Source organism: Alosa alosa, chromosome 12, assembly GCF_017589495.1.
Source record: "Alosa alosa isolate M-15738 ecotype Scorff River chromosome 12, AALO_Geno_1.1, whole genome shotgun sequence".
Taxonomy (NCBI): Eukaryota; Metazoa; Chordata; class Actinopteri; order Clupeiformes; family Clupeidae; genus Alosa; species Alosa alosa.
Genome location: NC_063200.1, coordinates 9,080,638 through 9,152,726, shown reverse-complemented (window position 1 = coordinate 9,152,726; position 72,089 = coordinate 9,080,638). Strand labels below are relative to the sequence as shown.

Genomic DNA, 72,089 nt, shown 5'->3' with positions numbered 1-72,089 from the left:
GTATTGTAAGCAGACAGTAACATTATAACAAGCCCGCTGTTGCTCCTGTCAGATGAACATGATGAATGACATCTGGAAACAGTGTCTCGTACTCCACAGCTGATATGACCTCATATACTGTAGTGTTGGCAAGTTTTGAACAGGCAGGAGAGCACTGCTGTTCATCAGAATCTATTGTGTGTGTGTGTGTGTGTGTGTGTGTGTGTGTGTGTGTGTGTGTGTGTGTATGAGAGAGAGAGAGAGAGAGAGAGAGAGAGAAAGAAGGGATCTGGGAACTGGGAACCAGTCCTCTAAGCAGTTACTCCTAGAGGAATTATTCTGTATCAGGAGCATTTCAGCAGTGCATCTAATGTTTATATGAGACTTTGGCTTTGGTCAAGGGCCATCGGCTACCTCTGTAGCTCATATCTGTGTTTGTGTGTCGTGGGAGGGAAGTTGCTAGGCCTTCTGTGTAGTCTCTTTTCTTTGTTGTCTACTATCTGTATGATTCTGATAGCTGTTCTAACAGGAAGCTGTGCTTGTCATCCAGGGTGTGTTGGAGAGTTTCGTTGGCACGGCGTTGTCGGGTGCCGTCTTCTGCCTGCTGGCTGGCCAGCCTCTCACCATCCTGAGCAGCACGGGGCCCGTGCTCGTCTTCGAGCGCCTGCTCTTCAACTTCAGCAAGTAGGTGCCAACACATCGACACCAGTGCAACTCTCATATCTCCTTACTGTATACTGTCTCCCAGTACCAATTTTCATCAATGACCCCTTGGTGACAAAAACTTATAGTTTATCATCAGTCATAGCTTGCTACTAATGTGAATAAAATAGGAAACAACACAAAGGTAGTGTCATTCAGAAGGACCCCAATTAAACTGACACAAACTACGACCAAAACATTACAATTCACCACAACTCATCTATATTGCATGAAGGCAAATTACCCTCTACGACCTTTCAGAGGGTTTGAGTTACATGAAGGGAAAACGAGAGTCTCCCTTGGCATGGTCTCTACAAACAAGACTGTAGCAGAGGATTTGAAAACCAAGCAAAGAATTTTCTGTTTTTGTTAACAGATCATAACACAAGCAACCTTTCCCAAAATGTCATTGTATCGCTGAGATGTTCTCAAGCACAAGTTGTTCTGGGCACGATTGACTGAAGTCACCGGGCCAGGGCTGATTGTTTGTTCATTTCCACTTGCTCTCATTGTTTGCTTCCTGCTCTGAGGCCCTCCAGTCTTTCGCTGCATTTCAGAGGTAGCTTGGCTCCGCCCGCCAGGCTATTGCTCCCAGCTCAGTTTCCCAGCTACCATAGATTATTTATTGATTACCGTGATCAGAAAACAAGTAAGAATATATTATGATGTAGACCTGGTACTGTTTTAAAGTACAGGGGAGGCTCATGTTAATTCATAGGTCAGGTCCATGTCAATTTATGACTCTTCTTACCTTTTAGTTACATTTCATAAACAACTTCTGTTCCTTTTTACATATTTGTCCTTTTCTACTCTCCCTCTCCTCTCTGTCCTTTTGCCTCTTGTCTTTCTCTCTCTCTTTCCTCGAGTAAGGTCAGACTCCTCTAAAGTTACTGCATGTCTGTTATGTTCCATTATGAATAATTTAATCTGATTTCATTTCGATGTCTGGATGAGGCAGAGCCAGTGCCCCCCTTCCTATCTGGTTTCCATTATGTCCTCTAAGCCAATGGACAGATGCCTGTAACTAATCTCACAGGCTTACATCTATACAGATCATTCACTAATGTTTAATCAATCATTTTCACGCTTACATTCTTGAACTGTATTTTTTTAAAATGTGCTATATTCTTCTATTATAAGACACTGCCATAGTCCAAATATTTTTTTCCTTAATGGTGGAATTAGTAAACTTGGTTTAGTTCACTTTTAGAATACAGTATCTGGCAATTTCTCCTCGTGAGGCAGTTATGCAAATGCATTAACTGATGATTGTGTGTACATACCTAGATAGATAGATAGATAGATAGATAGATAGATAGATAGATAGATTTAGCTGTATTGATCCCCAAGGGGAAATTCAAGGTCCCATGCAGTAGCTTATGACACCAAACACAACAACATAAACAGGATGATAAAAAACAAATCCACATGACTAAAATGAACAGTAAAAGACACTAAAGATACTAAAACAAGGATCCACATGAATGTACTGTACTGTATAAGCATGAATGATCCACATGAATGTAATGTAATGTATAAGCATCAGGCACTTGCAGTGACAGGGTAGGGACTGACCCTGTGATTCAATATGTCATTGTAAGGTGCTCAGTAAGGTGTGTGTCATTTTGATAGTGCAAATAAGTCCAACAGTGCAACAGTGCAGGGATAAAGTCTAGTGACCAGTATTAAATATGGACAATATAATAGAAAAATGTAAGCATAGTGATATAACAGTTATAGTATAATTACATGGACAAAATGGAGAAAAAATTAAACATAGTAATATAAGAATTATAGCAGCAGTGCAAAGATAGCTTTGCAGTAATAGGGTATCAGCCATTGGTCAAGTATGATGTGATGTTAGACCACAGTCCAGACTGGGAGATGGAGGGAGGGGTTGTACATACAGTATGGGCTAATATAGTCAGTAAACAGTGTAGACAGTGTAAGCAGTAACACAGTGGGCTAGTGGACTGCCAGTACAGTCAGAGGTCATGGAAGTGTAAGTGTAGAGAGAGGTGTGGCAGCAGATAGACTATCTCTCCTTTTCCTTTAAGTGAAGCATTGAAGAGTTGTATGGCCCTGGGGGACAAATGACTTCTTCAGTCTGTCTACCTGTATTGGGAACACCAAAGGAAGGAGGCACAGAGGTTGAACCGTCAACCTTGACAATATGATCGTCTTTGTATGAATGTTGCTGTGAAGAGCGATGTTAATTATTTGGGACACGAGAAGAACTGGTTTCTGCTCACCCTGTTCTCCAGAGACCACGGCTTCGACTACCTGGAATTCCGCCTGTGGATTGGCCTGTGGTCCGCCTTCCTGACCCTTGTCCTCGTCGCCACGGATGCCAGCTTCCTGGTCCAGTACTTCACCCGTTTCACGGAGGAAGGCTTCTCGGCGCTCATCAGCTTCATCTTCATCTACGACGCCTTCAAGAAGATGCTGAAGCTCGCCCACCACCACCCCATCGACTCGGACTTCGACGTGGACCGGGTCACTCAGTACTACTGCCACTGTGCCCCCCCTGACGGTAAGCAAGGCTGATGAACGTGGATGTGTCACTGGAGCATGATGTGCTTCATGCTGCTCAGCTGGTTCAGCAAGGTGCCACAAACACACGAACGCGGATGATGGGAAAATGTGATTAATTGAATCTGACACTGCATATTTAGATTCAGTTACAATGAAATAGGCTGTGATAGTCTGTGACTTTGTGATGGATTCCTGGCAATGGTTCCATTTCAACACCCTTGTAATCAGAGGGTGAGTTGTGAGTTATCAAGTTGGCAGCGGCTCTGTGACCACAGGCCTTCCCGCAAAAAGAGGGCAGACTTGTCCCGGTCCAGCCAATATTCCACCTGTAATACTGTGTTGTGTACTCAGAGATAGTGATGTTGACACACAATGTGATGGTATCTTTATTTTGTGTGTTGCATGTCAAACCCATAGCAACAGATAAGCAATCAGCTTGCACAGCACCGGGGCGCTTGGTTTCCGTCTACACTATCAATAGGCCGTGATAGATCAGATTTTGCAACACAAAACCGACTATTCTGTTATGAAACATCTGGACTGTTTGGCCTACTGTGTTTTCACATCCTTGACATCAAACAAACCAATGGCATGACAGTGAAATATTTGCACTGATATGATTACTGCTCAATTTCCCTTATCTTTTGAATCTTTGCATGTAAGAATTGGTCAGAAAAAGTGTTTTTAATCTTCACAGGGAACAGTACAGGATTACAGAATGAAGTCCTGGATCCATGGGTGGTGAACAGCACTGATCAGGTGTGTGTGTGTGTGTGTGTGTGTGTGTGTGTGTGTGTGTGTGTGTGTGTGTGTGTGTGTGTGTGTGTGCATGTGTGTGTGTGCGCGTGTTTGTGGGTGTGTGTATGGGTATGTGTTTTTATGTTTGTCCGTCAGTGTGTATTTGATTTAAAGTGAGGGGGGTAATGTTCTCTTGTCTTAGAACATTACCAGTGGCATTCTATGGCTGCGTTCAACCTCCCTGGGGAGGTCACAGCACAGTGCTTTCATATATATCCCACCCTGCAAATGGGAGGCAGCGAATCGCAGAGGCCACTGAAATGTGATGCTACCAACAGAGACCATGACACAGCGTCCATTAGGGGGAAATGTGACAGTTGTTTCCTTCTCTACTCCGTAGTGCTTGATTTGCTCTCAAAAACAAACTTATGTTTATTATAGTGTATTAATCAGTTATTAATCCGTCACCTTTTGGTCATTAGTCAGTAAATCCTTTAATAACTCGGATTGAAAAACTCACACCCGCAGCCTCACCAGCTTTCCCCTGTAATCACCATCTGTTTACTGGGAGAGACATACTGTACGCTATCATGTGTCTCTTAGAATCTATCTATTATATTCAAGGTGTGAAACACAATATTAAAATTGTGTTTTAATATATACATGCCACACATCATGACTATATATCGGCTTTTACAGTATTTGCATTACATATAATATATTTATTATCACAGAGAAGCAGCAACTCTGTTGTCGTTGTTTGTGTGTAATCTTGTGTTTGCTGACATTGTTCTGTCTGTCCGTGTGTCTGGCAGCAACATCTGAATACCACGTGGGCGTCCCTGACCAAGACCGAGTGCGCGCACTATGGAGGTCAGCTGGTAGGGCAGGCCTGTGGGTTTGTCCCTGACATCACCCTCATGTCTTTTATCTTGTTCCTGGGCACCTACGCTTGCTCCATGGGCCTGAAGAAGTTCAAGACCAGCAGGTTCTTCCCCACTATGGTAAGAGATTGTCTAAGTAGAACATGGTCATGAAGTATGTTTTTTACTAGCAGGTCTTCTCTCTCTCTCCTCTGTCTCTGTCTCTCTATCTTTCTCTCCGTCTCTCTCTATCTCTCTCTCTGTCTCTCTTCTCTCTATATGCCTGCACCCATGCCCACACACACGCACAAACACACACACACTCAGTAGAACACTCTATAAATATCAGAGTTCTCTCCAGGGAACAGGTCACTTTACTTACCAGCTTCGACTGCCAAGAGCGCATCATGCATCTCATATAAACTACAACTCCACACACACACACACACACACACACACACGCTTCAGTTTCACCCATTCACTGAATCATGGGTGGCCTAACCTGTTGAGTTTCTCCTGAAGGTCATGCTACTGCAACTTCACCTGCTGAGTTTGCATCTGTTCTGCTGCAGGTCTGTGTATAGACAGATCTATAGACCCTCTCAAGAGAGTTCCATTATCAGCATCATAGTTGGCCCCACAAGACTTCCATTTTAACATTCCATATGTTATCTTAATGCAGAGGAAGTAGATTGGGACCCAAATAGAACGTTCAAGCATTGTTTTTGTTTTTATTGTTGAAATGGTCTATACACATACCCATACTGAGAGAATGCCTTATCATTTGCTATAGCACAACAGCTTCACCTAGCCAGGACTGCAGAGGTGGAGACAGGTGGCCACCTTTTAGCATGGGCCATTTTTTTATAGCCAAGGAAATTGGTCAAGCATAATCGATCTGCATAATCGTTTTGGTTATGTCAACACAGCACTGTTATATCATTATTAAAATGTGTGCGCTGTCTTTGTTGTGCAGGTGCGTAAGCTTATTAGTGATTTTGCCATCATTCTGGCCATTCTCATCTTCTGTGGAGTCGATGCCCTGGTCGGAGTGGACACACCCAAACTCCTCGTGCCAAGCGAATTTAAGGTGAGGGCTTGTGTTTGAGTCTACCTTTTTATCTGGGCCTGAACTGAGTGTACTGTAGTCAGATGGACCAACATGCTGTTTGGTGTTTCATCTCTATTTAATAAACATTTTCTGACATTTTGAGATCTCTCAGAAAGTCCTTTGGGGAAGACGTCTGCTTTTCTCATCAGGGTCTAAATAGGCGTCTGGGTCTGACTGGTGTAATAATTAATCCCTGCTATTTGAGTACGGCATCACACTTCAGCTGAACCCATAACACCCAGCCAACTCAGATCCTGTTCTCAATTTCTGTTTTAATATCAATCTGTTAGTCTCATATGAATTTGCATAAACTAATCACAACATTTGGGGGTTAAGAAAACAATGGGGAACTTCACACAAGCATTGTGTTCTCTTGTCCTAGCCAACGAGCTCTGCTCGGGGCTGGTTCGTGCCCCCCTTCGGAAAGAACCCCTGGTGGGTGTACCTGGCTGCCAGCCTCCCTGCACTGCTGGTCACCATCCTGGTGTTCATGGACCAGCAGATCACAGCGGTCATCGTCAACAGAAAGGAACACAAACTTAAGGTCAGCATAAAATACAGCTGTTTAGCTGATAATGACAGTGCAGGGTATTGCATTTTCCCACCAAATGATTAACAATAAGTGTGTGTGTGTGTGTGTTCCTCCATCCTCTGTCTACAGAAAGGTGCAGGGTATCACTTGGACTTGTTCTTGGTGGCTATTCTCATGATAATTTGCTCCTTCATGGGGCTACCGTGGTATGTGGCAGCCACGGTCATCTCCATCGCCCATATCGACTCACTGAAGATGGAGACGGAGACCTCTGCCCCTGGAGAGGCTCCCAAATTCCTGGGTGTCAGGTTAGTTGGGGTTGGAGGAGCTGGGAGACTCAGAGAGGTTGAGACAGTAGCTGTTTACTAGAAATTGGAGAGCACCTCATAGTACAGTTATGAAAAGTTCTATTATAGATTTTTATGGTAGTAAATGTTGATGTGAAATTCTACTGTGATGTCCAAAAACTATTTCAAACATATCAGGTGTAATGGGCTTCTTTGCTTCTTTAAACAGGGAACAGCGAGTGACTGGCATCATTGTCTTCATTCTGACTGGGCTCTCTGTGTTCATGGCCCCAATCCTAAAGGTACTCACTCCAGAACAGAATGTGTGACTAGTCCTCTTCAGAGAGAGGAAGACACCTATTAATGCTTCATGTCAATAATTCCACAGAAGTGTGGTAATCCCGCTGTCATCTGGGCACTCAAAATGTATTTCAAAATTAATTTCACAGTATTTAACAAAGCCATTATTCCTATTTGGTAATTTGTGAAATGTTCTAGTAGGGATACAGTATGTCTACCACCTAGGGTTAGTGTTAGGGTTAGGGTTACGGTTGATGTCATATTTACACATGATGTATGTGGCATAGGCAGTCAGGTCATTTTAGTTGCTGAAGAACCTATTGGCAGACGAACAGGGATAAACACCACTTATAATCCACCGTTTATACGTGATGGGTCTGTCCTTCTAATGGGCAGTTTTAGAACTACATGTAGGATCTATGTGGTGTACGTACTGTAGCTCTTTACTTCTGAACGATTAAAGACCTACTAAGGCTTACCAGTGCAGTCATGACGACACACAACTATACAGCTCACAAGACAAAAGTATAAAATAGATATATAGTTCATGACATTAGGTTTAAGATGTTTGAGTGTGATGTGAGGTTGAAGAGTGTGGAGTGATTTGTAATGTTTTAGTGTCATTTGTGGAAAGAGGTTGTGTGTGTGTGTGTGTGTGGAGGATCTTGAACCTTGACCTACTCAAACAGACTCTTGGCAGGTTGGCCCCACACATTCTAGCAAATTCTAGAGAAATGTAAAGCCGTGCTGTTATATACTTAAATGAATGTGTCCAATTTGTCATAAATTACAGTATGAGCAACTTTGTACTTGACCAAGTTCCATTTATGAAAAGGTTGGACAATTGTTTCATTGTGTAACAATTTTAAAGTCTTAACATATCCATATTAGTTTTCAAAGTCCAACAATATGATTACTGCATTTCCTACCTTTTTGGTTCAACTTCATCATTTCACCTGCTTCATTTTGTATTTTCTGATCAGTTTATCCCGATGCCTGTGCTCTATGGAGTTTTCCTCTATATGGGAGTTGCATCACTGAATGGTGTTCAGGTAAGAACCAAAACTAGATTTTAAATACACACACACACACACACACACACACACACACACACACACACACACACACACACACACAGCTCTTATCTTAATGTACTGTATGTCTTAGCTACTTGCCTCGTCTTCTGTGTCTAGTTTATGGACCGTCTGCAGCTGCTTTTAATGCCAGCGAAGCATCAGCCTGATCTGATCTACCTGCGCCATGTTCCCCTGAGACGCATCCACCTGTTCACCTTCATTCAAGTGCTCTGCCTGGCCCTGCTGTGGGTGCTCAAGTCCACCGTGGCGGCTATTATATTCCCGGTCATGGTAAGAGTAAGGAGTGCAGCATGGCGCCCCAACTGATCCTGACACAGTTGGATGCCGTCAGCTCTCACAGTCTCTTTGTTTCCTCCCACCTCTAGATCTTGGCACTGGTGGCAGTGAGGAAGGCCATGGACTGGCTCTTCTCCCAGCATGACCTCAGCTACCTAGACGACGTCATGCCTGAAAAAGACAAGAAGAAGAAGGAGGATGAGAAGAAAAAGAAGAAAAAGAAGGGAAGCATCGACAGCATGATGAACGATGTAAGTTTGAGTTTTGCTGATTCATCAAATACCTTTAAGATTATTTTCATGTAATGATTGTTAGTTGTGGTCAGTCAGCCACACAGTGCATTTAGAGTTTTTGCATTGTAGTTGTAACTCTGTAACAGCCTAGCAGAGTTGACCTTAGGCATAGTTTGAGGGAGGTCAAAGGTTACGACTTAGTTGACACTGCAGACCAGGTCATCACAGAGAACATTTCCCACATCCACAGTCTGACTGCCATCTCCATGACAACATACCAAGTATTAAAATCTCCATGGATATGATGGAGCAGGAGGCCATGTTGGGCGACGAGGCCTCAGACAGTGAGTAACGGCTCTCAAGGGTCACCGTTCCCACTGACCCCACTCTCCGAACTTGCTCCTCTGAGCAATCTCTTCCTTCCATGTTTTATATTTATCTGAACTATAGGCCCTTTCAACAATAAAAACAAAAACAATGCTTGAACGTTCTATTTGGTTCCCAATCTACTTCCTCTGCATTAACATAACATATGGAATGTTAAAACGGAAGCCTTGTGTGGCCAACTATGATGCTGATAATAGAACTCTCTTGAAAGGGTCCATAGGCCCTTTCAACAATAAAAACAAAAACAATGCTTGAACGTTCTATTTGGTTCCCAATCTACTTCCTCTGCATTAAGATAACATATGGAATGTTAAAAAGGAAGCCTTGTGGGGCCAACTATGATGCTGATAATAGAACTCTCTTGAAAGGGTCTATATCATCTGCTTTTCTCCAATGCTCTTGCTGCCTCTGCCTCTGCCTCTGCTCAGGCCTGCCGCCCACAGAGATAGGCTGCCTTTCCCCCTCTCCTGTCCAATTTCACTAACACTCTGTGTCTTTTGATTAATCTTTTAGGCCTCTGCTGTGAAGCATGGTCTTTTAACCGATATTAACCTCTTAAACCTTTCTTCTTTCTTAATTTAATAATGCCCTCCAGCCATTGACATGCTATCTGTTTGTTCCACAGGAAATAAATCCTCCTCTCTCCTCTCTCCCTATTGATGGGATGCACTTTTTCCAACCCAAGTCCAAGTTCAGGTAAGGGTTTCTCACGAGAACAATGAAAGAGTCAAACGTGTGCGTGGGATCACAATGTTTTTGATACAGAAAATGAAGTCACAGTGCATTGATCAGATAATGAAGATGTGTAATTGGCAGTGCATGGTTGCCAAGAGTATTGTGTGTGAAAGACTGAGGAGGGGAGGCTGAGGGAGTAAACATACAAGTTGGGTTGTGACATTTGTTGTCTGTCTGCTGCAGTAAGCTTGGAAACCCCTTCAAGAACTCTGTGCCTCAGATTAGGATAGACCTGGAGCCAGAAGAGGAGCGCTATTTCTGGAAAGCTCCATCCTCGGAAACGTCTCTCTGAAGCCACATGCTGTCCTGCCAGACTTATCTCACACAACTCTACTGAAGGACTCTTTAAAAGCAATGCTCTTACCTAGTCGTTAGTCGTTTAGTCATATTGAATGAGTTAGTGGAATGCTGTATGGCAGTGGTGAGAGAATGAAGATGTAATCATTTTGAAGCTTAAAATCTGAAAGCCGTACCTCTCCTTGACACTATGCAGAACAAATGGGAAGGTATCGGGGTGTGTAGCTCTTGAAAATCACTGTAGCGAAGGTATTTGTGACATTGCAAATGCTTACATGTGCACATACTGTAGTACTGTATGACTTTTAGGATTTATTTTATTTTATTTGATTAATTTTTGATTGCTTTACAAAACCAACTTATCCAAGGAGTTCAAATCTCTTCTAAGGTCAGTATTGGTCACAAAGAACACCATGATGTGTATGTAAGGTTAATTCAGCTCACTGTAAAATGTCTTCATTTTTCCTTTTCTCTTATTTATTTAATTCTTTTACTATGCAAACTATTCCTTTTGTGGAGCCAAAGTGGTTTGTGAGAAACAGGTCTACTGTTTGTATGTATACATTTTATTGGAACTTTTCCTGTGTTTGAAGACACAGTCCTGGTGTTTCCTGTAGTGGGGAAGTGTACACATTTTTTTTGTAGCTCTACCTCTTGTAATCTTGACTTTTAGGTGCCAGCCATTCAAAGTCTGAGGACAAACATTTATTTATGCAACCATGTATGCATTTTAAATTCATATGATCTGGGTTTTTCTTGATTTTTTTAATCATTGGCTCAGTACTGGATATTTCTTTTTTAAGATTCTCTCTAAGATTTCAAGCATGTAATAAACTAAGAGATTATTTGTATAAAACAACACTATGTGACCCTGGCGTATCATATGTTGTTGAAACATCAACACCTGATTTGTTTTTGTCTACGTACTTTGGAGTTGTTAATTACTTTCAATTTATTATTGTCTGTGGGGATTTTTAATGTATTATTTTTTAAGAAGTGATTTAGATACAGTATTGTCTTTTTTACTTGCATAACTAATTGATTATTGACTGTGAGGTTGTAAAGCACAGAGGAGGTTGTTGGTATGTTATTTGCTGCAAGTACAAATGTGGTGTAGGTAAAAGAAATGTAATCCTCAGCAAAGGGTGACAATCACTGATCAGCATACATTACCTGCCATGTAGCACTTCAGTCCAGCTGATTCAGTAACATTGGGCAAGTCTCTACAATCTTAACCTTGTGTAAATCACAGGGTATATTATGTCAACCATAGATTTAAATTAGGCATGTCATACAAATGTGACTAGATTTGTTTAAGGTCTTGTGAGCAATATTCACAAGATTAGGATTGATTTGAAGGATCATGTTCCAGAGCTCTGTTCAATATTATTCTACAATATTCAGCACAGTAATCCTTACATAGGTCATCTGTCAGCAGCTGTATATGTGTGTATTTTCTCTGCCTACTGTATTATACCATATCACCACTTTGTGACAATGAAGGTATTGTAATTAAAATTAATTAATCAAAACACCCATTGCTGGTTTAAAGAATCAAGTGCAGTAATCTATAACGTGATGCATTGTGCACAGGAAGTAATCAAACCAGATGAATACAATAATCAAGATGTGACAGTTTTGTAGCATCTTTGAAGGACTACACACCTCTGATCAAATGTTTTTTATTGACATTCATATATTAACTTGAGATGTATGTCATAAATAAAATGACTGATAAAATGAAAGATTGGGTTCATGTTTTTTGCATGTTCTGAATGATCAGATTCTCTAAATACCAAAACTGCATTTGTTTTCTGTTTATGTTTGAGAAAACTATCAGACAACTGAACAATACTAATGACACACACACACACACATAAGTCTACACAAAACATAGAAGTCACAAACAAACACTAGTTTATAATGTTTATAATTATAGTGTTTATAGTTATTTATAAGTGTATACTAACCTCAGGCCCGTCACTAGAAGGCAAGCAAACCAAGCAATTGCTTGGGGCCCCGAGCTGGCCAGGGGCCCCAAGACAACGACAAACTGTGAGCGCCCCTTTGATAGTCAATGCAGTAAAGTGCAACGACACTGTTACCGGTAATACCGGGATCCCACTCAAGGGGGCCCCTCTCCGTAGTCGCTGACAGCAGCCAGCCAGCCAGGTTCGTGATCTCTGCTGCCGCGAAAATATAAAACCTCGGCAGTCATAATGAAGCGGAGTTATGCGTCCGGAAGCCAGAAAAGAAAGAAGAGAAAGGAAGAGGATGACAAGAAAAAACAAGATAGTGGTAAGTGATAAATTACACTGGATAAAATAGCTCTACTTGTCTTGTACAAATGGTGTAATGTCGCAGCAGGAAGGCTAGTCTAGCAAAAAATGTTTATGTTAACTACCTGCCTGACGGCCCATGCTGCTTGTAACAAACTAGAACAGTTAGCGCAACTTTTTTTTTCCGAACGGACGGAATATGGTTACATATTGTAATATGTGTATTAACGGGATAAGGAAGACGCAGATCTGTTCCAGAATCACCGGTTCCGCTCTCCTGGTTTGATTGAATCCTACCTCACAGGACGCTCGTTTAACGTATCATGGCTTGGTCAGCTATCTGCACCTCACCATCTCACCACAGGGGTCCCTCAGGGCTCAGTGCTAGGCCCCCTTCTCTTTGCTATCTACACCAGCGGTCCCCAACCACCGGGCCAGACATTCCTAACCGGCTGTTGCCTACGACATGAGTTTAAAAAAAAAAAAGCATGCAAACTAAACTCAATTTAATTCCCAATAATGTCACGTTTTTACATGACATAGGCCTATATGCAGTTGTTTGATTGCACGCCTGTTTGCATTTTGCAAGGTCTATTTTTTAACGTCTGTCTGTCCCGCCTTCAACACTTTACATATTGCCTTTAGCGCTGCGCAGCCTCAGGTGAGCTCACTTCACTTGATCAGTTCTTGGCGAACGGTAGTGTCACACGAAGTTAGCTAAACTGCTAGAATGAGTAGGGGCACAGCTACCCATTTTTTGAGGGTATGCAACAACAAATTGGCGCAAATAAAAGTGCAGTATGAGCATGGTAGCCACCTAGCTATCTGAATGGAATATAGGCTGTTTCAATCAGCATATGCTTAGCAAACGCTAGTTAGTCTGGTAACATGAATAACATCAGTGGCGCAAAAAGTGGGTATGCGCTATATGCGGCGCATAGGGGCGCAGAACCATGGGGGTGCCAAAGCGATGGTAAAAATAATAATATATTTGGTGTATTCTATATGTAGCTACTGTTGTACGTTTCTAAATCATTTCTGCATTTCCTCAACGTTAAATAAAATTTTAGAGGACTAGAGTAGACGCCCTATCTCATAAGATTCTATCATAGAATTTTGACATAGAAGAGGGAATTGGGGCGCTGTGAGCGCTGAGTGAGCAGGTAGGAGTAGTGAGTTTTCGTCTATGGAAAAAGATGGATAAAGCAAAAAAGCTGTCGGGGGCTAAAATAGAAAAAGAAAGGGAAAATGAGGTGGCATATCAAAGGATGCGACAGTAGTTAAATAAGTGGATGGTGAAAGCAACAGGTAGGATTTAAAGTGTGACGTCTGTGCCTGGAAGCACACGTTTCATGTTATTATTATTTTTTTTGCCATTATTATAACATGAACATGAAACGTGTGCTTCCAGGCACAAGATATACTACCCAACTTCTGGTTCAGGTAATAGTCATCTAACGACTTGACTACTGCAACGCCCTCCTGACAGGTCTCCCAGTCTGCGCAGTGAAACCCCTTCAGATGATCCAGAACGCGGCGGCGCGCCTGGTCTACAACCAACCCAAAAGGACGAGGCTGAAGTTTGCACCACTTTCAGATCGCGGGGGAGTTAATTTTCCATTCCACCTTAAATATTGCAATTTTATACCACAAGGGGCCAGTGTTGACCGCAAATCCGCGATAACAAAGGCATGTGCCTGTTGCAGATGAACAGGCATTGTTCACAGACGTTCAAAAGCCTGTATCTTTTTTCTGTTGACTCCATTGCCGAATGTTTTGATAAATGCTGCCTTTTGTGTTCTATTAAATAATTTGGTAATTTAGAAGGGGTGTAGAGGGTGGCAGATTATGTAGTTTTTTCTTTATTTTCTGTGCTGGATCTTTTGATACATGTTGTGTTATGTTTTCTATTAAATCATTTTGTACATATTGCAGTGGGGTAGTTGGTAGCAGATTTTGATGTTTTTCTACAGTAAATGTATACCCGGTATACCAAGTAAATGTATAATTGCAGAATTTCAGCACTAAAACAGCCACAATCATCTCAAGAAGGATTTTGCAAGGGATCTTTCACCACATTCTGAAACTACACTCTCTCCTCTTTCCAATGACACCCCACTTGTGAAATTCTATGGTGGAAAATGGCCTTTTTTCCCTTTGAAAATATAGTATGTATTTGTGAAATTGCAGAATTTCAGTACTTGAACAGCGACAGATATCCCATGAAGGATTTTGCAAGGGATATTTCACCACATTCTGAAACTTCACTCTCTCCTCTTTCCAATGACACCCCACTTGTGAAATTTTATGGTGGAAAATGGCATATTTAGCCCCTTTGAATATATAGTATATATTTGTGAAATTGAAAAATTTCAGCACTTGAACAGCGACAGACATCCCATAATGACACCTCACTTTCATGACATTCTTTCTTTCTATGGAAAAATGAACTTTTTGCTCTTAGAACATATAATATGTATTTGTGAAATTGCAGAATTTCAGCACTTGAACAGCTACACACATTCCAATGACAACCCCCATGTGAAACCCCCATCGCATAAAATGGCTTTTTTTTTCGATTAGAACTCCCATGGCCTATTTCTCTCATTTTTAGTGTATAAAAAACATTTTTGCAGTTTTTATACACTAAAATTGGTCCCTATTGGTCAAGACTGATTTGTTGCAAACAATTCCACCCTATATGAATAGTTGAGTGTGTCCTCTTCCAATGACATCCCCCATGAGCAATTCCATCCAAGAAAATAAATTTAATTTCAAAATCCACAAGCTATTATTCTGATGGGGGGCCAAGCAGTGAAGCTGCGAAGCATCATTACTGTTTCTACCTTTTCTTATTTGGGCCAGTAGCAAAGCCCAATTGTATATTTACGCTTTCCTATTATTCGGAACCATGCAATGTAGGCACCCATTGTGTTTGTACATTTTCCTATTATTGGGGGCCAAGCATCGAAGCTGCAAGGCACCCACTGTGTTTATATGTTTTCCCATCCTAAGAACACACAATAAATGTGGAGTCTTTTTACCACTGTGGGGGCGCTATAATCACAGGATGTAGGCTCATATATCAGCAATGCTTTTGCGTACCAAAACCAAACTTGGTACATGGACTTAGGACCCCATCCCAAGGACACACAATATATTTGGTGACCTTGGACCACTAGGAGGTACTAAAGTTACAGGAAATGAGCTCATATCTTGGCAATGCTTTCTCGTACCGAAACCAGACTTGGTTCATGGACACACAATAATGTTGGTGATGTTTGGCCACTAATGATTTAGACTCAATTTATTGTCATTGTGCAGAGTACAAAGAACTAAATTCAGACACTTCTTGCTTGCTTGCCTGCCGGTTAACACCTCACCCCTCACTCTCAGTGCAACGTGCACCTCCACCATCAAAGGCTGATGCACCCCTCCCCACAATGTGATCATGAACAATGCGACTACACTAACGCTGTTCACCAGCCACCAGTCTACAGCCACCAAATACCCCTCATCCCCCCTCCTATGGACAAGGGGAAGAGTGCTGTGAGTATCAAGTTCCTTGACTTCTCCAGTGCACCATCCAACCCCTCAGACTGGGTGAAAAACTCCTGCAGATGATTGTGGATGCTCAACTGGTATCCTGGATTGCAGAGAGCGGCCACAATTCGTCAGACTGAAGAACTGCCTCTCCGACACCATGATCAACAGCACTGGAGCTCCACAGTGAGCAGTGAGACACATGGCAAACAAACAAAGGAGCACATGGCACAAGACACAGGAAGTAAACAAAGCAAACAGGAAGACACAAGAGGAGCAGACATAACTGGAAAACAAGACAAGACAGGATCCTAACAACAAGAGCCTCCCCCCTCTTGCCTGCAGCAAATAGGTAAGGGATGTGGCCCTGTTTCTAGAATTCTGGTGAAACCCTTGCTGGGATGACACAAACATGTGTCTCTCCTTTGATGTTCTTGTGCATCATTGAAAGAATAAAATCTGAAATGTTTCCTGACATCATACTCCAAATATCATATTATTATTATATTGCTTTCTTATGTAGAGTATTAACGGAATATATTATAAGAACATTTCAATAAATATGGAAAGTCAGTATGAACCATATAGACATATTGTGACAGCCTTGCCTGGCTCCTCCTCTTGTCTGTGTTGCGTCTCTCTCTCCTACAGGTGAGCTGGGTGCAGGTGTTTGGAGGCACGCTAATTATTTCCTAGTCTGGGCTTTTAAAAGCGCTTCAATGGAGACCGGGTTGTCAACCACTTCCGCTCCGTCTCTACAGCACCATGTTGGATTTTGTTTTAGCTTATTGTGTCACCTAGACCTATATCTAATCTCCCTTTCATGTCAAAAATACTTTTTAAAAAAGAGTCCAAACAAATCTGTGCCTTCTTACAAATGAACAAAATCCAGGAACTATACCAGTCTGGCTTTCGAGCTCACCATAGTACTGAATCAGCCTTAGTTAAAGTTTTTAATGACCTCCTCATTGCTGCTGATAATGGATATGTATCAATACTGATCCTCCTGGACCTCACCTGCTGCCTTAGACCATGACATACCATAGACCCATGACATAAAGACTCAGCACTTGCTTGGTATACCATACCTTTTTAACCGAACATTTGTACAGGTCCATAATGAACATCAAATGGTGAAATATTGACTCAAGGCTCTTGCTTGGTTTTTTCCCATACCTTTTTCTCCTAGGTTCTAATTTGTACAGGTCCATAATGCATATGAACCATATACCTTTCCAGACTATGGTGAAATATTGATGTGCCTAAAGGCTTCCTATATATTTTTCCTGCTTTTGAACTCAGATGGTTTTAGGTCCTAAAAGATGAGACATATCCTATCCTCATCACAGGCTACAGTACATATAGTGATCTTCCACTGACCTTATCCACAAGTGCTAAAAATCTATCAGTTATAATTGACCAGGACCTATCAATAAATAATCACCAAAATGTCATTTTACCACTTAAGGAACATTTCAAAGATAAGGAAGTCCTTCAAGGATAGACTATTGCAATGCTCTATACACTGGCTGCAATAATATCGGTCTAAGGAACTTACAGCTTATACAAAATGCAGCTGCTCGCACACTCACTAGGACCAAAAAATATAAACACATTTCCCCCATCCTAGCATCTTTACACTGGCTACCTGTTAAAAGCCTCATTGACTTAAAAATATTACTTATAGCCATAAATAGCCATAAATAAAGCCATAAATGGCTGGGCACCTATATTAAAGATCTTTTAGTACCACATTACCCACCTAGACTGCTACGATCACAGAATACTGGACTTCTTGTAATCCCAACAGTAGAGGCAGAGCTTTCTGCTACAGCGCACCCCTCCTCTGGAATTAACTCTCTCCATCAATTTGATTAGCAGACACCCTCCCTATTTTCAAGTCTAGACTTAACACATACATCTTTAGTGCCTCCCATAGTTAGGTATGGTGTAGTGTGGAACTTCACCCACCTCAGGGTTTTTATTGGAATGGACCACCTCTGCTGTGTCCTCATGTGACTGGCGCCCTAGTCATGCGTGTCATGGTGGCAACTAACCATACCTGCGCTGGTGCTGACTACCCTTCACCGTGCCTTAGGTATGCTGCCATAGCATAGCGCTGTCATGGACTTTTCATGTGTCATGCCGTACAACTCTGCTTCTTTCTCTCTCTCAACTCCCCCTCTTACCTCTTGTCTTTGTCTTGCCATTCAACTCCCTCTTCTCTCCTTCTCTCTCTCTCTCAACTCTCCCTCTCTTGCCTTTTGTCTCTATAGTATAACACTATATAATACCACTGATATACTTATTAATACTAACCATCATGACTTATAGTAATACCTACTATTTATCTCTCTTTCTTCCCTCTTACCTCACTTGTGAGATAAACTATTCCTTGTGTTTGGCCCTCATCGCACCTGAAGTCCCATCCCTATGACTGCCCTATGTGATGACCCTGTGCCCCTTCAGGCCTTCTCCTGTCAGTGCATGGGAAGGGCCTGGTTGGGCTAATACCCTCATTGATTACACCTATGGTTAGGGTTGGGCTATATAAGGGGTTCCCTATCTTTCTGATTAGGCATTTTTCTTACTTCTTGCAGGCACTCACTTTGATTCTCTCACACTTGCACTTTGCTCTCTCCCCTCATTTCTACTGTAACTCTACCTCTTTCTTTGTCTTTAGGCCCACTTCACTAGCTTCTTTGCATCCATACATCCCTACACTCATACACGCACGCCACCACTCCCATTCATTTCCCCCCAGACATTTTGCTATTGGTAATCTTGTGCTTTACTTTAATAAATTAATATATTTGGTTTGAACCTTGTTGTCCGTGTCCCTCTTTATGTTTCGGGTCTGGGAACGAAGCTGGTCCCCCTCTTTATGTAACACCTACCACTTGCCTATTGCAGTCCCCTTGTCTGGATTCCTGGCCCGTGCAACCTAGCTACCCAGTACTTGACATATGACAATTCCTAATCCCTATGGACAATACATGCCCTACATTGGACTATTTGAATTTTCTGACACTAAATAGGATTCATGCATACATCATACTGGTTATGTAACCATCTTACCTCTTTGTAACATACCTCAGGTTGTTGTGTTCTATTCTGTACACCTAACTAACCTATTCATTTATTATGTATACAGTACAGACCTTACTGCCCTGTAACTGACCCTAGGCAGATGGGTCAGGCCCTTGAGTCTTGTATCCACTCGAGGTTTCTTCCTATATGGATCTCCAATTCTAGGGAGTTTTTCCTCGTCCCTGTTACTCATAGGCACTCTCTGAATGTTTAACACTCTGTTAAGTGCCATAAAACATGAGTAATGTTTTGGCGCTCTATAAGTGACATTAAATATAAGTTGAAATTGAAATTGAAATTATTCACTGCACCACATTATACTGATTGCTTACACTTTTATTTTCCAAATCCAACTCCACTCCATTTTGTTAAGTTCTATTCATTTATTAAAAATCTAATATATGTATTGCTACTCCATGTGTGGTCTTTCCGCTATAAACCAGCTCTGTTACTTTGCTGAAAAATGCTGTTAGTAAAATATAAACCAAAGCATGATGAATCATAAGGTGATTTTACAGCTGATTTTCATACAGTTTCAGGAATCATCCAGGGACCAAATCCTGAGGATGTACATACAATATTATATATCAACACTGGACTTGTTACCACTATGGGGAACAGCTAGATGTTATACAGGGTCGAGAAAATCATACTCGAAGCTCATATCTCAGTCCCAAATCTTTAATGGTATCAAAACATACAATAAACTAGGGAAATGAGCTCATATCTCAGCAAATGAGAGGTTAAACTGTGGAGAGGTTATGTGGGTAGGGGAGGGTTTATCAGTGTGAGTGTGTGTGTGTGTGTGTGTGTGGGGGGGTTGGGATAAGTGTGATGAGAGGGGTAGCAGGTAATAGGGTGTGTGCAAGTGCAAATGCCAAAAAGGAAGGAAGAGTATGACAGTTCACTGTCCTGATGGTGGAAAGATGTGTATGCATCTAATGTAACAAAACTGAGTTGCCATGACAGCTCCTGCTCAACTGCTTGGCCCCCAAATATAGCTGCAGAGCTGCAAATTTAGAGAGAAATGGACAAAATTCAAGAGCTGTGAAGCTTTCGGAAAGTTTTTACCTTGGTCTGTTGGTGGCGCTACAGTGCACATGATAAAGTCTTGTAAATTGATGGGTGGGGCCTTACCTTTTGCCTTAATCCACTGATCAAGTTTGAGCTTCATAGATCAAAGCATTGCAGAGCTATTTGCATTAATGCTGTTAAAAGATTGATGGATTTTGACTAGTTGGTGGTCCTAGATATTTGAGGTTTTGGGGGCAGTAACTTGGTGAAATTGGTCAGTGGCCTGAGTAGAATAAGTGTGCAAAGTTTGAGCATTTTACTATGTACATTTGTATGTGCTGCCATGGACTCCCATGGCACTAGAAAGAAGCATAATAACAAATCCTACTAGCCCTATAGGGTCCCTACGCAGCTTCAATGCTTGGCCCCCAATAAGACAAGGTAGAAACACATTAATGGCCCCAAAAATGACAGAAATGTGGCAAATGACTTTTAAGTGATAGGGACCAAATGTAGTGCTGAAAATGTATAATCAGAAAAATAGGCCAAAATAAATTTCCCATGACAAATGCATTATGGGAAGTCTAGACCAAATCTAGTGCTGAAAATCTTAAATTTCCCAAACACATTTTATTTTCAAGGGCTATTTGTGTAGTTTCAGAATGTGGTGAAAGATCCCTTGCAAAATTCTTTCTGAGATGAGTGTGGCCAGGGTCGGACTGGGAACAAAATTCGGCCCTGGCAATTTTCTCCTGGACCGGCCCACTACTGGACCGACGACCCCCCCCACACACACACACACACACACACACAAGCCCACCCGATGCCAAAATCCCCCTGATTCCCCCCCATAAATAACAAACACACAGTATCATGCTGTAGCAACACTTCATAAACTGAACCCAAACATTTAGATTTTGACCTATAGGTTATTATATAATCAGTATCGTAATTTCTGTCAACTATGATGATCTCCATGTATGTTATGCAGTAGCCTATATTTTTCATTTAGTCAAGCAGTGACATGTGGTTTAATCAGTGTTGGGCAAGTTACTTAAAAATCGTAATATATTATGTATTACTTATTACTGTAATTTCAAAGTAATTCATTACATTATAATATTACTGTCTCTGAATTGTAAGGCCTTACACTACTATTGTATTACTTTTAAGTTACTTTTACCAAAATATCTGGAAATATGCCAGATTGGCAAAGATTGGCATGGAGACAATGGGACATGGTTGCCTTTGTCAGTGTCCTTATGTGAACTTGCACAGGTCAACTTGCTCATCTTTACTTCCGTACCACTTCACACCAGTGCTTCAGACCAGAGCTGATGCTTCAGCAATAGCTGTCACTGAAAAGCTGTAAGTGTTGTTGAACACAGCTGTTCTCACATTAGCTGATTGCGATAAACATAAACCATTGTTGCCTAATTACCAATTATTCATTACACCTGTCTGTAGTATCTACTTTTTTTTGTGTTTTTCACATATAGTATTTTGCAGTATTTTTTAAAATTACAAAATTACTATTTTGCATTTGAAACACATATTACATGTTTCAGAAATACTACCCATCCCTGGAACAGGCAGATTACATCTTTATAGTTGGCCATATGATGACATACTTAGGTTAATACTGTATTTCACCAGTTAGGGCACCAAAATGGCCAGTAGCTGCATTTTGTAGCCTATCTTGACATGTCTTTAAGTTTTGGGTTACAATATACAGGTAGTGGGCTCTCTGTTGATTTTTAATGAGTAAGCCTAAGCCTAAAGTTACAGCATTTCTATTACAATTGACCAGACTTTGACTTTTTGTCTTCTTTAAACAAAATTCTGGCTATGATTGTTCCTTGTATTGCATCATGAGCCATCACTACACCTATTTTGGTAAAAGTAACTTAAAAGTAATACAATAGTAGTGTAATGCCTTACTATTCAGAGACAGTAATATTATAATGTAATGAATTACTTTGAAATTACAGTAATAAGTAATACATAATATATTACGATTTTTAAGTAACTTGCTGATTAAACCACATGTCACTGCTTGACTAAATAAAAAAATATAGGCTACTGAACATGCATGGAGATCGTCATAGTTGACAGAAATTACGATTTGTGCCAACATGTTGTAGAAACACAACCACAGCCTTTAGGCCTATTTGGTGCAAATCTTCTACATTGGTTACGGGGCTGGTTGGAACAGGGGCAGGTTGAAACACTGTTAATATCCAGGCTACTAGAGGGAGCTGCAACAAAATTCCAACACTAAACTGACGGCCTTATTGAGTAGAGTAAACTCACGTATGTAACTGGTCTCCAGGTCATTAACCCTTTACAACTTTTTGATTTTGTAGTGTCAAAACTTAGAATATGCACCTCCCACTAAATACATCCTAGAAGGGTAATAGTTAGGGATATAAAAAAAATATTCATTATAATTGATTGCTAGGGGACTCATCTATAATTTAAAATGAAGTTTAAAAACCTGAGGTGACTGATATTAGCAGGCTAACAGCATTTGTGCAAAAAAGTTTGACCTAATGTGGTCTGATTTTGGGGTTGGTTGGCACATACATTCCCTATGGCTATTTTGTGACAAATCTATAAACTTTGTATTTTACACATAAAAACATCATCAATCTTTATTTTAACATTGTTATTGTAATTACTGAACATAGTTTTACATTTGGAAGCATTTCAGACCTTTTTAAACATTTGAAGTAAAAAAAGGTCGGTAGGGACCAAATTGGTCTTGACGGTGAGCCCTACTGAAGAAAAACACACAGAAAAGAAATCAGCAAAGCCCTACAGGTAGTGATATAGATGAGCACTTCAAACAAAAGCAAAAGGAGTACTGCAAAGGACTATAACATAGGTGTTCCAACCAACCCCGTGCATGGGGCAGGTTGGCACATGTGCACAACACCACTTTAATCATATATAACTCAAAACAAGGGATCATTTGTTGACATTGAATGTATACATTTTGTAGCTGAGATCCCAAGCTTTCAGTTAATCACAATTTGACCATTTCAACGCATTGTAAGACGGAGAAATATAACCGAGAGTGAAAAGTGTTCCAACCAGCCCCGGTCTCCCCTAGTCAGCGATTCACATTAACTGTAGGCTATCACCACAAGTGTATACTAAACGTTTTTGCCCAAGTTTGTGTGCCGTCATCACATTTTGCAAAATTAGGCTACCTTCGTTACTAACCTACCAGTTGATACTTTTTACGTGCATCGACTCGTGATTGATTGTGCATCTAACGTAACACTCGGTGGAGAGACTTCCACTTTCACTGTCGCTGTGAGCTAAAAGGCTACTATATGGAAAATACTTTGAAGTTCCTTTTGAGTCCAAACATGAATAGGTTTTATTTAACCTGTGCTACACTTTTCCACCAAGTTGTGCGAAAATTGTAGGTACCCGGAGTTATTTTTATGTCGACAGACAAACCGCACTACAGTAGCCTACATGGTGCAGTAAATGGAAGCTCTTCGTAGCGCGTGCAACTTACGTCTATAAAAACAATATATTTATGGAATAAAATTAGACACCTCTGATTGCTGTTTACGGTTAAACTGTGATGATGTGAACACCAGCCAGCGGAGGGCACTTTTATAGCCTAGGCTACCATGCATGGACTCGTAGGCTATATTTCCCCACAAACCAAGCGGCTGCTTGGACAAATCCACTTGAGGGGTGGGGCAGGGGGGCGCGATCGTAACACACACTGAACCTGTCATGAAGAGACCAAAATGATTGACCTGTCACCCCCCAATCCAAATGGATGCAACTGCATTTATAGGCTAAGCCTAGGTCTACATGACGGGCCGCAAATAGGCTAAATAACTTAAATGTGGACCGGCCCACCGGGCATTTGCCAGGTTGTACAGATTACCAGTCCGAGCCTGAGTGTGGCTGTTCTAGTGCTGAAATTCTGCAATTTCACAAATACATACTATATTTTAAAAGGGCTAAAAAAAAACACATTTACTGTACTGCAAAACATTTTCTGAGATGAGTGTGGCTGTTCTAGTGCTGAAATTCTGCAATTTCACAAATACATACTATATTTTAAAAGGGCTAAAAACGCCATTTTCCACCATAGAATTTCACAAGTGGGGTGTCATTGGAAAGAGGAGAGAGTGTAGTTTCAGAATGTGGTGAGAGATCCCTTGCAAAATTCTTTTTGAGATGAGTATGGCTGTTCTAGTGTTGAAATTCTGCAATTTCACAAAATACATATTTTCAGAGGGGCTAAATATGCCATTTTCCACCATAGAATTTTACAAGTGGGGTGTCATTGGAAAGAAGAGAGAGTGTAGTTTCAGAATGTGGTGAAAGACCCCTTGCAAAATCCTTCATGGGATATCTGTCGCTGTTCAAGTGCTGAAATTCTGCAATTTCACAAACTATATTTTGAAAGGGCAAAAAAGGCCATTTTCCACCATAGAATTTCACAAGTGGGGTCTCATTGGAAAGAGGAGAGAGTGTAGTTATAGAATGTGGTGAAAGATCCCTTGCAAAATCCTTCTTGAGATGACTGTGGCTGTTTAGTGCTGAAATTCTGCAATTATACATTTACTTGGTATATCAGGTATACATTTACTGTAGAAAAACATCAAAATCTGCTACCAACTACCCCACTGCAATATGTACAAAAATATTTAATAGAAAACATAACACAACATGTATCAAAAGATCTAGCACAGAAAATAAAGAAAAAACTTTCTAAATTACCAAATTATTAAATAGAACACAAAAGGCAACATTTATCAAAACATTCGGCAATGGAGTCAACAGAAAAAAGATACAGGCTTTTGAACGTCTGTGAAAAATGCCTGTTCATCTGCAACAGGCACATGCATGTGTTATCGCGGATTTGCGATCAACACTGGCCCCTTGTGGTAGAAAATTGCAATATTTAAGGTGGAATCGAAACTTAACTCCCCCGCGATCTGAAAGTGGCGCTAACTTCAGCCTCGTGGCAGTTGCTCTTTAGAGAACATCTCCTCTCATAGCACCACTTACAACCAGTCTTGCTGATCCTAGCACTCACCAGCCGTCTTAAACTGACACGTAACTGTTAAAAACAGCACTCACTGATGCACTTATTCTTACTCTACCGTTTTTTAAATTGTCCTAAAATTGTTGAGAATTGCTTTAAAACTTAAACTGTTTACCATGTTGTAAGTCGCTTTGGCTAAAAAAGCTTTAGCAAAATGTAATGTAATATTTAAATTATTAGGCTACACTTGTCTATATCATCACATTTGGTGTGTAAATCTAATTGAGTGCCTGTCACTTTAAGAGGAACGTGAATGCTGAAAAATAGTTTCGCAAGTGCAAGGATATGTGGATTCAATTCATCATGTTTGCTATGTCATTAGATAAAATAAATGTTCAAAAAACTAACAAGTCAAAGAAAATCTTTCTGGGATGAGATCATAGAAGAGATAAGTGTCTCGCAATGTTCATTTCTATGAGTATGGAAATGCACCAGTTTATCTTTTATTTCTTTGCATTGTGCAGGCTACATTCACAACTACATTAGCCTAAACAGAATATAGGAACAGGAAAATGTCTCGGATCCATTGTTTATTGCGACTGCAAGATTGGTAGCCCAATTAGCCTAACAACAGGGTTCTCGAGTCTCACACACGCAATTCAACAGGTTTACACGCTCACACGCCACACCTTGCATTTCTTACGCAGAAATATTACTAGGGATGTCAAGGTATCTGCATAATTATTAGAGGACGCGCAGGCATTCGAGAGGATATCTCGCAGGGTTCAGAACTAGCGCACCACTCACCAGCAAAATCAAAAACATAAATAGCCACCGACATCTAATCAAAAAATAGTGTTCGTTGTATCCGGGTAAAATTCCAAAATAGGACATCCCCTCCCTGCAACCACGTTATGTTTGTGCGCTTATGTGGGGTTACACGTTTAAGATGTAAAAACTCCACCAAAATTATTTTTATTCAGAAATTCAACTGTTTGTCATTTTGGTAAACCAGCCTACTTATGGCACTTTAAACGTGTGTGACACGTTTAAAGTGCCATAAGTAAACGTCAGGCCTTTCTACGAACACTTGTAACGCTGTAGGCATATAGCTTAGGCTTATTTATTGCAAAATGATTTTCCTATTTATAAACTAAACTAAACTGCCGGACATTAGGAACACATAATGAAGTGTCGTTGTAGCTTTGTGTAACCCAGATATCAGTAACGTTTATTTTATACGACCTATCACTCTTGTGGCTGCCTGCATTTTCCCTGTCGTCACGGCTGCATCTTTCGCACTCGTTTGTAGGCCTGTCAAACTCGATTCCTTTTAAGGATCCGGGTTATTCCGAGTCACTCACTAAACTGATCCGGGTTGAACGAGTCACTTGAGTCACTTGAGTCAGTATTGCTAAATCGCAAAGAAATTCAGTCCTACGTTCAAGCAGTGCCTTGTCTTAAAGGGGTGGTTCAGGATTTTGGACATAGGACCGCATTTCCAAGTAAGCAAGTGTGATATTTAGCAGTGGAGACCGTTTTCAACACGTTTCATCCAGTCCTTCTAATTGCAGAGTTCGCAGGTGCTAGGCTAGCGCAAGTCAACGGTATGTGCTAGCCTGCCACTAAAGACAGTCTTACCCATTCCAAAGTACACCCGAGGCAAATAAATTATAACGCCAGACTATCGATGTAAATGTCTGTATTGACAGTGTTATTTCTAACGTTATTCTATCCTTGCATTTCAATGATCGCATTACATTTTGAGGGACTAGTTTCTTAGCAGCGGCGGAATTATACTTGCTCCGGTTAGTAGTACTGCGCCGAAAAGTAAACAGTAAAGCGCACTCCAATGGGGATACCTAGTAGTAGCCTTGGTAATATCAGTCCGCCGCTGAGTTGCAAAATGACTACTAACAACTTTAGGGACCAAAGTATAACTATTGCAACGCGATGCAAGGGTAGTTGTATTTCTTACACTATTCTATCAACACAGACATTTACATCGATTGTCTGGAATTTGCCTCAGGTGTACTTTGGAGTGGGTAAGACTGTCTTTAGTGGCAGGCTAGCACATACCGTTGACTTGCGCTAGCCTAGCACCTGCAAACTCTGCAATTAGGACTGGATGAAACGTGCTGAAAACGGTCTCCACTGATAAATATCACACTTGCTTACTTGGAAATAAGGTCTTATGTCCAAAATCCTGAACCACCCCTTTAACCTAGCCTAAGCAATTGACTTTCAATGTAGACATAGATACAGGAACGTAGAAATGCCCTGCAGTGAATAAATTATTATTATTGTTATTATTACTACTACTACTACTATTCTCATTAGGCCTATTATTATTATCACCTTGACACGGTAGAAACTAGGCTACTCGCCGCCTACAGATCCACTCATGTAGCCGGCTGATTCGACTGACTCGCACTCATAACAACATAACGTAACCGGTCCGCCCGGCTGATCCAAATGACCCAGGTTGGCTAGCCTACTCAAGCAACTCCATACAGAGCTTGCAATGTTTCAGACTGTCTTCGCGACCTAATTGCATTTTAAAGTAGGCTATGCGTGCAGAATATATGTTATTTCAGAAGTGAACGCATGGCTTTTGTTGTGGATTTTCTTTTAACCTTGACGAGGAGTTACTCGCTCCTCTAAAGATCCACTCATGACAACGTAGCCGGCTGACTCGCACTCATAACAACGTAACCGGCCCGCCTGGCTGATCCGACTGACCCAGGTAGGCTAGCCTACTCTCCATACTCAGGTAGCCTACTCAAGCAACTCCATACAGAGCTTGCAATGTTTCGGACTGTCTTTGCGACCTAATTGCATTTTATAGTAGGCTATGCGTGCAGAACACATGTTATTTCAAAAGTGAAAGCATGGCTTTTGTTGTGGATTTGTTTTTCACCTTGACGAGGAGTTAGGCTACTCGCTGCTCTAAAGATCCACTCATGACAACGTAGCCGGCTGATTCGGCTGACTCGCACTCATAACAACGTAACCGACCGCCCGGCTGATTCGACTGACCCAGGTAGATACTCAAGCAGCTCCATGAGCGTGCAGTTCGGACTGTCTGCACAACCTAATTGCATTTTAATATGCTACATCTATACACCAAATCTAATTATGTCTAGGCTACATGCAGAACATTGAATGTTATTTCAGAAGTGGAAAAATGGCTTTTGTTGTGGAATTGCTTTTCACCTCGAGGAGGAGCTACTCGCTCTTGCAGATCCACTCATGACAACGTAGCCGGGCTGATTCGACTGACTCAGTACTCAACGTAGCCTAACCGGCCGGCTGATCCGACTAACCCGATTGCTACTCAGCCGCCCAATCTGAATCTCATGGTCTGTGAGTCTGCAATGTTTCCGGCTCTGCGGGAAGTTAACCAGTTATCTCGGACTGCCTGCTCACTCAGTCGCTTGAGATAATTTGTGGAGTTGTGGTTGCCTACAAAATTGTTAAATTTTTGGCAGCTACGATGGCTAGGGCTAGGAGGCTAGCTAATGTTGCAAGAGGTTTGTGTGTGGCTGTGTTTATCGCTTTTAGATTGAATTGTAGTAGGACTCAACTGATCCGAAGTTAATGATACTAGAGACTCGCGACTCATGGGTTAATTTAAAGACACGGGTGAAAGATCCGAGTGAATCACGACTTAAACACCTTTACTCGTTTGTGCTTTTTAGCGGCGTGTTCATCAGGTCCCGGGACACCCGTCTGAGCCTCCATGGACCATGTTAACAATGAATGAAATTGGCTTATTATCAATGAGTTATCAATTTGAGCGAGTATAGGCTACTACACATTTTTTTTTTCTAAAGATACAGGACTGCTGCAGACAATGAGCTGCCAACCACCATAATGTAATAGCAACCCAAAATAATGAACTTTACACTACATTACATTTGGCTGACGCTTTTTTTAGCCAAAGCGATTAACAACATGGTAAACCGTTTAAGTTTTAAAACAATTCTCAACAATTTTAGGACAATTAAAAAAAAATTTGAGTACAGTAAGAATAAGTGCATCAGTGAGTGCTGTTTTTAACAGTTACGTGTCAGTTTAAGACGGCTGGTGAGTGCTAAGATCAGCAAGACTTGTTGTAAGTGTTGCTATGAGAGGAGATGTTCTCTAAAGAGCTGGGTCTTCAGGAGTTTTTTGAAAATGGAGAGGGATGTCCCTGCCCTTGTAGGAACTGGCAGTGTGTTCCACCAACGAGGAACAACAGTTAAAAAATGTTTGGATTGGCCTGAGCGTACCGGTGGTAGAGCTAGACGTCGTTCATCTGAGGAACGCCGGTCTGGAGGTAGCGTATGTCTGTATGAGGGCATTCAAGTAGGTGGAAGCAGAACCGGAGACTACTTTGTAGGCAAGCGTTAGAGCCTTGAATTTGATGCGGGCCGCCATAGGTAGCCAGTGTAGCTGGATGAGCAGCGGGGTAACATGTGCCCTTTTGGGTTGGTTGTAGACCAGGCGCGCCGCCGCGTTCTGGATCATCTCAAGTGGTTTCACTGCGCAGGCTGGGAGACCTGTCAGGAGGCGTTGCAGTAGTCGAAATCGCGAGATGACTATTGCCTGAACCAGAAGTTGGGTAGCATCTTCAGTCAAGTAAGTCCTGATTTTCCGTATGTTGTAGAGTGCGAAACGGCATGACCGGGCGACTGAGGCAACATGATCTGAGAAGTTTAGTTGGTTGTTGTGAACAACTCCTAGATTTCTTGCAGTCCTGGTAAGTGAAGCAGACAGGGAGTCAAATTTGATGTTGATGTCGTGATACAAGGATACAAGGAAGTTTATTGTCACATGCATATAGTTACTGGAAGTAAGAAATGCAGTGAAATTATGTCTGGTGTCAGCCTATTTGTGCATTAATAGGGGTAAAAAGTGCAGTAGAAGAGGGGTTTAGTAGATTAAGTGGCAAGGGCTGCATAAAAAGGTGGGGAGGATTGGGATTGGGTGGGGGGCACCAACAAGGAGCACCCAAGAGCAATGTATGTTGTATATATAAGAGTAATGATGTATGGTAGGTTTAGCTGGGAGGACCAGCAGTTCAGTCTTTGAGAGGTTCAGCTGGAGGTGGTGTGCCTTCATCCATGTAGCTATGTCTGAGAGGCAATCCGAGATCCGTGCTGAGACCAAGGGGTCATCAGGTGGAAAGGACAGATAGAGCTGTGTGTCGTCTGCATAGCAGTGGTATGAGAAGCCATGCGAACGGATAATCTGTCCCAAGGAGGTGATGTAGATAGCAAAGAGAAGGGGGTCCAGCACTGAGCCCTTGGGGACCCCTTTGGTGAGATGGTGAGGTGCAGATAGCTGACCAAGCCATGATACGTTAAATGAGCGTCCTGTGAGGTAGGATTCAAACCAGGAGAGAGCAGAACCGGAGATTCCCATGTTAGATTCCCAACCTGCTGTCCTTATAAAAAATAAGTTGGTCTCGGCATGCCCATTCTTGATCCAATGGTTCAGTGGCAATAGGCTACTCAAGTAAAATATTTGTCTAACTCAGTACAAATATCTCGTAAATTGGTGAGCCATAGAATATCCCACCGTCAAGATTATTATATTTGAAAATTCCAATCTATCCCACCTAAATATCAAAAGTTATTGCTTCCTGGTGACATAAAACACAAAACACAAATTTGATATAAAGGCTGACATAAGAGACATAAGCTATGCTAGATGGGTACAAATCCCAGACTTTCTTGGAAAATAAACAAAAACAAGATATAGGATGTATAGCCTACAATGACACATTCAAGGTCTCAAAGTGTTAATGCTTCTTTCCAAAAATCTCACCAGAAGTTGTTATTTAAGGGGTTATTTAAAAAAAAATCTTCTGGGGGAGCATGCCCCCAGACCCAAACCTAAGTTACCAACCTTTTGAAGTGGGGGGCCCATTTCACATCTGTGCAGTGTGCACATTTGTGCCTGGGGGGCCCATTTCACATCTGATAAACCGCCCATGTGTGCACACCTTTTGCTACATAGTGCGCAAGTTTTACGCACTTATTTTAATCAATTAATTAATTTTAAATAATGCACTTACTTTATTCAATTTTACACACAAGCGAAACATTTTAGTGAGTGAGTGCCCCCCAATTTCACTCCAAGCTAAGATGAGAACCCTGAGCTGAGTTGAGAACCCTGCCTAACAGCCTAGTGATGGTGACTTATAGCCTATATGTGACTGTCCGTGCGGCACACCCTTATTCAACATGACTCCTGACTTTGGTTGAAACATTACAGAAGCTAGGTTAGTTGTGACAATATCCTGGGTAATATCCTAACAGTTAATGCTATTTCACACAGTAAAATCCGCATTTGAAAGCCTGGTCACCAGTTGCCAGTTTGTATGGCTAATTATTCTGCCTAGACTGCAATGAAAAAGCTTCGTATTTTTGGGTGGCATTAGCCTGGCTAGCGCCACCACTTCTCAATGAGACGTGGTCTGGGAACCAAACGTTCATTTTCTCGTATTTTAAAAAAATGCCCAGATCCGTTTATTGGGTGCCACGGATGTCTATCAAATGCGTCTGTGCATCGCTCATCATCGTCTTGCTTTCCCCCTGTTCTGTGATTGGTTCCCTATCTCAGGCGAAAATTTGCTCCATGGTCTCCAGGCTGCCTTAGCAGCGTGAATCAAATCGCACGCAAGGCAGCATGGGAACACCCAGGCTAGGGTGGCATAGCTGTGATCTACAAACCACAAAAAGGGGCAAACATGTACATGCTGAAGGGCAAAGGGAATATCACAATGTTTTACTCTGGCCTTTTTTGGGATAGGCTATGTATTGGCAGACAGCCCTAACTTACCGTTGACACACCCGTTCGCTTGACTGCCTGTGCAAACAAGTACAGTAGCCTGTGCTTTGTCACTCTCTGTGCGTGTAGGCCTACTGTAGCGTGCATGTCAGGTAATCCTTCCCCCTCCCCCTCTGTTTTTCAGCAAATCATATGACGACGTTTCTTGTAATGTTTTGCTGGCTGTCGGAATGATCAGCAGCACAAATAAGTTCGCTAAAATATTGGTGGGGACAATTTTGTCATCTTAAAATATTGATTAGGACTAGTCTTTAGCGTCCCACCCTAAATCTACGCCCATGATCACTGTTTATCGTATTTAATGACATAACATTGCTATAGCTTTGTAATAGGTTTTGATGGAAGTGGCATAGCTTCTCTACTATACTAACTATTCGACCGTTATGATCTATTTACCAAATGGGGGTTAGGAAAACCACAAGATAAATTCTGTGCATCAAAGCAGACTGGAACATTCATGTCTAGCAGTATTCATGCACGCCAGCTGTTTACTGTCTTTAAAGCACCAGGTGCGTCTGTCTAATTCTCAAACAGCAGAATGCTTAAATGCTATGTTAAGCTACAAGTAGGCCTAGGTCAATGTATAACATTAGCTTGGGATGTTTTTACAGTAAGCATTGGTAGTTGTGAAAGCAGCTGCATCCCTTCTAAATATCAAAATATGGAAATGCTAACATATCTTTTCTTTCTCCCTCAAGGTGCTTTGCTTAAATTTCTCAGCCCTCAGGCTCTTCCTAAGGATACCTCCACTGATGAAGGTAGAGTGAATTTCTCTCACTGAGCTGAGCTGTTAATGACCTTTTCCAATATGCTAAAAGTGAAATGGTCAAACGTACTTCACAGGTAATTTCAGATTTTTTTTTTCAATTATTTTCCCAGGTACACCATCAACTTCATCCTCCATTCATGTGGAAGAAGCCGACATTGGATTTTATGGTACGGTGGTGTTTTTGCAAATGTTCAAAATGTTCAAAACTAATGCACAGTATATATATGCAACAGCAGTATTTGCACTGTCAACATTTATTATTTATATAAAGTGTGGTTGAACTTAAATTGTATGGCTATGCTGTGGTTCCTGTAGGCTTTGCGTGCGGTGGAGGGGGGCCCCATGTCCATTTTGCTTGGGGCCCCCAAATTCCTTGAAACGGCCCTGACTAACCTCTTCTGGAAATTTTGAGAACATCTTTAGTAGAGTTTTGTTAGTGTTATCATATACTGCACAGTACCTACTGTTAGTAGGCTACTTCACACCTAAATGTTTTCTGTAGTTATTTCGGAGAAACAAGTCTTTAAAACTGTTATACAGTATGAAGAGAGGATGACCAGGACAGATATCCCCACAGTAGATTCTTTAGTTGGCTTCTAAGTAAATGGGATTGGTTGTTTGCCCTCGTTATGCCACATTTGCTTTGCTCCTTGTTTTTAAGGGATAAGCTGTCCGGTGGGGCAAGATAATGACCAGGTTTGTCCGAAATTGTCCAAAACACCACAGAACTAAATGGATCACATCACGCGATGGGTCTTTTTGACCCGTAACAGGTCTAAAATACATCATTAAGGAGCATCAGACAAAGTGGTCAGTGACAAGTTGACAAAATTAATTGTTCAGTCATTGCTTTGATGTGGGAGATTTTCTCCCTGTTTTCCCATGTGCCACGACCTCACAGACTGAAATGAAAAGCATGGATGTCTACTTATGAAGAACAAGATTCATCTATCTGAGATTGATGGGAACAACAGCACATCATGGCAAAGCCAAGTGAGAAGAACAGAAAGCCTGTGTGCAGTCGATCAGTTTGCTTTTAGTTGCTTCAAGATCTCTTGAAGGGTTAATGATAAGATGATTAACTATCTCTGAAGTAAGTTAATATTAAGGTATTAATTGTCTGACAACAGTTGATACTTGATTATGGAAATAACAATAGTGTTTAGGTTACTTTAAATGTACAGTACAATAACAGAAAATACAAATTACAGTTACCTCAGACCAACAAACCACACGCACACGATTTTGGGGAGGGTCCCTTTTTTGTACCTGCAACAATACCTACTGTACACTCATTTTGTATTAAGAAGTACATCTGTTAAATTATGCCCTGTGATGTTAGTGGTGCTGAAAAGAAAATATGGTCTGTTTTCGCCCCCTACTGGGCATAAGGGTTTCTTTTGTATTGCCATAACTTGTTCATGTGATGGATTTTACTGTTTGTGTTAAGTCATTCATATAGACATTTTATTTTTTGCAAACATGAATGAATTAATTCATGTTCATTGCAAACATTCATTTCAATCAACGGTTAGAGATAATGCAGCTGCCATATAACATTTCTTTAAAAAAAACAAAAAATATATGTATTATTTATTTGAGTTCCTGTCATCTTTCCTGACAGCTTGACACGCTATCTATAGTTTGCCATAGAAGCACAGATATCTCCTACTCTCTCCTTAATGAATCTCACAGCAGGTGTCAGGCCTCCCCTGTATGAAATGGCATATTTGAGATCTTCTCTCAAAGTGCACTTGCACTACAAAATACTAAGATGACAGCTGACGTAAGATGGCCTCGTTGATGGCCTGCGAGCAAAATCAGTCCTGTGGTGACACATCCAAGGACTGTTACGTATCTGACAGAACATCCAGGAAAGGGAAAGATCCAGAATAAAGGAAATAACTTGTTCATGTGATGGATTTTACTGTTTGTGTTATGTCATTCATATAGACTTTTTATTTTTTGCAAACATGAATTAATGAATTAATTTCAATCAATGGTGTGGACCCTCATTAGCAGCTGCCATATAACATTTCTTGATAGCTGATGTAAGCTGGCCTCATTAATGATCTGCAAGCAAATCAGTACTGGATTCCTGTGGCAGAACACCCAGGAAAGGGAAAGAGCAGAATAAAGCACTTTAAGGACTAATAAAGGACTTTATTAATCAATACTCACTGTTAAAACCTTAAAAAGCAGAACTTTCACTGAATCCTACTTTGAAGGTCAGTCTTAATAAATGTAAAAAAAAAAAAAAAAAATAAAAAAAAAAAAAAAAAAAATAAATGTAAAAGCTGAAAATATCCATTTTCAGCATGTGAGTTTGAGCTACAATATACATAATTATTTATTTACTTTCATAAATGATGTAGGATTTGGACTACCTCTATTTTGTAATAGCTAGTATTTATACACGCTGTACACCATTGTGAAACTACAGTAGATTGTGACTGAAAATGTGAACATGAAACAGGGTAAGCTGTCCCAGCCTTAAGTGTCCTGTGGGAAGAGAGAGCTTGAATGGGTGTGTTTCATTTTAGTACGTCTTTGGTCACAAGCTTACTTTAGTATAGAGTACTTTAGTATAAGTATATATACTCTTTTGATCCCGTGAGGGAAATTTGGTCTCTGCATTTATCCCAATCCATGAATTAGTGAAACACACTTAGCACACAGTGAACACACAGTGAGGTGAAGCACACACTAATCCCGGCGCAGTGAGCTACCTGCAACAACAGCAGCACTCAGGGAGCAGTGAGGGGTTAGGTGCCTTGTTCAAGGGCACTTCAGCCGTGCCTACTGGTTGGGGTTCGAACTGGCAACCCTCCGGTTACAAGTCTGAAGCGCTAACCAGATAGATAGATAGATACTTTATTGATCCCCAGGGGAAATTCAGTAGGCCACGGCTGCCCCATAACTTGGGAATACATGTGAAATTACTTGTCTTTTAAAACATCAAGCTTCTTTACAGCCAATTTTCTGCACCAATTACAATGTGATCCCATTGAGAGAGTGCTTTGCTTTCCTCAACAATACAATGAACATGAGTTGGAATGCAATTCACCAAACTGTGCTGTATCATAGCCTACTTTAGCCTGGGGTGTAAGTCTTAGTATTGCCACTATTCCCACTTCATGGTTGGCCAAATAAAAGGAAATGTTTTCATGAATCTTGTTTTGAGTAAATTAACTAATTACAATAAAATGCTCCCACTGTCATTCTGAGATAAGTTTGTTGTCAATCCAACTATCAAATCCAAAGCAAACTTGCAGGCTAGAGGCAGTGTATAATAATGTATCGGTTTAATTAAATGATTAACATCTATAGCTATATTACTTATAATTCAAATTTGCTGAAGCCACTCGCCACCGCCTGAGGCATTGAATTGGGCTGAATGGACGGGGAAAAGTTTTTTTATTTTTTAAATGACCTGTATGAACATGTATTCACTTTAAAAAAAGATGGCAGAGCGCGATCTTTTTTTACATGACCTTTACACTTGGTGCTGGCTAGGCATTGAACTTGGCTTCATTCAAGGATTCCAACGGTACCTCATTTATGAAAATCGGACATACGGGTCAAAAGTTACATGCACACACCTTCATATACACAGACAGCCCAGCCCAGCCCATTAGACAGTGCCAGATGGCTTAGAACTCTGCCAGGTGCAAGCTTAAACAATTAGAATCCTGAACATTCCGCCATTCATTTCATGGGGCCGAAAAAACGGGAATAAGTTGAAAACGACAAGGGCCAGCTACACGAAAGTAACAAGCAAGCTACACCGGTCCGGGCCTGAATTTTTGGAGTTCGAACTGCGTCGATAGCTCAAACGGTCTAGGAGCAGTAGTTCGTACAAAAAGTGGGTGAACAGGAATAATAAATAAACTAGATTTGCGGTTCCGAGGAACTGCAAGAGTGGGTTTGATCAGGGGCATGGAACTCGGCCTCATCCAAGAATTCCAACGGTACCTCATTTATGAAAATCGGGCACACGGATCAAGAGTTATCTGCATTAACGCAACATCCAATAAGCTAAAACGCATAAATATCGTGGTTGCTATGCTGGTTGCTAGGGCAATCATGCTGGTTGCTATGGTGGTCACTAGGTTAGAAGGCCAGCGCCTCCTGAGAGGCCTGAAGGATCAGTTCTGAGGTTGTTGGCTGCTGGAACCGAAAAATGGACTGCATTTTCTTAAAAGACAATGTGACTGAAGTGCGGGCAAAGTTTGCACAGAAATGTACGATTTTTCCCATCCTCATCGACCTTGTCATAAAACTTGTTTAAATGATCACATGACGCCTCCTTGCTGCTTTGTCGTCTACATCAGCCTTTCTCAAACTTCTTTGACCTGAGGCCCAGTCAAGGCATACTTTGGGGTCATAGGGCCCACCTACATGAACCCACCCCCCATCAAATTGTAATGAGATCACAATTATTATTATTTTTATACTATATTGCTATGCATGCACTTCAAAACAGTCAATGTTTAAAGTGCTAAGATTGTTCACAAAAGTTTGTGAAAGCATGCACATCAGAGTACTGCTTTACTAATAGTTTCATTGTTTTTGCATTGTTGCATGATGCTTGCATGAAAAATACTTCTCAAAACAACAGCAATTATATGGGTGCCGTTGTTTTGGGATGTTTCCCTCATGCAAGCATCATACACTGATAGAGTATATATAATATATGCTATTTAATTACATTTCATTTGAATGCCTGAATGTAAGAATTCAGAAAACACAATACCAGCTTTTAACATTTCTGTTGTTTACTAGTTTATGTAAATCACATAACACGAACTGTTTACATACTACTGATAGCCCATTACTGTACACAATAATACTGTGCCCATTCATTAACATATTTTAAACATCAGGCGTCTTGTTTACACATTTAAAGCCTGTGTTGCAGGTTAACCACCACTGTTGATTAATGGGTACATAAAGCACTCAATATATGTATATAATTTTAATAAATGTCACCAAATGGTGTTAAATGCCAGTTTTTGTTGTTTTTAGCATTAGCGTTTTTTTTTTACGCAATTCGGTGATGACGTCACTTTGGGGACTCATTCATTTCAATGCATTTCAATGGACATCGCGGTTACACTTTCAACATAAAGTTTGTATATTTACACTTCGAATTTCGTCACAGCATTTATATCACAGCTACCCTATGGTCTACCAATGGTAATAACGGTGCCTGATATCAATTTATTAATTTTTCTGAATTTCAGGAGGTCTCGTTTTGGAGGGTATGTTTTACATTCATTCCTATGGGAAACGTTCGCGGTTACACTTTCAACATAAAGTTTGTATATTTACACTTCGAATGTCGTTACAGCATTTATATGACAACGACCCTATGGTCTAACAAAGATAACAATGTCTTCGATTTTAGTTTAATGCAATTTTCTGAATTTGAGAGGCCTCGTTATGAGGCTACATAATGCACCTATTCAGTTCAATGCATTATGCTTATAACGCTACGACACTTTTTTTGTTACTGTCAGTGAACAGCACCGAGTGAAAGTCAACATTTTCTTTATATCTAGTGATAGTGATCATGTCGTTAGTTCAGATAAGTAGGCTACCGGGCAAACTTAGTCAGAAGATCAGAATATAAAGCATCATGATAGCTAGCTATGGGCTAACTTTTTAGTCCCACCTGTGAGCCACCCCAGTTGTTGCAAACTTAGCTTCTAGCCGCCCCGATTAGGCTGGTCGGGTAATCTTCAGCATGAATATTTTCGATAACTACTGCTCGTGATTGATTGCCATTGACATCGTCAGGGTACGGCTTACAAAAGAGGGAGATAATATAGGCAAGTCGCAGTTTTGCAGGTGCTTGTGTGGGCTCAGCCGTCCCGATGGAAACTGTGGTGGAGAGCTGCAGTAACTAGGGAAGCGAGTGCATTTTGGCCGCTGGTCAGCATATGACATGATCTATCTATCTATCTATCTACCTGTCTATATACATATCTAGGCTATCTATAGCCTATCTATTTATCTATAATCTGCGATATCTACTGCTGAACAATCCCTTACTCGTCTCTCTTTACTCTCTCTCGTTACTCTCAAGGGTCTCAAGGTGGGCTTTGGTCTGTAGCCTCCCCAAGGTGACGTAATGCAATGCATTGTGGGGGAAAGGAGAATCACTTCAAACGCTGTGAAATAGTACCTGCTTTTTCGTATTATATTCCGTTTTGTGATACCCAACAACATCAAATACAATGGATAACAGTTTAAATGTTTATTACCAACAAGCAAATTGTGCAAATTCGTTGGGAAATGAACCCTGCAACACGGCCTTTAAACCATATTTGCACTTCGAATTTCGACTCCAAATTGTAGTAACTACATCTACGAAGTCTGAGGAAGATAACCATGTAGTCTGTTCAAAGATAAGATACATTTTGACAGAACTACAGACCTTGTGAAAGTAGTACCTAAAATGACTCCATTCACTTCATTGCAAAATCGCGGTTGGTGTGTTTACACATTAAAACCATACTAACAATTTACATTTCGACTCCACATCGTTGTAACACCACACCAAGGGTCTTAAGAAGTGAGTCAATTTTGCTGATTACGTTTTTAAAGCATTTCCATGCATTTTTTTTTTGTCAGCTCAAAAAAAGCAGTGGCTATTGCTAACGCATTAATTTCCAATGCTTAGCATGTTAGCTAACATTAATAGGTTTGTATATGTGCTAACACTTACTTGAACGTTCCCTATTGTGGCTTGTGGGGTAGAATCTAACTTGTTGACACGTTTAACATTATTGTTGTTTACTACTTTATGTAAATCACATGACTATAATAAACTGTAACCAGTGGCGGAGCTAGACTTTTATCCTTGGGGTGGCCAGAGGGTGGCCAAAGCTATTTCAGGGGGTCCACAGACTACGACAATGAATCTTCAAGAAACACAATCAAAATCTGTAAATGTTGAAATGTTTTCATGAAGTACATCTTAAGCACACAGGAGAAGATTTGTGTATAAAATCTACAGTTTATTAACAATGTTAATACAAAACGTACAATATGTAAATAAATAATAATAATAAAAAACAAATTCAAAACAATTTGACATTAACTGATATGACATGATTTTTTAACCATGACCAGAGGAACAGTCTGATTACCAAACTAAACTTGTAGAACAGTGTAGGGCCTAGTCATGACAGTAATTAAGTCCCAGATGTGATTCTTTTCAGGATTCTGTCACATAGTGTTTGCTTCTTAAATTGTGCACTTCAACTTAGACAGACAGACACACACACATACACACAAAGCTGGGCACACTAGGAAGAATCACTAAATGAACCATACTCTCACACCTAGGAGAAAGCCATGGGCCCCAACTCAAGATGCAGTGTGAAAAAAAGACACCCACATAGCACCCCAAACCTAACACAGAAACACACACAGACAGACAGACAGACACTCACACAGCACCCCAAAACTAACAAAGACACAAATGATTACTTTCTCCTCACAGTCAGAAGTGTAGACCACTTGTCAGTCCAACGGCAATCTGAGCAGAGAAAGAGACAAAGAAATCAGAGCATTGTTCAAGGTACTTTCCAAATTCCAGCAAAGCCAAAATAGCTTAAGTACAAGTGTGAGAACTTCACAATTTCCAAATATTAGGTCCAATGAAAGCTGATATGGTTGCCCGTCAGATCTGGTTGGGATTTAGAACTTGGTTTGGGAGGAAAACACCCCCTGTTCTCTGCTGTACTATTTTTATGCACGGATATAAGTTTAATGACATATTAAATGCTTTCATTTTTGAGATACTTCATCAGTTACAGTTTTGTAAATGTATGTATGTAAATAAATAATAATAATAAAAAAAACATAATTTCAAAACAATCTGACCCCATTTTGACATGAACTGACATGACATTAAGTAGTGCAGTTTGTTTTAACCATGACCAGAGGAACAATCTGATTACCAAACTAAACTTGTAGAACAGTGTGTAGGGCCTAGTCATGGCAGTAATTAAGTGACAAACTATCTTAACACAAGTTCAGAAGAGGTTGGCTGCAAAGATTATGCAGACTGTTATGATTAAATGACATAAGCGCCGCGCATTATCAGAATCATATGCCAGGCGGCTTTAGGCCAGCGATCCTCACTATTTTTTCTCACAAGAGCCACATTGGCAGTGCAAGATCAAAAGGAGAGCCACTTTTATGACCACATACTAAGTCACCTTTGCAAATGTGCATTTCTACATATAAATTGGAGATCCCACAAAAAAGAAATAACACAGCCATACATTTTCATTTAAGACCAGATTTACTTTAACACTGGGATGAGAGGAAGCTGACATGCATGTCCTTGACTTTCTTCATGTTGTATTTGTAGTATTAGTAGTAGCAGGTTTAACAATACCCCCTTCAGGAAACACCATTAAGGCTTAATAACTTCCTTTCACCTTCATTATTTAGGTGAAGAGAGAAGTATAATTCAGATCTTTGCGTTTTTGTAGTGCAGTATTGTATGTTTATGAAGCACATTTGAAAAAATGCATTGGCTGTGTTGACACATAGCCTACAGTGGGTCCCATTTAGAAGTGGCCACTTCATCCGCACTTTCAGTGATTCACGCAGCTGCGTTAAATGTATTACAACTTATCGCCCGCGAAGTGGCAGTTTAAGTCCGCTGTAGCATTGCCAGTAAACGCAGCAGATTTCATTCAAAGGCGTTGCAAGTGGCAGTGAGATACTGTAAGCAGAACGAAACTAAAGATTACCTCGTTGAAGTCATACAGTAGACTAGTCTGTCTGTTCGTTGGTCTTGGATTTTGAGAAAGAAGTTTCTAAATAGATGCGACTCATACTCCTTATAGTCCGGAAAACACGGTATGTATATGGCTATGCTACATAACAATCTGATGTGAAATGCATGTTGGCTGATACTAACAGTTAGCTGCTACAGGCGACATGAGATGTAGCTAGGCTACTAACGTAATGTTAACGTTACCTTGATAGGCTACTCGTGGCTTGTAGGGGAACATATCACAGAAAAATTAAACTACAGAAAACGTTCTCCTAACTTAACATAAAAGTGACTTTAAACAATGATTATTTACAAAAGAAAACTTACCTTAGAACGTGTATTTCACTGTCCGTCAAGTAGGCTGCTGCTGTCCTGTGCAAAAAATCCTCCCTGTCGCAATATTCTCTGTGAGCGTTTGACTCTCTTCTTCTCCTTCTCTGTATAATGCTTGCTGGTGGACAGTGTGAATGACAAGTCTTTGTAATACATAGCGCCAGCTACTGCACAGGAGGGATATAGCAGTCAACCGATTACAAAATGCAACAGGCTCTTTTCAACCAGACGTGCTGTGCCGGTGCCGTGACATGTCAATCATCTGGGGTGGCACCTGGGGGGTCCAATCAGATTTCAGAGGGGTCCAGTGCCCCCCCGGCCACCCCTTTGGCTCCGCCCCTGACTGTAACTTACTGAGAGCTAAGGTAATTCTGATTCAGACTGCCAAGTAAGTAACATCCAAACAGTGTGATGAATGGCCATCACGTAAAGCATACGACAACAGCAAATAGCTATCGTTGACGTTGACCCGACACGTTCATAAGTTAGACCATAGACTGATAAGGACGTCCATCAAACTAAAAGGGTTCGTTCTTCATGTCTTCAATCAAATTCGTTCGAATTCTGTGTAGTTCTCAATGCTTCGGTTTACATGTAGATACCCTCATTATGCTACGGTATAAGTGTGTTGCTATTTGGAGCCTTGGTAGCGATTTATTTTTACTCTCGTGAACGGTACTGTTTTTCTTTTTAATAAACTGCCTGTAGACTTACACAGTTCTCAATGCTTCGGTTTACATGTAGATACCCTCATTATGCTACGGTGTAAGTGTGTTGGAGCCTTGGTAGCGATTCATTTTTATTCTACGTTCAGTTCAAGCATCTTTGTTTGGTGGGTCAGGTGATGAGCAGTCGAATCACAGCACAGCACCCAGAATGCATTGCAACACACCGTCATGAAGGGACTCATCGTTAGGTCGGCTTTAAATAGCATACAGAACCTTCAGTAATTCAGCGTTGTCTGTAAGCTCCACAGATCGTGGCAAGACAATTGTATTGATTGTCGACTTCTTGCCGGGCAATCAAGCAATATAGCACGAGTGAGAGGGGGTTGGTCATGGATATTCCCACGGGTGTTGTTCGAGCTTGAGCTTGGGAGCCTCTCTGATATGTCTTCAATACACTTCCTGCTATGTATTCTGAGCCTTTTTTCATCTATAGTGAGGCCTCCGGCCTCGTGGCTACGGCCGAACAACACCCGTGGGAATATCCATGACCAATCCCACGATCACGAGTGCTATATTGCTTTTATACAACAATTCTACAACAAACTAAATAATCTGAAAACACCCCATTATTGTTTAAAAATGTTAATTTTAGACATCGTTCTTACGCATCAAAAAATAGTTATTTTCAATAGACAGCATCTTGGTTGCTAGGTAACCAACATTCCAGATCCCTCGTTACGGGTCTTGGTGGTTTACATGTCTTCTTGAAAGAAATGTTGCATCTTACTTACATTGAGTTGACTGTGTGGTTTAATCCACAGATGTGGTGAAGCACTGTTTCGTTATGGTTTGCTAAGAAGTAACCCATTGCTTGAAATAGTGGAGAGCTGGGAACATTGTGTCAAATCTTACGTTGTATCGTGAATTGATTTATTATTAGCTGTGCAAAGTCTGAGTTGAAATGTCCAGGGATATTCCAACTCATGGAACGTCTCTCGGCCAATCAGAAACAAATAAATAGTTCCATAGAACCCAATTGTTGTATAATGATAAGTAACTTAACCCTTTAGGCGCCAGAGGTTTTATTTTTCCGAAAAGTTCGATTTTGACATCTTCATTTCAAAAGGCTTCAAAAATCTTAAAAGTGATCAGAGATAGAGACTTTCTATAAATTAGAGAAATATTAAGGATGACCCAAAGTTTATGTAGAGATTAAATGTTTATATCTAATTTGCATATTATGACGTCATATGGTGGCGGCCATCTTGGATTATAGAATTTTCATGAAAAGTTTCATCTTTGAATGATAAAATGCACCATTTTTTCCCCCCAAAATGTCCCTCACCTTCTGTATGCTATATTGCACAATACTGAATGCTCAGGTAAATACTAAGTAGTAAACAAACTGTGTAAATCATTACTAATAAATGGCAGAAACAAACCAAATGCATGTAGCGGTAGGCTGGCCTTTTGCTGTAGAGATTTTCAATTTTCTACATACAGTAGGCACTCTGATTCCATGTATGGGGCACATATATATTATTCAGATGACACACAAACACAAGTAGACAAGATCTGTTTAGTTCAAAAGCTCACTTGCCACAGCAAGGCACAGATCAGGAGTGAGATGACGAGACAAGACAAAGAGACAATGTTTGAGACAATTTTTGTTGTTTTTGTTTGTTTGGTTTTTTTTTTTCTTAGCTGACAAAGACACACACATCACAAGGACATGAACACACAAAAAAGAACACATAGTGTATGTCCTAAATGGTCAGGGAAATAGATAGCAAATCAACAGTGTAAAATCATTACTAATAGGCTAAATGGCTGACATTTTTTTTTTTTTTGTAGCAGGCTGTAGAGATAATGACTCCCTATCCATACAGGGCCGGCATTCCCATCATCTTGTGATAGACTATGCATGGCCTAATGGCTCCCCTGCCCCGTGTCACCACCTCTGCTCCTGCTGGCGAAGCAGCATGGCCAGATCTGCCTCCCATGCTGAGTGGAGAGAATTTATGCAGCTCAGACTAGGCCTACTGTCATTCTCATTACGACTCCCCACACTGCCTCTACCCCCCCCCCCTAACTGTCCTATGAGCACTTCGAATTTCGTCTAACATACCCAGTGGCATTAGACAAAGGCTCCACCATCGTTACTGTCGCGATTCGACATGAAATGCACACGGTCAGAAGACAGAAGCTACGCCACATGGACATTACCTCCAGCCTCGCTCGCCACACCACTAACACCCCTGCTAACTTCCCGATGAACACTCCGACCCGTGAAAACATTATTCCCACCACTGACATTGGGCAAACGATTCCAATGTTTGTAGCTTGGTGTAAGCTAAACTCTCACTTTGTCCAGCTGCATCATTGCAAGGCAGGGACGCATCTGAAGCCTCACTAAACGAATCATCGTCATTTTCTGAAGGCAGATATTGCCCTTCAGAATCAGGTCCGCCGAATAGAAGACCCAACACTTCATTTGGGGTAAACGTTTTTGATGCCATTAGACGGTAATCTAATGCAAATACTAAGCTGACGCGACAATATCGCTCTGATAAAGTAGCTCACACGCACACTACTGTAGCTCCGGTATTGCAATGCGACTGATTCAATGCAGCTGTAATGCGAAAAGTTTTGTTTAAAGCATGACCTTTTTGGACTCGGGGATGGCGATATGACATGTCTGCCATCTAGTGGAGTGGAGGTCGAACGAAATATGACACCCTATTTGACTAAATCGGCCGTTTTATTCAGTACCGCATCTTGTCGAGTAAACTCGACCGTGGCGCCTAGAGGGTTAACTTGAATAATAGTGTTGCGTGGATGTGCATAATATCTGAATGAATGTGTGTTTCTCAATGTTATAATCTATACATCTGTATATATGACTAAGTTTGAATGGAGCTAGCTGGGCATTGAACTGGGCTGAATGGACTGGGAAAAAAAAATATATATTTTAAATGACCTGAATGAACATGGATTCACTTTAAAAAATGATTTGGTGCTGGCAAGGCATTGAACTGGGCTGAATGGATTTGGAAAATATATATATTTTTTTTTTAATGACCTGTATGAACATAGATTGGCTTCAAAAAAAGATGGCAGAGTGCGAATGACCTTTACAACTGGTGCTGGCAAGGCATTGAACTGGGCTGAATGGATTTGGATAATGTATTTATTTTTTTTAATGACCTGTGTGAACATGGATTGGCTTTAAAAAAAGATGCGCTCTGCCATCTTTTTTTACATGACCTTTACACTTGGTGCTGGCAAGGCATTGAACTGGGCTTCATTCGAGGATTCCAACGGTACCTCATTCATGAAAGTCGGACATACATGTCAAAGTGGAGTTCAGTCAGAGACGGGCTCTGGTTCAGTTCCCGCCTGCACAGGGGCGTGTCACTGACGTATGACTTACGTTTGAACGCCTCGGTTCCACGCCAGACAAGCCGGAGTACAAAATAAACTTGGTGTACACCTTCATTAATGTTGATTTTCTCCCGACTGGAGGGTCATACTATCACAACATTCTACTGAAATAGGGAGGAGGGTTTGGAGATCATGATACCGTGTCCGAAATGTGCATCCATTGCTCAGAAAAATAAGGCTTTGACAAATTCTGGGAAATTCTTGGATTCTGCCATAGACCTCAATGTTAAAAAGAGAGCCCGATCACTGCATAAATGTGCGGGGGCGTGTACTGCTACCCTATTTGCATAAATTTCCAGGGACAGGAAATGGCCTCTCATGAAGTATCTTCGTAATCAACCATCTTTGGCCCAGCCCAGCCCATTAGTGCCAGATGGCTCAGAACTCTGCCAGGTGCAAGCTTAAACAATTACAGCTGTGATGTCACATTCAGAATTAGAATCCTGAACATTCCGCCATTCATTTCAATGGGGCCCACTTAAGTGGTTAGAAACCCACTTATAAATAAAGTAAACTTAAGAAGAACAATAATGGGCTTGCTCCGCATGGCTTGCTGGATCAAACCCACTAATAAGAAAACTTAAGAAGAACAATAGTGGGCTTGCTGGATCAAACCCACTAATAAAGTAAACTTAAGAAGAACAATAGTGGTCTTGCTGGATCAAACCCACTAATTACATCTGAAAGTTTGCACAGAGCACAGAGATAGAGGATGAGCACAGCCACTCCTATTATTAGATTGTCATCAGCATTATTTTGGGACAGTGGGGTAATGTCAAGAATCAAGAATCCAGAAGTTACAAATATTTTGAAGTAACATGAAGAAGGAGCTGATAGAGTAGACCTCTATATATGGATCTTTTGTGTTTTGTGTTCTAAAACAGTAGCATATTATTTCTGTCTATCAGTGGCATGCTTATTCACTACACTAGAACAAATATATTGTGTTCACTATAGATGAAAAAAGGCTCAGAATACATAGCAGGAAGTGTATTACAGAAATATGAAGACATATCAGAGAGGCTCCCAAGCTCATGGTTTAGGCAAAGATCTGTGAAAGCAGCCCATCCATCTCTCTACAGCAGCTTAGGGTCTTTGAGTTATTCAGGGAAACATTCAAATGAAGTTTCAGCTAGCTCAATAATCACAGCATTTCACTAATGATGCCTCTCAGGCTAAAAAAAGATATAATTATCCACAGCAGCACGTCTTCTTTTTCTGGTCACTATGCAGAAATTCATTGGGTGATATTAAATCCATAGGCTGCTATACCATTTTTCATCCGTGTTGCTTTCTCATGAACCGCAGTGCCAGCAGAAGTAATTTCTTGAGTTAACAATTTGTTGAGTTAAAAACTTTGTTTGATCATACAATTACATTTCTGTGGATGTTGCACTTTGACTTCAAACAATTACTCAAAGCAATAGAGATGATATGACTGAAAGTTGGAGTTGACAGCATATGCCTAGTCCTTGGGCTCTGATGCGTTCATCAGAATGCATGACCAGATTAGGATCCTCACTGGAGATACCAGATAGGAGCAGATGGGGTGAATGTGATCTCTACAGTCAAAACCACCTCAACCAGACTGTCCGTGGTGTACCTTCATGACCTTGCAATTTGACATTGCTTCAGGTGTCATTATATAATAGGAACATTCTGTGCATGTGCGTGTACTGTATAGTATGCATGCTAAGGAATAGGTGGTCTAGAACTGAGTTATTTAATATTTATGTGTGTGTGTGTGTGTGTGTGTGTGTGTGCTATATTCATACTGTATGTGGTGGTACTATATGTGGATGATTGTGCTGCTCCAGAACTCATAAGTAATTGAGTCATTTTGAATTTTTCAGCGGTTACCTGTCTATTCTGTTTGAACCAGGGCTGATATCTGACATATATTTTCTAATGTTTTTATGGTGAATTTCCATTGCAGTCATCCCCCTAATTTCTATTAGCCAGGCATTATTCTAAATGAAACCACACACACACACACACACACAGACAGACACACACACACACACACTGACATGGATGTATTGGTCAATGCATCTGGAGGTTATCACTGAAAAGTGTCGAACAATAGCACACATCAGCAGCAGAATGGTTACACAATTAGACAAATAAAGCAGGACAAGGCATATCATACATGGACCTTTGAAGTCATTGAGGCATGATCTATAGCCTTGACGAGCTTATTTCAATTCATGTCAAATCTTAAAATTTCCCTGACAACCATCCCTTTCCAGTACCAGTGTCAAACACATTTAGTCAAGGATACGCTATGCAACTATTAGCTTAGAAAAATATAAGAAATCTTGAGACCATTTGCGTTTGTGTTGGCATGGAACACCTGTGTATGTGGTGAAATCAGAGCTTGGCAAATATAATTGGGATTAAAATCATAGACATTACTTCAACCTTCAAGTAGGCCTATCACACCAAAAACATCTCTGATCGTTTCAATAGAAAGGTGCTTAAATGATGAATAAATCTCCTGAGAATGCATGAGGACATTTTTACCTTTAGCATAATAACATGGACACTTCTGGTGTCTCAGCTGAACAGCATGTAGGGGGCAGTGATGGTCGCGAAATGGGCCGGACGCGGGCCGGGAGTTTGAGACCCCTGCAGAGTGTATAGCCTAGTCCGTTGTTTCAGAGAGACCGTCATCACTTCACCACCTAAACTCACTAGCGTTGGAGGTCTGTCCTCATGCTATTGTACAAGCGGGGCGGGAACAGAGTGCGCACTCACTTACATGAGGAGTTGGAGCGCGCGAAGCAGTGGGTCTTGGTGCCTGAGAGGAGGCACACCTTACATCATGTGCTACAACTAGCCTACTTAAAAAGTCTGATCTTTACATATCCGGTATTGGAAAATTCAATTATCGTCATAAAGCAAGACGTAAAACGGTAAGAAAGTCGTTCACAATTATCTTTTTTTCTGTAGCTTTAAGAATGGTCACATTGTAAACAGTTGGGTTATAGCCTACCTCAGAAAGCAATAAGAAATGATAAAATCAGAAAATCTCTCTCTCTCAAAATGCTCAGTAATCTGATGTGATGTCAGGCATAGTCTGCAAGAGTTCTATATTCATGTTGTATTTGACATGTTATGTGAATGTTCATGCTACTAGTGAAATGTGTGCAATGTGTGATGTGTGTATGTGAGGTCTAATAATGTAGGCTACCCACATGCTTTGTGTAATGTTGCTTAATGGCTTAACTCTAAAATAAAATAAAATAAGACAGTTGATGTCTAACACAAGCTATACAGTACATATGAAGATGTGTTTGATTTGACATAATTTCCATACTTTAGACATTAGTGGAACCTTTGTCTTCAACTGGTGAGTGGAAATACATGGCAAGCTCAAATGAGCAAATCGAAGAACTGTTTTGAATAATTGAATCAGACTGCATTCAAAGTGGCCAAAGGCACTCTTCAACAGCTTATGTATGAGCTTAAAGGTGTAGGTTTTTGAACATTCTAAGTTCCGCAACAATTGAAGGTTCTAAAATTCTATGTTTAATTCAATGAACCCAGATATTCTTTAGAATGTTAATTTATAGAATTTGTTAGCTTCTTCAGCAGCTTATGTATGAGCTTAAAGGTGTAGGTAATTCTTTTAAGGGTTAATTGAATCAGACTGCGTTCAAAGTGGCCAGAAGCAGAACTCTTCAGCAGCTTATGTATGAGAACAGATCCACTTCAGCACAGTGCAAATGAATGAACCGTTTGGGAGAACTCAAAGAGAAAAGGTTAGGTTCAAATGCAAAGCTTATTTGTCACATGCACCATCAGCAGCATGACATGCAGTGAAATGCTTGTGCAATACTCTTTAAGTAGAACAGATAGGCAAAAAATGGTAGAAATGTAAGATATCAAAAATATAAAGAGTAAGATTGAATATAATAAACATGATAAAAAAAAAATATATAACACACTACAGAATGCAGAATATACATTATATTGCACAATGGTTAAAGTTGCAAAAGAGATTGAAGGTTGACAGGTTGAGGACCCAAATGGTCTGAGGGAAGCGCTTCCCTGAACTTAACAGGGAAAAGAGTAAATTGAAGTTGAGTTCTTTGACATGCTCTGCGCCCTGGAAATGTGTAGGATGAGCTTAAAACCTGCATCTATCGCACTTGCTTTATACACGATTAGATAGCAAGATACGGATACATTGTGACAGGTTACCAGGCTCACAGGTAATGAATGCCCTCACTTGCTGAGTTTTAGCATTAATTTGCATATTTTACGTTAATTTATGGACATTTCAAATTTGACTACAGAAAATGAATCTTTGCAAGATCCCATCAGTGGTCTTATGCTAATTGAATTGGACATGATCATAATCTAGAGAGTTGTGAAAAGCTGTGGGTCCAAAGCTTACATTTCTCAGAGTAATTGGACCAGAAACCCATAAATAACAAATGTGATTAAATGTGAATAAATTTGTTTTCAATGCTACATAATTCCACAATTTCCAGTGTTTCCACTCCAGAATTTCCTATTTGATTGGTGAAATTTGCACAAAAAGTTGAAAACCCAACTACAATATATACTGACTGATATTTTAACTCAGTCACTGACTGAGCCATTTGTCTCTTAATGAAGATTTTTTGTGTTACGAGTAATGTTATCATTACTTTGAGTTTGTGCAACAACAACAAAAAAAAACATCTTCAGTGGCATTTAGATAGGCACAGACACTAACTGGTCTTCTTCCTCTGTCTTTTTATTCTGAGAATGAAAAAGCTATTCTAGAATGGTTGCCATAGTTCACACACACACACATTACAGTATGTATGGGGATGAAAAGGTGCCTTTAGATCCAGTTTCTTTTTTGTGGTAGGCCCACACAATGAAGTGTGGACATCCAATATGAACTAGGCAGCAAAAATGTTGACCGCACAATTGAAAGTCTTTTATATTATAAACTCGCAGTCCCACAGAAAATGAAAATGTTGGACAGAGCAAAACAAGTGGGAATTTAGTTAAAGCCAAACAATATGATCATCATGAGCAACATACACTGATGTTTAGTTAACGGATGTAAATTTCATTACAGCCTTACTCCAAAGTAAGCTTTGAAGTCCTCAAAGAATCTCCTACATTTGTGAACATAAGTATAGTATTAAGTATATATACTCTTTTGATCCCGTGAGGGAAATTTGGTCTCTGCATTTATCCCAATCCGTGAATTAGTGAAACACACACTGAATTCACACAGTGTACAGTGAGGTGAAGCACACACTAATCCCGGCACAGTGAGCTGCCTGCAACAGCGGCGCTCGGGGAGCAGTGAGCGGTTAGGTGCCTTGCTCAAGGGCACTTCAGCCGTGCCTACTGGTCGGGACATGAATGTCAGTTTCATGTTTGCCAGTTGACAGGTACCATTTTCTGTGGACATTCTGTTAAATAAGGGAATTCATTTGAACCCTAAAGAAAGCACATGAAAAGTAACACATTTGAAAGTTGCAGGCCTTTCATGGAAACGTGGGTTGTGTGAAGTCAGATCAACTTTTTATGTACTAATATTGAATTGATTCATCACCATCCAACATTTTGGCACATGCATGCTGAAAAAAAGATCAATGTAACAATGCAATTGAGGCAGATAATAGAGGTTCTTTATTGGAATCTGTAGGTATGTTTAAGCTGGAGAGAGGAATGTCAGTTGAATAAGGAGTGATGGCAAGCTGTTGTGTACTTCTTTTTACAGCCCTTCACTGCAGTGATATCCATTAAGTTACTGGCCAAAGCTCAGTTATTGAGCAGAGGTCTCACTCAGAGAAAAAAGACAAAGACAATACAATATATTTGTAACTATATTTGTGCTTTATTTAGAATTTATAATTAGCAGTTTATTTGATAACTACTGTAACCATTGCCTCAGCTGTTTTTTTCACAACTAGAAAGGCATAGACAGTAAAGGGTTAAACAACCTGGGATATCAGTTAAATGAAAGATAGAAATCTCTTTCTTGGATAGGCCGAATAATCAATTAATTGGTCACTTCCATAGCACCACCTACAAAATGTCATGGGGTATGAAATTAGATATTTTGAGATACATTAAAACACCCAAATAAAATCAGTCACATTTACAATCAGAACATTTAAAGTCAGACATACATAAAAACAGACACGTCTGAAAGCAGAAAAGTTGTGTTAAAAAGAAAGTGCTAGTGCATTGGGGTCATTCCACGTCAATTCAACCAGAGCTGGTTGAATTGACGTGGGATGACCCATTGATTTGTGTACTGCATGGTAGCATAAACACTGGTATAGTTAAAAACAGGTAGAAATGTTTAGAGAAAGTGCTGGTACATTTGTGGAGGCATTCGTTTGTACAATCCCATGGTGCTGGAGGAGAGGGCAGCAAATTGATAGTGTTCTGATAGCTTGAGGGGCTGTAGCTCCGTCCGGCAGACCTTTTGCAAATGCTCTTGAGTCTTCTTCCATATGGAAGAAGGCAAAAAGGTGGTGGGAGGGATCAGTCATGTTTGTAGGCCTTGTTGCTTCGGCTTGTCTGCAGGGACCTTCTCCATAGTAGCATAGACATTTAATGATATCTTGAGGCTAGTCAGTATCTTATGGGAGTGATTTGCTTTGATTTAGTGATATTGCCCTCTAGCCTCAGTGATATGGTTATTCTGTTATAAATGCATTTGTGTGGTCTTACTTAAAACTGCACCGATTGACGTGAATAGCACGTTTCAATAGCTAAGTGAATAGCAGATTCAGTATCAGCAAATTGCAGTATTGACAGTGTTGAATCTCCTCACTTGCAATACACGCCAACTGCTTCCACTTGAGTTGTCACAGAGGAGCTAAAAGATGTATTTGCCTGGCCCATCAGTATAGGAAAGCCTGTGGCACCAATGGTCTGGCACACCTCTCCTCTTCCTGCTCTTTGCCCATTAAAGGCAGCAGGTCTTATCTGGCTGTTCCAGCCAGCAGGTCTTTAGGGGCTTTTAACGTTAGTGGTAATCTGTGCACCAAGCCCTTCTGGGTGAGCTTGAGACTGTCCTTGCTAATGCCACACTACAGTGCAGTGGAGACATCCCCGATGTTTTGTGCACTGGTTGACTGATTTACATATTTTAATTGAATGTAATGTACCACTCCACAACAACTTGGGATTAAGCTGACCTTAATAGCTGATTCAGCATTCACTGCAAAACCAAGGGGTACCTGTAAAACATTAGTTCTGGGTTTACCTGAGAGAGACACCATGCAGGATGAGGAAATGTCCGTTTTTATTTGGACTCCCTAGAACTCTAAATGTCATAATCTCTCAACCCCTGTATCTTCACTGCTTTACCCTTTTGGGTGAAAGTCTTGAGCAAGAGTCCTCCCTGTCAAAATATTTCACAGGCTCTCAGATCAGCAGATATAATGTAGAGAGTAATCACATCTTAAAAAGACAAGGTTGTAGATATTTCTAGGTTGTGCTGCTGGGATTTACACCTACCTACACCTTTATGCCCACTCAGCTCAGGTCAGCCAAGCACTTGCAGTATCTGAAAATTCATTTTAAATTTCACTATATAGAAAAAGATGAAATGTTATTCAGCATGGTCACACTTCAAGATCTGCTATATTGCTGTTAATGTAACACTGGAAGTAAGCAATAGGCATATATTTCAAAATGTAATTTATGTTTCAACCACTCTGAGAATGGTGCTATGGTAAAATACTATTAGATAGTGTCTTGTTTGCAGACAACAAGTGAAAATAAAAACTAACCATTCATTTCTGTCAACTCAAGGAGCATCATGGTGTTGAAGAAGGCACAACATACATTATCAAGACACCATAGTATGTAGATTATGCACCTGTAGTTCCACATGCAAAAGCCCCCACTGACAGCAAAATACCATGAAATAACAAAAGAAAATGCACAGTAACAATAAGAAAATCACAAAAAAACTAATTTATGTAACTTAAAGTGTTTAAAACGCTTGATCATTTTTATAAAATATAAAATCATGCCTAAGAAAAACAGTACAAAGCTTTGAATTGAACCTGAAGCTTTCATCAGACAATCTTTCTTTTTTTCCATGGCTTTGCAGAGGTTTTACTGAATACAGTTGAGTCTTGTTAATGTTCCCTTAAATTGGCAGTTTTGCTGTAGTTCTTGATGAACAGGTGTAATGCGAGTATTAGTATTGGTTACTAAATTTGTCAATATTTATATGATTTATATAAAACAATAGTCATTCTCTAGATCAAACCTGTTTCATATAACCCTATATCCATAGGCCTGGGTCTTATAAAATTGAGTTACAGTATAGTACCATGAAATTGCCATTGTTCTTCTTTTCATGGTTGCTTGATGACTTTTGGAATGAGGTATTGATCATATGCATTGACCGGTGGAGGACCTCTGTAGTCTGATATATATAAGCTGCATAATCTATTATGACCTGCTCATTGGCTCATTCATTACAAGAGAAACTGGTTGAAAGATGTATCAGTAAAAACTGTATCCGAGGCCCTGGAAGACAACACATCAGAGAGAATCCAAGTGAAGTGAATTCTGATGTGATACCACTTTTGATGCCCTGGACAGTAATGTTTTACAAGATGTTTGGGGTGAGGAGGGTTTTACATAATTATAAAGTCACATTATTGTAATTACCTAAAGGAGGGCAATAAGATACAGGTCTATTTTTCATTACATAGAACTGAATCTGTGTGAGTTTTGCTTGGCTCTAGCTTCTAGCATTTTATGATTGTGTAAATATATTATTTTGTAAATAAATTATTAACACTTGAACACAGTTTAAAGATTATAAAAAAGACGTCTGCACTGTCTTTAGTTCAATTAAATTTCACATCCTTTTTCTGGGTTACAAATCATAAGTAAGGCTCCAAAAAGTTGAAATGTGTTTTCTCAACTTGGAGCTAGGATCAGATGGACTCGTGATTTGGCATTGCTACATGGAGCCAAAGGAAATAGATTTGACAGAATCAAATTGTGAGGTTCTTAAATACCTTTCTATCCATCTCTGACTGACTTCATGTCTCCAGGGTCTACAATGGCGCTGCGAATTGAGCTGAATTCTACACTGTTCCCCACCACATATCTCCAGACTGGGACCTCACAGAATTACTCTGATTCTGACAGCATGGCCCATATGGACACTGTTTCAAATGTCACTTACGTGGACTTCTACCTTCACAAGCCCTCAGTGGCAGCCATCTTTATTACCTCGTACCTCCTCATCTTCCTCATGTGCATGGTGGGAAACGGAATGGTGTGCTTCATCATTTTGAGGAGCAGAAACATGCGGACTGTCACCAACCTTTTCATCCTCAACCTGGCCATCAGTGACCTGCTCGTGGGCATCTTCTGCATGCCAACCACCCTCGTTGACAATATCATTACAGGTCAGTGGCTCATATCTGATTGCAAAGCATCACTCTTTCATCTACCAGAAAACATGGAAAAATCATGAATGCATTCACTAGAACTTCTGCATCACTGAAGTATTCGCACCACAATGACGTGTTGTCATTATTTCATTGTTTCTCACGCTTGGTTGGTGAGCAGTGATATACCATCTGCCAGATCCACTGTCAGAAGGAATAGTTACACAACATCAGAGTAGCATGGCTTCATGCTGACACCACGCTGTAGCCCCTTTGAGCTTTGTGAGTTCATATAAAATTAACAACACTGGTTGCCACTTAGAGGTCATCAGAGACCTGTTGTTGTGTAAACCAGGGTTCAACTTTAGTGTCATTCTTTCATCACTTTTAGGCCCTCTTAACCTGAGGAGACCCCTTTGAAGCTGACATTTATAGACAAATACCTGTGCACACAAATACACACACTTTGCTGTAATATCACTACTGTGCCCCTTACAAGTGGATTGAAGATTTGTTTTGGATTCTCTTCACACGTTTACCCACCTACTACCATTTATACCATGTGAACCTGTAGCCATGAGCTCAGTGATTGTCCTCCTCTGTTGCAGGCTGGCCATTTGGTAGTCTATTGTGTAAGCTGAGTGGAATGGTCCAGGGCATATCGGTCTCTGCATCCGTTTTCACTCTAGTGGCCATAGCAGTGGATAGGTAAGCCCACCTAATATAAACAAACACAATTTATACTGTATCTATTTGTGGTTTTAGGTATAGTAAGTGACTAAAGCAATTCATAATACCTCTAAACTTTTATTTCTCTGTCGTTCAGGTTTCGCTGTATTGTCTATCCCTTCAGACAGAAGCTAAACATTTCAACTTCAACTTTGATCATTGTGATTATTTGGGTGCTGGCCATCGCCATCATGTGTCCATCGGGTATCATGCTTCAGGTCACCAGGGAGCATAGAGTCTCCATTCTTCTTGGCAATGGCAACGAGACACGTTCATTTTACTGGTGCCGCGAGAACTGGCCCAACCAGGAGATGCGCAAGATCTACACCACCGTCCTCTTCACCAACATCTACCTGGCACCTCTCACCCTCATCGTCATCATGTACGCCCGCATTGGCGTAACTTTGTGCCGGACGTCCGTCCCAGCTTCCCGAGGCTATTCAGGCTCGGGGGGCAGCAACAAGACCAGGCCTGAGAACAGGCAGGCGGTGTCGAGGAAGAAGAAGAGGGTGGTGAAGATGCTGCTGATCGTGGCGCTCCTCTTCATCCTCTCCTGGCTGCCGCTGTGGGCGCTGATGATGCTGAGCGACTACGCCAGCCTGACGGAGTGGCAGCACCGCGTCATCAACATCTACGTGTACCCGCTCGCCCACTGGCTCGCCTTCTTCAACAGCAGCATCAACCCGATCATCTACGGCTTCTTCAACGAGAACTTCCGCAGGGGCTTCCAGGCCGTGTTCAAATTCCAGCTCTGCTCGGCGGACCTGGAGCGTAGGAACACCTACTCGCACAGGGTCCAGGGGAACGCCGTGCTGCCGGCAAACCCGCTGATGGCCAAAGGGCCAGTGCCGGGGTCAGGGCGGAGGCGGCCCAATGGGAAGAACCTGCGGCACAACAGCAGTGAGTCATCTGGGAGGGGCCGGGAGCAAGACCTCATCATGGAGGACCTGGAGAAGGTATGTGAGGATTAGGGATCGACCAATATGTTTTTTTCAGGGCCGATACCGATATCAATTATTACCAAAATAGGAGGCCGATAACCGATATGTAAAACCGATATGTCAGTTGTCAAAAAGGGGGGTAGATAGTAAACTAGGAAATTATACAAACTTTTCTTTCTTCTTTTGATACACAATTGTCTATCAACTTGCATCACTTTGCAAGTGTAAATCCTGTGTATCATGATAATCCAAGAGCTGAGTGATTGCAATTATTTTCGTGGAGTAGGCCTGCACAATGGGCTATGTGCTTGTTAAGAGACCTGTCACAAAGAGGATGCTTTGCCATCGTGTGTGTGAGTGCACGAGAGGGAGAGGGAGAGGAAGAGGTGCATGCGTGATGGCAAGTGTTGAATAGTTTGGTTGAATAGTTTAACAAAACAGTAATAGTTCTTAGGCGATTTAAGCATGCAGTTTGTGTCCATGTGTAGGCTATAAGCTACACTTTTGAGAGCCTAAAAGGCACGTTAATAGCCAGCTCAGGACGCGATTTTGTTCAGGTCGGATTAAATTACGGTTGGCCCTGGGTGCATGTAGTCTTTTCTGACAGTCCGTTTTAAAAAAGTAGCAATTAGACTTTTTGACGTTCGCTATCGTATAATTTAGGACTTGTCTGTAGGCTACTATGTTCGCCGAGGTGTCCCGTTATTCACAATTAACGAACGAGGCGGAGGCAGAGAACTCCTGACACGCAGCACCCGAGTTTGTGGGATAACTAGTAAACAGCATCAGTAACGTGCATCAATCGGGAATTCGCTAAATGAAGGAAGTGGGTGCTTTACTTATTGATCCGGATCAAAGAGACAATAGCTTACAAAGTGGTGTTTTTGTAACTTCAGTGTAGATGATTGTGATTCACTGCAACTTCAGCAATGTAAGGTTCCTTACCTTCGAAAAATAGCTCCGTAGGCTACAGCTGAAGCCCAGTCTGCCTCAGTGAGAATCCTAAACTTTGTCTGTGTTCAGTCTTCGATCCTGATTGGCTGCATTCGTGCTAACGAACAAATCAGACGGTGTAGTGGGCGGGACAATGCTCTTGACCACAGAGTAGCAAATTCAGGGAGTGAGAGACGCTTTACAAAGTAGCGCGTTTCATCCTTTCTCCATTTCAATATCGGCTTATCGGTGGAAAAAATGACCGATACCAATTATTATAAAAAGGCTAAATATCGGCCCTAATAATCGGCCAGGCCGATAATTGGTCGACTCCTAGTGAGGATCATATGCAGTGAAGGGGGAGTAGAGTGAGGCAGAAAGCACAGGCTCATATCATCAATGTTGTCTTTGCCCTTTTCAGCCCTGAAGTCCTGCCTCAATGGCATTTGATCTCAGAGTAAAGAGCAGAGACCTGATGAATTAAAGATCTTAAAGATGCAGGCATATTATTGCAGAGTGAAGCAGACTGCAGAATGTAAATACAGTGGAGTAGGGGGATACTGGTGCACTGATGCTGACAATAGTGATTCAGGGAATGACCTTTATCTCCATGTGCTGTTTCAGTTGTGTATTTAAGTCATAGATTTTTTTTGGTAAAGGACTTTGTCTGCATGTTTTTTGCACAGTGCCAACCAGTAAGGGATTTTTAGGCTTGTTTAAACCAGAGCATGTAGTCATCTAGGCAAATGATTCACAGATAATGTATCATCTAGATTTCAATTTGCTGCATAAAATTATCTGAACAAGTGTAACAAAATGAAGATGAATGTCTGAGACAGAAATAAATATCTGTATGCAGAACACTTGAGAACCTCAAAACAGCATCTCTTTATCAGTCTTTATCTCTCTCTGTCCTTCTCACAGATCATGTATGACTTGTGAGTTGGTACAAACATTTACATGTACATACAAAGTCATATAATACAAGCTTTATCCCCTGTCATGAACTGGCATGCATGAACATACAGTACCTACAGTATCTTGAGGATAACACTAGCACTTAATTCACTGTGATTTATTACAGGAATTGCATTAAACAACATGTATGTGCCCCATCCTTAACCTTTCTACCTCTGATATAACTTTTGAAATGACTTCTCAGTGAACAAAGACTATCGGACGGTAACATTGTCCCAATTAGTTTATGGAAAATGTAAAAGCTGTGGAATGTTTCAAAGGGATTGAATGTGCCTACTGAACTACCTTAATCATCAGTCAGACAGAGAAACGGCTGCACAAGGTATGTAAAGGAAAGAACCCAGGAAAGAACACGAGCTAATGGAACTGCTCGCCTCATATCAAGAGTGTCCCTGTTTGGCCCAGACATCTCCAAATGCATTCTACTTTGGGTACATGTGAGAATATGACAATGTCATGAGTCAGGGAGCATAATACAAACACGATCTGTCAAAGTCAAGGGAACTCACCCAAAAGGAGAATGAGTCATGGAACCAGTCTAAGGAGAGGAAAATGGAACTGTCTACACAAATCAGCCGTTCCCCTCTGACAGACATTTTCTGCATGCCTTGGTTTCATTTGTTTCACTCGTCCCCAAAACACGCGTTTGGGAATCTGGGAGATCTCCAACATCACTTTAAAATATCTCATTCCGTCTACAGTGTTTTTTAATTCATAATATGTCTGTGTTGTACAGCTTGGAAATGATTAAATGCTGCTAAATGTGAAATAAGAACAATATTTTTGAGAGATGTAAAATGTTGCATTAGTGTTTGGACTGGTGCCATGGTTTCTTTTTCCCTCTGTGTTGTATGTATTCTAGTGTTGAATCACACACAAGATGACAGTGTGTTGGTGTTTTCTCAGGGGGGACACTCATTTGCATTGTGTGCACCCGCCACTGACGTCATCTCCTGTAGAGTAGAATCATGCCAAAACAACTTGGACTGCAAAGTCAGGCCCTCACAAACAAGACTCAAATGTACAGTACTGTAAACGGTTCTTCCATCTATATGGAGGCAAACTGTCAAAAGATGAATAATTGAGAGAGAGAGGAGAATGAGAGGAAAGAAAGGGAGAAGCAGTTACTTTCCCCCAGGCTCCAACCTGAGGAATACGACGAAGACAGCTTTTTTTCTGAGGGAGAGGGAAAATGAGAGATCAAACAGCTATGTACATCTAAGGTAGTGATTAAAACTAATTACCTCTAACCCAACTATTTTAAACTCAAGCATACTTCATTTCACTAAATCTGGAGGCATCTTTAAGTTTATACTGTGGTCATGGTAATATGCTATTTTGTTCCATCCTCCATGCAATAGCACATGTCTGAGGAAAGTGGGTTGAACCTGCACCTGATGATGCAAGGCAAGTTTTTGAGCAATGTTCCTGAGTACTGTTGTTCTGGCATGTTCCCTTTGATTTTGAGCAACCACTTCTGTTGGAGAACTTTAATCATCAGTATGCAAATAATCATGATCAGTCCGAACACATGGCACCAGCTATGAAGTTTCCCAACAACATTGCTCAAAATGAGTCCATGTGTCCTTTAGCTCACCAGCTCACAAAATTGTACCTGAATTCCATTAAATAACTGAATACACCAAATTTAAAAAAAAAAACAAGATGATGCATAACAGAATTGGTTTTCTCTCTCTCTGCTTGTTCTCTTCTCCTACACCCTCTCTTTTCTCTTAGTTAGGGCTGCTCATTTTGTGTTCCACACCAGGTAGCCAATCATTACGATTCTTTTGTGCTGATTATGACACTGAAAGGTTAAAGAGATGGATGACATCAGGGAGGATGTTCATTTCCACTCTGCATCCTCTTTTCTTGCACCCTATTCGTGTTTAGTGTGCTTAGAATTCTTCAATGTAATTTTAATGTGAACTCAAATAGCTGTTAACATTTGAATAATGCATGCCTGTTTCTATATGGGGAATAGGGCTTTCCATTCTGCCGTCTATGGGAGTGTCCTTTTGATATGTAGATACACAGCGAGGCCTTTTCATGTAAGGTGCCATTATGTTTTCTAATCAGTGAACTATTGACCAATGTTGTTTTAATCCATTTTTATTCCGTTTTTCGAAGGGACATGCAAGGTGCCACTGATTATCTTTACTATTCCCATTTCCAACAAGTTAATGGGTCCTGATTTAAAGGATTGGTTAAGTGCAAAGTCTATCAACAAGCAAAGTTTGCATGCATGAACTACAGATATGTCATATGCAAGCCTTGTGCTGACTCATCAGTGTTTGCGGTTAAGGTCTTGCCCATGGTGTTAAATTTGCAAACTGATTTTGCCTAGTTATTAAATGTGCTGTAGCCTAATTTTGCCTAGTTATTAAATGTGCTGTAGCCTGTAGACTTTGCTCTTTGTCTATCATTCAAATTAGGGCCCTATGTTTTGAAGAAGAGAATATGTCAGATTAAATTGTCATATTAATCTTGATGTTATTAGGAAACAGGTAACATGGGACATCCTTGGTAAATGTAATGAGTTTAATGTGTTTTTTTATCTTGAACATATTGTATTAGTGTACATTAAAATGTTAACATGTGAAACAATACAATTGAATCAAAAGTTCCAAACATTTCATTGCATAAAAAAGAGGGTAATGAGAAATCCTGACCATACAAGAATGTGCTATACTCCTTCAGAATTGTGTAGAAGAGAGGTGGGTCACACTTTACTTGGTTAGTCCCTTTAGACCATCTACAGATGCTTAGATTATCAACAAACTCTCTATTGATGCTGACAACTAAAATGTATGGTTAGGGTTAATGTTATGGATTGGGTTTGGTTACGGTGATGAATTGTTCAACAACTTTACATACTGAACTTGAAACTGAACTGTATCTCAACAGATTATTTCTGTCCCCATAGGCGAACTATCCAAGTAAAGTATTACAGAAAAAAATCTCTCTAGATATAAACAAAGTACAATATACTGCATGTTTATACTTTTGTGAACCTTTAAAGCATAAAATTAAAGATGCATTGATAGAGATGTTCTACTGCATTTTACTGGTACTGGTAGTATAAAATCACCTACCCTCATGCAACATGATGCATACAATCAGTGTGGATTTGTATTGCTGCCTCTGTCTTGCACAACCCATATTTACCAAAACCTTTTCATGTAATTGACATGGTCTCTCTTGGGTGTCTGCACTTGGACTCAAAGGACACACTTTACATTTTTAAGCTTTTGTCGCAAGAGATTTAACAGGATGGCTTGTCCATTAGATGATTAATGAAGATTAACAGTATAAAAAGACACTATAACGGTTGTTAGTGCGGAGAGAAGGGGGTGATTAGTGGGAGTTAACAGCAACAAGCCAGTGTATCTGATAAACATCCAGCTTACACTCTCTAACCGATGACAAAGAACAGGACATCATCAGAAGATATGAAGAGTTAGAAGAGTTTAACCTTAAATTTAACACAAGAGTTAAATGTAGAACTGTCTCACTGAAACAAGTGATTTTCTTTTAAAAATATGTTATTTACTTTACCCCAACAATTTCCTGATTATTGTGGATCATCCAGATGAGGCAGTGGGGTTTCCAACTCTAACTCAGTTAATGGAAATTCCTGCTGAGATACCTCTTCATGGGAATATAAGTGGTCTTATGCAGTTCACTTATGTTACTCTTGTGTCCATGTCCAGGCATTTATTAAAACTGTTCTGCATGTTTTCCTTCCCACATCAGAAAACAATATTTAAGTTGGAAATGCATCATGCAGCTATACCACCAAACCCATATATCGTAAAAGCACCAATTACCGTCCCTTTCATTTGAAAATTCTAAAACAACGATGTTTTTTTTAATACTTCAAAATAACATTTGATAAATAAACCTTACATTTTTCAGTAGCCATAGGTGTGTAGATTTGAACAAAATCTGGTTTGGTTCTGAGAGAAAGTGGAATAGAACATTATGTCCAATATTCCAACATGTGGTTTAATGTTCTGCATTTCTCATTAGTAGGTCACTTTGATACTAAAAGTATGATTTTATGTAATGACTGTATGATATCTGTACTGTCCCTGTCAAGGGCGCGGGAAAGGGGGTGCTGAGGGTGCTGCAGCACCCCCTGCTGGCAGGAGGTAGATTTTAAAAAAAATATTATATATATTTTTAAATAATTACTAATTCGCTGTCTGACATTATTTATATTTTTGTATGTGAAATGATGAGTCAAATAGCAAAAAAGGGTTATGGATAGGTTCGAATATAGGCTACTAAAAATTAACAGTTATAGAGATCAACGTGAACGTGAGTCAGTTACTGTAAGAACCGTAGCGTGGTTTCATGTGATATATCAAGTATGTAGGCCTACGGTTGATATAGGCCTACATATTCTATGCGATTTACACGTTCAAGCTGAAAGAAACTTTAATTGTGTTTTACAGTTTTGCAAAAATAATAAATGCATAGCTAGTGAAATCATTTCACTATCCTAGTCGCCAAGATAGAACTTTTTAGGACTCATACTTGCTGTGGAGACGACACACTTTAGGCTATTCAGAAATTATTTGCGAGATCATTGCAGCCTGATTATTAGCCTATATTTAAAGCCTAACATCTCTGGTGTGGTTTTGACGATCAGAAAAGTAATAATATGTAGCCTATACTGAAATAGGCTAACGATGTCAAGTGCGATTCTGTGGGGGTTAGGGTGGGCGCAGTGGACTCGGAGTGCTGTCGCGGAACATTGGGATTTGTGGCTGCCCAAGACTTTTCTAAAACTTCTCGCTATCACCCGCACACCGCACTAAAATGACGTATTTAGCAGTCAAAATTCTAAAGGGGATCGTCGGACATCCATTATTTTTGTTATTCAGCACCCCTGGTCAAAAATAGGTTCCCGCGCGCCTGGTCCCTGTGTATATCTGTGTGTGACTGTATTTAGAGATAAGCGGGAATATTATGACTTTGCAGTAGGGGTGTAACGGTACACAGAAGTCACGGTTCGGTTCATACCTCGGTTCGGACATCACGGTTCGGTACGAGTTCGGTACAATGAAGGGAAAAGCAAAACAAAAATGCATAAAGCATTTTTTTTTGTACATGTCTCAGTACCACCTAGTGTCATACAGTCTCTTCCCTGAGCTATCTGCAACAGCCTGAAGTGTGTAAGATGTAGGCTAAACAGTACAATAAGTACCCAGACTCCATCTGTAACTAGTAAACAAAATAAGACAATCAGCTATAAAACTGAAAATAGGCCTACAGCATCTCTTATTTCTGAAAGTGCAAATTACATAGAAAAATGATTTTTAAAAATCCACTTAAGCAAGACCTTCAACATCTGTGTTTAGTTGTATATGGAAGGGTCTACAATTTGCCTCAATATTTTTCATTGTGTGTAAAGTAATAATCTAGCCTACTAACTGTGAAAATATCACACTATTTTGCCTTTTTAAAAAAAACGAAATTGTTCTTTTCATTTCATAAAGACTAGGCCTACAACTAGAAGTCACATTGCCCTTTGACGTTAACTCACCGTAGAATGGTTTGTTTATTAGCCTGGTTAGCGTTGTCACTTTATTTTACTGTCTATGCACTTAACACTACCAGCTCCTCATGTGAGAAGTTACAAGTTACCCCAACATAAAGGTAATTACCACGCGATTTACATAGCTTTCTGTCATTACGAAATCATTTAATTTAAGCCATAGGTATTGGCCCTATTTGTATGTGTATCCAAAGGCTGCTGAAGCGCAGGGGAAGTTTTTTTCCCCTCGTTTCAGTGATTGGTAGCCTACATCATCTGGGTGATTGCTTCGAATATGTGTAGCATTTTTTCCACTCACATACCCAACAACTGCTGAACAACGCCGACACACAGTTTCATCTTATCCACTACTCTTTCGCCTGTACTAACGTTACTGTAACTGAAGTTCTCAAACTTGCGATCTTAAAGAGACCAGCGGATCCTCTAACTCTTGTGGGTCTAACCTTAGTGCTGCTAATGACTGGCCGGACTCAACCGGCGACCTGACAAAAAAAAAATAAAACATAGGCCAATCAGAGCTTCAGAGCTAAGGCGAGGCTACAGATTAGCGTTAGGTGTCGCTAAAGAACTCCCGTAACTCTCGCTACTTAACAGTAATTGCGCATGACATTAATTAATCCGCACACGAGTTTTATGTATTTTTATACCGTGTATTCTCCGTGTAAATTCATGCACCGAACCGTGACGCCCGTACCGTTTCGGTTCAATACGAATACATGAACCGTTACACCCCTATTTTGCAGTGTTTCACTGTTCTGCATGGCTGCGTCAGTAGCTATCTGGCTATCTGCTCCGGATTGCCAGGTTGCCACTAATCAGTCTGATTCAGGGCCTGTCCACACGGAGACGTTTTTTAGGTTAAACGCAGAGGTTTTGCTTCGTCTTGGCCGAGCGTCCAAACGAATCCTGTAAACGCACTGCCCGAAACCGCACTTTTCTGAAACCTGGTCCCAGAGTGGAAAAATCTGAAATTCATTTAGAATTCGTTTAGACAGCGAAACCGCACATCCTGCTTGCGTATCGATTATGTCATCGTCACACCTCAGCTGCCCTGGACTTGCACTTATAGTATTGCCTAACAATACTAGTTTTCATACATGACATTACCTACGATTACACTCCGTAAAGATAAATATCACAACTGGTGCTGCGCAAGCCCGATGGCTTATGACTTGGTGGACTGAACACTGTTTTTCCCGGTGTTTTTTAATGCATTCTAGCTACTCTCAGTGACGCGAGAGAACTTAAGTTATTAGGAAAGTGCGGTGTAAGTTTAGGATACATTAATTTGTGCGTAGTGCTAGTGTCATTAATTTATTTTACATGTCTTACAACATATATATATATATACATGCATTCACAGTCGAGTGAAATCAGATATAAGCATACAAAGACGCTTAGAACTCACGTTAAGCCGATGGTAGCACACTGAATGCAAATGCGCGATTTGATGCAGGCAAACGTATTGACTGTTACTAACGAAGGTTTTATAGCAATATTATAAATGTGGCGACTGAATAGCCTAGAACTTGGATAAGCCTTGCGTTTAGTAGCCTAATTGCGGTGATAGCCAAAACTAATGTGAATCACGGACTATCCTACAACCAAAGAAAGTAAAGGTGATTAGTAGGCCTACCTGCATTAGCCAAATAAAGGACGGGACTGCACCCGTAGGGAAATTGGGGTCGGGCGGTAATAGGTGATGTTCCTATAAGTGCTGAAGATTAAATGTAAAAAATGAAATTCAATCATTCCTGAATATATCACCTAAGAACGTTCTCCTTTCAAATCAATGTTCCACCAGACATCTTTGCATACATCACGTTACATAACGTACCATTGTGAGCTTATCAAATCTCTCCAGGCACACATACCTCCCCACAAACACTTCAGGTCCTGTGCAGCAACACCTATCTTTTAGCAGTACAGCTCTGAAGTAATCACCTTAGGTGTGTGAGAGAGAGAGAGAGAGAGAGAGAGAGAAATGTATAGGGGGTGAGGGGGACAGATCATACATAACGTGTGAAAGTGCCTCCAGGAAAAGTAGCATTTTTTCCCCTATCTGAGGAAGCAGAAACAGCACTGCTTTGCTGCACTGGCGCCCTGACCTCAACTTACCCGCACCCCCACCCGCTGCTCTGCTGACCTGGGGACTAAGTCTCAGTTCACACATCAGCTTACGCTTGGCATTCTTCGTGTCTGTGTTAAACATTTTCACCACTGCTCAATGGAGCATGATGAGAACAGGAGAGGGAGAGAGGACCAGGGGAAGGAGAGGCAGAGAGTGGTCTGGGATAAAGAGACGGGAACCCTCCCTGAGTGTTTACAGGAAACCTCACTGCATTGTCCTTCATCCTTCTGTCCTCCAGTGTTGACCTATCCTGACCCTGGGCCTCACTCAACCAAAGCATATCCAGCTGAGTTGCATGGGTACACAAACCCTAGGGTGCCGTTCTAGTCTGAAAAGTCTGTACCAGTGGTCTGGAATCAAGTTAAGGGTTTTATACTACAGCAGTTGATATAAAGGTTCACAGAAAATCAAATGAATAATTCTTTCTCACTTTCTCATCACCCTGTAAGGTACATCATCAATTAATTGCATAGGATATAGGATTTCATAAGATCCATTAATAATAACTGACATTTAATAGGAGTATTTCTCTGTTCAAACTTCAAACCTCCCTACTAAGTTATCTTGCAGGTGTTTTGACACCAGGAGACAGATGTTCATAGATGTTTCTTCTCTCGTACAAAATATTAAAACAATGATTGAAACGTTACAATAATTAAATATCCGATAGCAACCCTGAGGACATACACAGTGCAGTGGTGTTAAATTTGGGACATTTTGCAGTTCTCAGCCATTCAGCTTTCAGTAGTTCACCCAGAATTATGCATGGTTTAGTGTGCTGACAGTAAGCATGTGTGGCCTGGTAGCTGGCCATGGTCCTGGAATGTCTACAGGAGAGACTGTGGACTATGGACAAGAGGTCATTTGAATCTACTAACGGAAGAGAATGGGGAGGAGATTGGAATATTTGCAATGTGAGAATGTGACACGCTTTTTTTTTTTACCAGATCTACTTCGTAGGTGTCCCGTTATTCAGAATTAATAGCCACCCCATCAGCCAATCAGAAAAGAGTACTTCTTCTCTCCGGGTGATAATTTTTATTAAAGACCATGTGGAAGGGCCTTCCAACAAACATATTCCCATTTATTTTTATGGTCTTTCATTTTTAGTCTTAAATGTCACACACACAGACACAAATTTGCTTGGTGTTGTGTGGGGAAAATAGATTCATTAATTAAAAAGAAATATATGAGACTCTATTCCATTCTGTGAGGCAAATCCCTTTGTGTTTTGAGATGGCCTTTTTGTTTCTGTTTACTCTCTAATCTGATTAAATGTGCCCTTTGGGACCCTTAATGTTCCTGTCATCCCATAAACACAGCCACACACAACTACATGAAAATGCTCACAGCTATCTAAAGTGAGTGAACAGTCACACGCTGCCCTCCAAGATCTGCACTAGAGACAAGCTTCTGTTCATTCCCTTACCAAGCATACTGTAGATGAACTGAACCTTCTGTTGACAGAGATAATAAGTTTGCTTAATTACTGTTGTTTACTAAGAAGTGATTGAAATAAATAGTAAAAGTCTATGATCTCTGATTATGATCCAGCACAATTTCTGTTTAAATTAAATACACTTTTCCTGTCAGCTGGTTGCTTCTGCAGCACAGAATGAAAGAGTGTAATCTGATTAGCTGTTGAGCTCAAATATCAAGGAATTTGGTCTCTGCATTTATCCCATCCGTGAATTAGTGAACACACAGAGCATACAGTGAGGTGAAGCACACACTAACCCGGAGCAGTAAGCTGCCTTGATACAGCAGCGCTCGGGGAGCAGTGAGGGGTTAGGTGCCTTGCTCAAGGGCACTTCAGCCGTTCCTACTGGTCGGGGATCGAACCAGCAATCCTTCGGTTCAAAGGCCGAAGCCCTAACCAGGCCATGACTTCCCCGTTTATTTTTATTTACAGACTGTTCCATGTTTGTTCCTCCAAACTTGCTGATTTTATATGTCTTGGGGCTAAAACAAGGTAAGAAGGATGTCGGAAAGTCTTCACTGTCTGCCATCCCAAAATAATATGAAAAGGATAGTGCGATGCAATGTTCCCTATGCACCATGTGTCCTCTATACTGGTGCTTTAGTTACAGTTATTTTATTATTAATTATACAACTGAGTAATATAATAAATATAATGTCAGTCATAGTACATTATTGTCAATATCAAATATAGTTTATGGCATCAAAAGGACACGTGGGTTAATGAAGAAACTGATTAATATGGGAACTCTACCCAGAAAATGACATGGTTTTCAGGGATCAATATAACAATACACCCACAGACCCCCTAGGATCTCCCTGCTATTTTCACGTGTTCCTCCTGACTTTATGGAATTTTTGAATTATTGACTGACACATTACACCACAGTATTTCGCCTTTGTGAAACATTTTTGGACATCATGATATGACATCTACAGTAATCACAGTCTGTAAGGTTTGCCTAACATTGAGATCATGTGAGATCACTGAAAGCTTTAGACTGACACACATCTGCAGCACCAATCAAGAACCAATATAGTAGGCTACAATACAAGAGTTTCAGGGACACTGAAGTGCTGGTGGTACACAACGCCAGAATATTCACATAACAGCCTTCATCTCTGTTACCCTCCTATTGCCTATCTTAATTATACATGTTCCTTCGAAGCCTGTAAAGCAACTCTGCGATACAACATTTTTCAAGTGAAAAGTATTTCATGCTGTTTATAGCTTACTTCACTGTGATTTACCCCTTCATCTTTTATAACTTCTTCCAGTGCTGTCAGTCACGTTGTTACACCCCGTCCAAAAAAAGACATGTAGCATTAAGAAAGATGAGCACGGTCTTTGAATAGAACACACTTGGTGAGAATGAGTGAACAGTGAATCAGAAACCTTCTTTTGCTCAGAAAATAAGAAAGTAAAACAATGAGTTTAGTGGACAAGCGGGTTCATCTGGAGGAGTAAGTTGGTATGGCTTATGGAGAAATGACCCTGACTCATCAGAGGCTATGTTTGAGTAGCTGTGTTCAATACATTATCAAGGGAGGCCAGCTGATTAAAACTGCAACAAATGCTCAAATCTTGGTTGTTCATTCAACCCACAAAATTTGAACAGTTCTACTTAAATGCCTCTTGTGAAAACCTATTTGTTCAAAGACCAACAAATCGTCTTGCGGGAGTCTACTGAGCAAGGTCTTTCAGAGAAATCAACATCCGCATCTCTGTGTCCTACATCCTTGAGCATGTAATCTCCATCCCACTAATATACAGTCAGAAGCTATCCTCGTGTACTGCAAAGTCATCTGAATAATTTAGATCTTTACAGCAATCATGTGGCTCTTTCTCTGCTAGGTTGTAGAACAGCCAATTAATAATGGCTATTGAATGATAAATGTACTAGTTTTAACACTGGCCACACTTTTCAGAGAGGAAACACCTCTAAATGGGTAAGGGGGTATTTAAGATTGAAACATTGACGAAAGAGATGCATTCTGGATGTTTTATCTGGTGTCTAAAAGGGTTGACAATTTTTCTAATTCAGCTGAAACTTCTGTTTTGCACATGCGCTTCTGGGACGGAATGAGTTGGAATGATTTTAGAATGTATATAAACAGTTAATTCCCAATGTTCTGTAGGAATGAATCTCCTCAGATCAACACAGTCTGCATGTAAAAACAGCAGTGCAGACAAGGTGCAGCGTCAGTGACATTTAGAGGACTTTGTATGGCCAATCCTTCCATTAAATCAGATTTGACACAGATGTGGTGTAGAAGATGTAAGCTATTCAGTAAAACAGCCAAAAATGGTAATTGTCTCTATTGTAAAAACAGCACTAATTTGCAAAGGTCAATTATTACTGAATTGTAGGGGAGCAGTCTTCACCTATCAATTGGTCAGCCCAGGTTCAATTCCTGAACCTACTATTGTGAGTCTGAGTGGCCTTGGATAAAAGTGTCTGCTAAATAGCAATGAGCTTTACTTTCATATAGAATTAAATAATGAAGGCCGGCTCCGTGGTTAACATTAATGACCACCCCATTGTATACTAAAACTATTATTTTGGAGAAATTATCTATAAAACGTCAAATCACTTCACTGTATTTAACTGTATTATGTGTACTTGGTTATTTGAAATGCTTTGCCAAAGCCTCCTATTTACTTTAAGCCCATCAGTTCTTAATTGACAGAATGTGCTGTTTGATAACCCGTTCCCCTCTTTCCCAGACCTCATCACCTTACATTACAGTAAGCTACATTATGATAATGCCAAGTTCAAGAGAGCTTGAACTGGTGCCAAATGCTAGACAGTAGACCAAGTTAGTACTACACATTACACTGACCATAGTAATTTCTGTCTCACCATTGACGATAGAGTGTAGGAGCCTTTTGTTCTTTGCTCCACATGTCAGCTCTCATCAATGGCAACCTGATTACTGTGTTTCCCAGGCACTTCCTGATGCTGATGTAATCACAGCTAGGAGTCAGTCACTGACTTCCAGCAAGACAGCAAGAGGTCCAACCATTCCATCAACAGGAACAGTTCAGTGTTTCAAAAATAGCTTATCCTTAGTGGTAGGGAATTTAAACAAAATTACATCTGGAAAAAAAAAATATTCGAAACAGTACTTGAACTGTTTTCTGATTTCTCTGATATTGCATGGGTAACGAAAGCTCAAGAGTGAACCTATGCAGTCCTGAGACTGATTAGCCTCCCAGCAGGAGCTGGCTCACACCGACATGCTGTATCCAATTGCCAATAGGCTTCATTGGGAGAGGAAACAAAGCCCCTCACAGTAGCAATGTAGAACTTGACATTATTCTGTCCAGCCAGGTCCTAATCACGAATGTAACTAATCGGGCTTGCTCGTCTTCCTCCTCCTCTATTTCTGGCAGGATCTTATTATGCTGTCAGCCCCAGAGGTCAGTCCAAGCCCCTCATTAACCTCAAACCTTTGTTTTACACCATAACTTCAACAGTACAGTTCAGAAAATAATTGTGTGGACTCTGCTATATGCAGAATACACTAATACAGTAGTACTAGAGCAGGTGATGCAGACATGGATAACTTTACTTAAATATTGGGCTAAATATTGATAATTGATTAGTTTTCATGATTTTAAAAAAGATTGTGCAAAAGACTTATTATTCATGAAATAGTGTTTCACTTCTCAGGCATTTATAGGTAAGACATTCCGATGAACACTATGCAGAAAAAAAAAAACTGATGCTTGAAGGGGACATGTGTACTGTATGTCCAAAGAATTTTAAGCATTTAGTGTTTCTCGCTCGTTCTCGCTTCTCACGGGACTTCGGGATTCAGACACTGCCGGGATGCTAGTGCAGATCTTGCAAGGTTGGTTTTCCGCTAGGGGACGCTAGAGGAAGCAGGGAAAGGCGCAATTCTCGGCACAACAGGTCATTTTACCATCACAATGATTTCTAAACTGTGCTATTAAGTTTAAAATGTTGCATAGTTCCCCTTTAAAGCAAGCTTTTAAATTAATAGAAAATAAGACTTTGTATTGCATTTTAAGGGAAACTTGGCAGGATTTCC

At 40.6% G+C, this 72,089-nt stretch overlaps 2 protein-coding genes across 7 annotated transcripts in view; both read left to right on the top strand.

Moving 5' to 3' along the window:
* slc4a4b (solute carrier family 4 member 4b) overlaps positions 1 to 11,817 on the top strand; it is a 33,411-nt gene extending 21,594 nt beyond the window's left edge. For 3 of the 6 annotated variants that reach the window (XM_048258351.1, XM_048258350.1, XM_048258347.1), the window contains 14 exons: positions 530 to 663; positions 2,946 to 3,214; positions 3,914 to 3,975; positions 4,770 to 4,958; positions 5,794 to 5,907; positions 6,311 to 6,472; positions 6,590 to 6,768; positions 6,977 to 7,049; positions 8,031 to 8,099; positions 8,241 to 8,414; positions 8,510 to 8,671; positions 8,904 to 8,997; positions 9,666 to 9,736; positions 9,959 to 11,817. In XM_048258351.1, the coding sequence (XP_048114308.1) occupies positions 530 to 663; positions 2,946 to 3,214; positions 3,914 to 3,975; positions 4,770 to 4,958; positions 5,794 to 5,907; positions 6,311 to 6,472; positions 6,590 to 6,768; positions 6,977 to 7,049; positions 8,031 to 8,099; positions 8,241 to 8,414; positions 8,510 to 8,671; positions 8,904 to 8,997; positions 9,666 to 9,700 (1,716 nt within the window). In that variant the 3' untranslated portion in view covers positions 9,701 to 9,736; positions 9,959 to 11,817. The remainder of the gene's footprint in view (positions 1 to 529; positions 664 to 2,945; positions 3,215 to 3,913; positions 3,976 to 4,769; positions 4,959 to 5,793; positions 5,908 to 6,310; positions 6,473 to 6,589; positions 6,769 to 6,976; positions 7,050 to 8,030; positions 8,100 to 8,240; positions 8,415 to 8,509; positions 8,672 to 8,903; positions 8,998 to 9,665; positions 9,737 to 9,958) is intronic. The other 3 variants (XM_048258349.1, XM_048258348.1, XM_048258345.1) reach the window with 1 other exon arrangement.
* Positions 11,818 to 48,652: 36,835 nt separating this feature from the next.
* On the top strand, positions 48,653 to 56,973 carry LOC125304805 (neuropeptide FF receptor 2). The gene is made up of 4 exons (XM_048259301.1): positions 48,653 to 48,796; positions 54,932 to 55,291; positions 55,882 to 55,981; positions 56,100 to 56,973. The coding sequence occupies exons 2-4, from the start codon at positions 54,940 to 54,942 to the stop codon at positions 56,971 to 56,973; spliced, it is 1,326 nt and encodes a 441-aa protein (XP_048115258.1). The 5' UTR covers positions 48,653 to 48,796; positions 54,932 to 54,939.
* The last annotated feature ends 15,116 nt before the right edge of the window (positions 56,974 to 72,089 follow it).

What these genes read in the sequence shown, in the direction of transcription:
- LOC125304805 (XM_048259301.1), top strand. Translation starts at nt 54,940, where the DNA reads ATGGCGCTGCGAATTGAGCTGAATTCTACACTGTTCCCCACCACATAT. An exon ending in CGTTGACAATATCATTACAG is followed by an intron (nt 55,292 to 55,881) that starts GTCAGTGGCTCA and finishes CCTCTGTTGCAG; the next exon opens with GCTGGCCATTTGGTAGTCTA. An exon ending in GTGGCCATAGCAGTGGATAG is followed by an intron (nt 55,982 to 56,099) that starts GTAAGCCCACCT and finishes TCTGTCGTTCAG; the next exon opens with GTTTCGCTGTATTGTCTATC.